The sequence below is a fragment of the Hyla sarda genome, chromosome 6 (genome assembly GCF_029499605.1).
Source record: "Hyla sarda isolate aHylSar1 chromosome 6, aHylSar1.hap1, whole genome shotgun sequence".
Classification (NCBI taxonomy): Eukaryota; Metazoa; Chordata; class Amphibia; order Anura; family Hylidae; genus Hyla; species Hyla sarda.
This window is the reverse complement of record NC_079194.1, coordinates 41,192,842-41,264,930: the sequence shown is the minus strand read 5'-3', so window position 1 is coordinate 41,264,930 and position 72,089 is coordinate 41,192,842.

Sequence of the window (72,089 nt, the reverse complement as noted above, 5' to 3'; positions counted from 1 at the left end):
TTTTTCACAGGCCTTGTAAGAGTCTAAGAAGCGAGCTGATTGGTTGCTATGGGCAACTGAGCAGCTTTGACTCTGCACAGGTTTTGATAAATCTCTCCCAGTGTCCGCATGTTCTAGAATTTACAGAGTGCTCCTGTACTCTTGTGTGTTTACATTAGCATTGCCGCAATGGCAGCAGTACACTTATTTAATTTTTCTTAGAGATGTGGACCATTCTTGTTTCTGCCACTATGTGTATAAGGGAGTATCTGCCCCTGTTGGTTGCGCACTCCTCCCTTCTTCACCCTGTTGGTTGCGCGCTGCTCCATTTTGCCCCAGGTTGGTTTTAAAGAGAGCACAGTATAGCTAGAATCTACCGGTCCATAGTAAAGTTTGTAGGCCTAAGGCCTACAAGAGGCGAGCCTTTTTTAATAGAAGGGTCCCAGCTGATACAAGGCTACCTCAGTGCCCTGGATGAACAATTTGATCAAAATGTGTACTAATGGCCTAACTTACATGACTAATATAAATAATTGTTATATACAGTCATATGCAAAAGTTTAGGCACCCCTGACTCTATAATTTTCAATCATGATCAATTCGGATCAGCAGGTATGCAAACGCACATTTGGACAAGCCAGCTTCATTTTGGAATAAGGTGCTGTGGACTGATAAAACAAAGTTGGAGTTATTTGGTCATAGCAAGGGGAGTTATTTATGGCATCAAAAGGACACCACATTTCAAGACAAACACTTGCTCCTCACAGAAAAAAATGGTGGAGGTTCCATCATGCTGTGGGGCTGTGTGGTCAGTGCCAGTACTCAGAGTATTGTTAAAGTTGAGGGTGGCATGGATCCCACTCAATATCAGCAGAAACTTGAGAATAATGTAAAGGAATAAGTCACAAAGTTGAAGTTACATCGAGGCTGAATATTTCAACAAGACAAGACCAAGAAGACTTCTAGTCCCCAGACCTTAATATCATTGACAATCTGTGGTGTGATGTGAAGCGGGATGTATGTATAGTATACCTATATGAGGGCTGTATATAATATATATGTGGGCTGTCCATGCACGTCAACCCTGAAACCTTACTGAGCTGGAGATATAAGGTTGAATGGTACAAAATCCTCTCATCCAGAATCCAGACCCTCATTACAGGCTATAGGAAGCATCTAGAGGCTCAACTAAATAATGGTGTGGTATTTCTGCTGGGGTGCCCACATTTATTCACCTGTCTACTTTTGTTTTGATGCAGATTGCACATTTTCTGTTTAACCAATAAACCTCATGTCACTGCTGAAATATATATATATATATATATATATATATATATATATATATATATATATATATATATATATAAAATTGCTGATCCAAAAACCCAATGATGTATAAATGAAAATCATGGAAATTGTTAAGGGTGCCTAAACTTTTGCATAAAAATGAAGTTCAGAATGTTTCATGAATTCAAGGTTCATGTGTCGTAGCATTTGCCGAGTGCTTTTGTAATTTTTAGAGGTTGCATCAGTAAAACAGTGATAGGCCCAATACATTACATACAGAATTACAGCAGCATTTTATAGAACTGATAGGAGGAACACATCTTCAAATCCTCTGGGACTATTAAAAAAAAGTTAAAAGTCCATTTTGCAAAAAAAAAAAAAAAAAAAAAAAAAAAATTCAACTATTCCTTGGTATTTCCATATCTGTAACAACTCATATGAGCCTTTATCTCTCACAAAGTGCACAGCTCAGTAATGGAAGCTGTGCGTCAACCAACCAAGACAGGGTGGGGGAGGAAGAAAGAAGCATGACCTAAAGCTGACAGATTTTCTTTAAGGCTGAAGATCTAAAAATGTTTAACAAATTATATTTGCATTATCATATAGAATGTAAAAATGCTATAAATACTTTGTATCGCTTGATAAGTATGCACATAAACTTCAAAGGGACTGTCCATGATTAGGAAAACATGGCTGATTTCTTTCAAAACAGCAACATTTTAGAAATGTATAAAAATACGGAGTTAAAAGATACTTTTTCACTTTCAAAGTCTTGTATTTCAGCAAAGAAATAAATTAATAAATAAATGCATTTCAAAAACTTTAAATAAATACATTTGAAGACACAGAAACAAATTATACACAGATAATAGTATTTTTAATGAAAGAACCCACAAAAGTAAAGACATTCGGGGACATTTATCATCGTTGCTTTGGTAAGCAAGTTCTGTAGTCATTTTTTTCTTGCTATTTTTTTGCTTATGTGTAACATATTTATCATACTATCACAGGGGGTTGATAAATTTGGCTTACATGAGCAAAAACCAAGAAATTACTTTTAAATACCATTTTTTTTAGCATACACAAGCAAAAACCACATAATGACTACAGTACACCACTTTGCAGCTTTGAAAAAAAAATTGCATATTTCCCTACCTCCCCCCACCCTCACCATTCCCCCTTTCCCTGCTTTTTATAGATTTATTTTTCTTACCTGTCTGCGCTTCGGCAGGTCAGGTCAGATGGGGGGTCTTGCAGGCTGCGGTCAGTGAAGCTGATGAGTGACTTGCCGGCTTCTCTGCGCGCCATCACGGATCTCACTTTTCATTTCCTGTAGTCACCGCCGAAAAGTGAGATCCATGATGGCGTGCTGAGAAGCCGGCAAATCACTCCCCAGCTTCACTGACCGCAGCCTGCTAGACCCCCCTGCCTGACCTGACCTGCCGAAGTGCAGACAGGTAAGGAAAGGGGAAGAGTGGTCTTCAACATGCGGACCTCCAGATGTTGCAAAACTACAACTCCCAGCATGCCAGGACAGCAGTTGGCTGTCCGAGCATGCTGGGAGTTGTAGTTTTGTCACACACACAAACACACACAGAGTCACACACAGACAGTCACACACAGACAGAGATAGAGACAGACAGAGAGACAGACACACACACTCACCCATCCAGCACAGTGATCCTTCTCTCCGGGCGCCCTGCGAGTGACGTCACTGACGGAGGGATGTCAGGCCGGCGCAACCGAAGACGTGGGAGCGGAGGCCGGCGCAACCGAAGACGTGGGTGCGGAGGCAGGGCACAGTGCAGGTGAAGGCCGGGGGGCTGGGGGGAGTAGAGGGGTGCTGGTGGGGGCGGAGGCCGGGAACAGTGCAAGTGAAGGCCAGGGGGGGGGTTACGGTCGGGCACAGCGCAGGTGAAGGTCGGGGGGGTGTGTATGCTGACGGATCCCCCCCTTGACAGACTCCGTTTCCCCTAATCATCTCTCTGTTTCGGTCGGGTCCTGTGATTGGCTGCTGGTCCTGGCCAATCACAGGACCCAGCGGGAAATTTGAAATGACAGCAGGGGATTTAGGAGTCTGCGGCACCGGTATATGTTATAAGGAGCCCGGGCTCCTCATACTGCCTCCCCGCTACCCTCACTTAATAATGATGGGGACACTGATATACATCCCCCCTTGTCTCCCGCCTGCGCCGCTTAGCTCCCGCTGCTACAGGACTACAACTCCCAGCATGTCCTCACTGTAAGGGCATGTTGGGACTTGTAGTCTTGCCACAGTTAGCAGACAGATGGGAGTTGTGTGGCGCTGGCAGGTGAGAGGGGTGGGATGTAAATCACTGCAGTGTCCCTGTAGCGAAGTGAGGGTAGCGGGGATAAAGTATGTTGGAGCCCGGGCGGCAGTAGCTTTTCCTGCTCCATGTTGGAGCTGGAGTAAATATAGTACATTTTTACAGCTGTTGTGACATTTTATTGCGCAGCTGCGACTGTCGCAGTTAATAAATACCTGACTAAAGCAAATCCATTTTGAAAAATTAACTACGTAAGCAAGTTTGAATTTTCTTGCTTTTCTTGTTCTTCACGCAAATTGTCGCACGAAAACACACGTAGTCGCAGTTGCGACAATTATAGTAAAGAAAACCTGACTAAACCCCTTGATAAATGTCTGTCATAATTTATAATACTTGGTGAACAATGTTAAAACAATTGATTTAAAAAAAAAATATTTGCAGTAGAAATGAGCGAACTTTTGAAATTCGATTAGCTGCATTTTTCGACAAAATTTGTTTATTTGCGGCAAATCTATATTAAAAACGGCTATTTGTGGCCTACAGAAATCTTCAATAGGGTGTAGAACACTTTGCTGTGTTCTAACATGCATATGGAGTGTACTGGGTAGTGAAATAATCAGGGCTCGAGTCCTGCAGGAACGCCCAGGAACAGCATACCTTTGCTTTTTTCACAGGAGGAACGCCGTCCCTGTTACATTAGTCCTGCAGGACCGACCTCTGAATTATTCTTACCCACCCTCCGTCTCCTGGCCCGGACTGCTAGATGCTGGAGATGTAGGACCTGTGATGATGTCAACATCCCATGTTGGTGGCGGAGCTTAGCTGTAGAGGAGAGGGAAGATCATGGTTGAAGGACCTATGAGATGCTGTGGAAGATGCGGGGCTGTGCTGAAGGAGACATGTCACATGTCACTCCAGTACGGTAATTACATTGAAGGAGATTTGTTACAGTGTGTCCCCATAGTAGTAAGGAGATTACATGAGGATGAGGTTTGTTACAGTGTGTCACCCCAGTAGTAAGGAGATTACATGATGAGAAGGTTTGTTACAGTGTGTCACCCCGGTAGTAGCTAATTACATGAGGAGGAGGTTTGTTACAGTGTTTCACCCTGGTAGTAAGGAGATTACTTGAGGAGGAGATTTGTTAGAGTGTTTCACCCTGGTAGTAAGGAGATTACTTGAGGAGGAGGTTTGTTACAGTGTGTCACCCCAGTAGTAAGGAGATTACAAGAGGAGGAGGTTTGTTACAGTGTGTCACCCAGTAGTAAGGAGATTACATGAGGAGGAGGTTTGTTACAGCGTGTCACCCCAGTAGTAAGGAGATTACATGAGGAGGAGGTTTGTTACAGTGTGTAACCCCAGTAGTAAGGAAATTACATGAGGAGGAGGTTTGTTATAGTGTGTCACCCCAGTAGTAAGGAGATTACATGAGGAGGAGGTTTGTTACAGTGTGTCACCCCAGTAGTAAGGAAATTACATGAGGAGGAGGTTTGTTACAGTGTGTCACCCCAGGAGTAAGGAGATTACATGAGGAGGAGGTTTATTACAGTGTGTCACTCCAGTAGTAAGGAGATTACATGAGGAGGAGGTTTGTTACAGAGTGTCACCCCAGTGTCACGATTCGGCTGGCAGGAGGTGGATCCTCTGTGCCAGAGAGGGATTGGCGTGGACCGTGCTAGTGGACCGGTTCTAAGCTGCTACTGGTTTTCACCAGAGCCCGCCGCAAAGCGGGATGGTCTTGCAGCGGCGGTAGCAACCAGGTCGTATCCACTAGCAACGGCTCAACCTCTCTGACTGCTGAAGATAGGCGCGGTACAAGGGAGTAGACAGGAGCAAGGTCGGACGTAGCAGAAGGTCGGGGCAGGCAGCAAGGATCGTAGTCAATATGGCAATAGCAGGAGGTCAAGTACACAGTATGGACAAACACAGTAAACGCTTTCTCTAGGCACTAAGGCAACAAGATCCGGCAGGGGAGTGCAGGGGCAGTGATCAGATATAGCCAGGGAGCAGGTGGAAGCCAATTAAGCTAATTGGGCCAGGCACCAATCATTGGTGCACTGGCCCTTTAAGTCTCAGAGAGCTGGCGCGCGCGCGCCCTAGAGAGCGGAGCCAGCACATGACAGCAGGGGACCGGGACAGGTAAGTGACTTGGGATGCGATTCGCGAGCGGGCGCGTCCCGCTGTGCAAATCGCATCCCCGACGGCCATGTCAGAGCAGCGCTCCCGGTCAGCGGGACTGACCGGGGCGCTGCAGGGAGAGAGACGCCGTGAGCGCTCCGGGGAGGAGCGGGGACCCGGAGCGCTCGGCGTAACAGTACCCCCCCCCCTTAGGTCTCCCCCTTTCTTTGTGCGGTAACTGCTTCCCATGGGATGAGGACACCGGGAATGATTGAAGGGTTTCCTCAAAGGCAGGCCGTACAACAGGAGTGGGAATGGGGAGGGAGGGCAGAGGGTGAAGCTTGGCACGGGGCAGGATGACACCAGGACGGGGGCCATGAGGAGGCACTGAGGCTTGCCTGACGGGACTGGGAGGGAGGGAGAGGCATTTCTTGTGGCAAGCAGGGCCCCAATTCTTGATCTCCCCGGTGGTCCAGTCAAGGGTGGGAGAATGAAGCCGGAGCCATGGCAGACCGAGGAGGACCTCAGAGGTACAGTTGGGAAGGACGAAGAACTCAATGACTTCATGATGGGGTCCAATACACATCAGGAGGGGTTCTGTGCGGTAACGCACGGTGCAATCTAACCTGACTCCGTTGACTGCGGAAATGTAGAGCGGCTTGACGAGACGGGTCACCGGGATGCGGAATTTATTCACCAAAGAATCCAGAATAAAATTCCCAGAGGCACCAGAGTCCAAGCAGGCCACGGCTGAGAGGGAGGAGTTGGCTGAAGGAGAAATCCGCACGGGCACCGTGAGACGTGGAGAAGCAGACTTTGAATCAAGAGACGCCACACCCACGAGAGCTGGGTGCGTGCGTGCGTTTCCCAGACGTGGAGGACGAATAGGGCAATCCACCAAGAAATGTTCGGTACTGGCACAGTACAGACAAAGATTTTCTTCCCTACGGCGATTCCTCTCTTCCTGGGTCAGGCGAGACCGATCCACTTGCATGGCCTCCTCGGCGGGAGGCCCAGGCGTAGATTGCAACGGAGACTGTGGGAGAGGTGCCCAGAGATCTAAGTCTTTTTCCTGGCGGAGCTCTTGATGTCTCTCAGAAAAACGCATGTCAATGCGGGTGGCCAAATGGATAAGTTCTTGCAGGTTGGCAGGAATCTCTCGTGCGGCCAGCACATCCTTGATGCGACTGGATAGGCCTTTTTTAAAGGTCGCGCAGAGAGCCTCGTTATTCCATGATAATTCGGAAGCAAGAGTACGAAATTGGATGGCGTACTCGCCCACTGAAGAATTACCCTGGGCCAGGTTCAGCAGGGCAGTCTCGGCAGAAGAAGTTCGGGCAGGCTCCTCGAAGACACTACGGACCTCAGCGAAGAAGGACTGGACTGTGGCTGTGGCAGGATCATTGCGGTCCCAGAGCGGTGTGGCCCAAGACAAGGCCTTTCCTGAAAGAAGGCTCACTACGAACGCCACCTTAGACCGTTCTGTAGGAAACAATTCCGACAATATCTCCATATGCAGGGAACATTGAGACAAAAATCCACGGCAGAGTCTAGAGTCCCCATCAAATTTGTCCGGCAGGGACAAGCGGAGGCTAGGAGCGGCCACTCGCTGTGGAGGAGGTGCAGGAGCTGGTGGAGGAGATGGTAGCTGCTGTTGCAGATGCTGTAGCTGCGACTGAAGTTGCTGCACCATGGTGGACACTTCCGACAGCTGGTGACTTAGATGGGCGATCTGTCGGGATTGCTGGGCGACCACCGTGGTGAGGTCAGAGACAGCTGGCAGGGGAACCTCAGCGGGATCCATGGCCGGATCTACTGTCACGATTCGGCTGGCAGGAGGTGGATCCTCTGTGCCAGAGAGGGATTGACGTGGACCGTGCTAGTGGACCGGTTCTAAGCTGCTACTGGTTTTCACCAGAGCCCGCCGCAAAGCGGGATGGTCTTGCAGCGGCGGTAGCAACCAGGTCGTATCCACTAGCAACGGCTCAACCTCTCTGACTGCTGAAGATAGGCGCGGTACAAGGGAGTAGACAGGAGCAAGGTCGGACGTAGCAGAAGGTCGGGGTAGGCAGCAAGGATCGTAGTCAATATGGCAATAGCAGGAGGTCAAGTACACAGTATGGACAAACACAGTAAACGCTTTCTCTAGGCACTAAGGCAACAAGATCCGACAGGGGAGCGCAGGGGCAGTGATCAGATATAGCCAGGGAGCAGGTGGAAGCCAATTAAGCTAATTGGGCCAGGCACCAATCATTGGTGCACTGGCCCTTTAAGTCTCAGAGAGCTGGCGCGCGCGCGCCGTAGAGAGCGGAGCCGCACGCGCCAGCACATGACAGCAGGGGACCGGGACGGGTAAGTGACTTGGGATGCGATTCGCGAGCGGGCGCGTCCCGCTGTGCGAATCGCATCCCCGACGGCCATGTCAGAGCAGCGCTCCCGGTCAGCGGGACTGACCGGGGCGCTGCAGAGAGAGAGACGCTGTGAGCGCTCCGGGGAGGAGCGGGGACCCGGAGCGCTCGGCGTAACACCCAGTAGTAAGGAGATTACACGAGGAGGATGTTTGTATTAGAAATCCCATAGTTCCCATACTTTTTTTTACAGGACTTGACCCCTGGAAATAATACAGTTATTCAGAATAACATGCAGATTACCGGCATTGCTTTTAGAATCCCTGCCACACAGCAGCACAATTTCAGAGCCTGGTGGTGGCATCAGTTTGAGGACACCATATAGTGGGTGAATGACACAGCGTGGAGGTGTTGGCAGCATGAGGAGACCATATAGTGGGTAAATGACAGAGCGTGGAGGTGTTGGCAGCATGAGGAGACCATATTGTGGCTGAATGACAGTGTGGAGGTGTTCACAGAATGAGGAGACCATATAGTGGCTGAATGACATAGCCTGGAGCTGGCAGCAGCATGAGTAGACACTAGGGCTTCACAATCCCTAAGATTAAAAGAAGAATTTTGAAATTTAAATTGAAGATCTATGGTAGCTAGTTCTACCATAAAAAATGTTTAGGACCAGGCCCAGCATCATCAGTAAACCATATAGTGGCTGAATGACACAGCCTGGAGTTGGCTGAAGCATGAGGAGACCATATAGTGTCTTACTGGCACAGCCAGGAGTTGGCAGCAGCATGAATAGACACTAGGGCTTCTCAATCCCTAAGATTAAAAGATGAATTCTGAAATTTAAACTGAAGATTTTGGGTAGCTAGTGCTACCATAACATTTTTATTCCCAGACCCAGGCCCAGCAGCATTAGTAAACCATATATTGGCTGAATGACACAGCCTGGAATTGGCTGAAGCATGAGGAGACCACTGAAATTTAAGACTTTAAATTTAAGATTTTTTAACTGAAATTGAGGGTTTTGAAATTGAACTTTTAGCTCCCAAGTTTTAGTGTCCCGTGCCCCGGCGTGTTGGTACAAAGGACCAAATCTTACAAGGAGTCACATGTCCCATGGCAGGACAATGACAGAGCCTGGAGGTGGCATCAGTAGGAGGAGACCATATAGTGGCTGAATGGCACAGCCTGGAGGTGGCTGACGCATGAGGAGACCATATATGTCACGATTCCGGCTGGCAGGTAGTGGATCCTCTGTGTCAGCGAGGGATTGGCGTGGACCGTGCTAGTGGACCGGTTCTAAGAGGCTACTGGTTTTCACCAGAGCCCGCCGCAAAGCGGGATGGTCTTGCTGCGGCAGTAGCAACCAGGTCGTATCCACTAGCAACGGCTCTACCTCGCTGACTGCTGAGAAGGCGTGGGACAGAAGGACTAGGCAGAGGCAAGGTCAGACGTAGCAGAAGGTCGGGGGCAGGCGGCAAGGTTCGTAGTCAGGAAGGGTAGCAGAAGATCAGGTACACAGGCTTTGGACAACACTAAACGCTTTCACTGGCACAAGGCAACAAGATCCGGCAAGGGAGTGCAAGGGAGGAGACTAGATATATCCAGGGAACAGGTGGGAACCAATTAAGCTAATTGGGCCAGGCACCAATCATTGGTGCACTGGCCCTTTAAGTCTCAGAGAGCTGGCGCGCGCGCGCCCTAGAGAGCGGAGCCGCGCGCGCCAGCACATGACAGCAGGGGACCGGGACGGGTAAGTGACCTGGGATGCGATTCGCGAGCGGGCGCGTCCCGCTGTGCGAATCGCATCCCCAACGGCCATGACAGTGCGGCGCTCCCGGTCAGCGGGACCGACCGGAGCGCTGCAGGGAGAAAGACGCCGTGAGCGCTCCGGGGAGGAGCGGGGACCCGGAGCGCTAGGCGTAACAGTACCCCCCCCCTTAGGTCTCCCCTTCTCTTTGTCCAGTAACTGCCTCCCCTGGGATGAGGACACCGGGAAAGAATGGAGGGTTTCCTCAACGGCAGGCAGTACAACAGGAGTGGGAATGGGGAGGGAGGGCAGAGGGCGAGACCTGGCACGGGGCAGTGTGACACCAGGACGGGGGCCATGGGGTGGCACAGAGGCTTGCCTGACGGGACTGGGAGGGGGGGAGAGGCACTTCCTGTGGCAGGCAGAGTCCCAGTTCCTGATCTCCCCGGTGGTCCAATCAATGGTGGGGGAATGAAGCCGGAGCCAAGGCAGACCGAGGAGAACCTCAGAGGTACAGTTGGGGAGAATGAAAAATTCAATCCTCTCAAGGTGGGGTCCAATAGACATGAGGAGGGGCTTAGTGCGGTAACGCACGGTGCAGTCCAATCTGGCTCCGTTGACCGCGGAAATGTAGAGCGGCTTGACGAGACGGGTCACCGGGATGCTGAATTTATTAACAAATGACTCCAAAATAAAATTTCCTGAGGCACCGGAGTCCAAGCAGGCCACGGCTGAGAGGGAGGAGCTGGCTGAAGAAGAAATCCGCACGGGTACCGTGAGACGTGGAGGAGCAGACTTGGAACCAAGAGACGCCACACCCACGTGAGCTGGGTGCGTGCGTGCGTTTCCCAGGCGTGGAGGGCGGATAGGGCAATCCACCAAGAAATGCTCGGTACTGGCACAGTAAAGACAGAGATTTTCTTCCCTGCGGCGATTCCTCTCTTCCTGGGTCAGGCGAGACTTATCCACTTGCATGGCCTCCTCGGCGGGAGGCCCAGGCGTAGATTGCAACGGATACTGTGGGAGAGGTGCCCAGAGATCTAAGTCTTTTTCCTGGCGGAGCTCTTGGTGTCGCTCAGAAAAACGCATGTCAATGCGGGTAGCTAGATGGATGAGTTCTTGCAGATTGGCAGGAATCTCTCGTGCGGCCAGCACATCCTTGATGCGACTGGATAGGCCTTTTTTAAAGGTCGCGCAGAGAGCCTCGTTATTCCAGGATAGTTCTGAAGCAAGAGTACGGAATTGTATGGCATACTCGCCAACGGAAGAATTACCCTGGACCAGGTTCAACAGGGCAGTCTCGGCAGAAGAAGCTCGGGCTGGTTCCTCGAAGACACTCCGGAGTTCAGTGAAGAAGGCCTGGACTGTGGCTGTGGCAGGATCATTGCGGTCCCAGAGCGGTGTGGCCCAAGACAAGGCCTTTCCTGAGAGAAGGCTTACTACGAACGCCACCTTAGACCGTTCTGAAGGAAACAAGTCCGACATCATCTCCATATGCAGGGAACACTGAGACAAAAATCCACGGCAGAGTCTGGAGTCCCCATCAAATTTGTCCGGCAGGGACAAGCGGAGGCTAGGAGCGGCCACTCGCTGCGGAGGAGGTGCAGGAGCTGGCGGAGGAGATGGTTGCTGCTGTAGCAGAGGCAGAAGTTGCTGTAACGTGGCGGTCAACTGCGACAGCTGCTGTCCTTGTTGGGCAATCTGCTGCGATTGCTGAGCGACCACCGTGGTAAGGTCAGCGAGACTTGGCAGCGGCACCTCAGCGGGATCCATGGCCGGATCTACTGTCACGATTCCGGCTGGCAGGTAGTGGATCCTCTGTGTCAGCGAGGGATTGGCGTGGACCGTGCTAGTGGACCGGTTCTAAGAGGCTACTGGTTTTCACCAGAGCCCGCCGCAAAGCGGGATGGTCTTGCTGCGGCAGTAGCAACCAGGTCGTATCCACTAGCAACGGCTCTACCTCGCTGACTGCTGAGAAGGCGTGGGACAGAAGGACTAGGCAGAGGCAAGGTCAGACGTAGCAGAAGGTCGGGGGCAGGCGGCAAGGTTCGTAGTCAGGAAGGGTAGCAGAAGATCAGGTACACAGGCTTTGGACAACACTAAACGCTTTCACTGGCACAAGGCAACAAGATCCGGCAAGGGAGTGCAAGGGAGGAGACTAGATATATCCAGGGAACAGGTGGGAACCAATTAAGCTAATTGGGCCAGGCACCAATCATTGGTGCACTGGCCCTTTAAGTCTCAGAGAGCTGGCGCGCGCGCGCCCTAGAGAGCGGAGCCGCGCGCGCCAGCACATGACAGCAGGGGACCGGGACGGGTAAGTGACCTGGGATGCGATTCGCGAGCGGGCGCGTCCCGCTGTGCGAATCGCATCCCCAACGGCCATGACAATATAGTGTCTGCATGGCACAGCCTAGAGTTAGCAGAATCATGGGGAGACCATTGAAATGTAAGAATTTTAAATAGAAATTTATGATTTTTAAATTGAAATTGAGGGTAATGAAATTGAACTTTTAACTCCCAAGTTTTAGTATCCCGGGCCCTGGCGTGTCAGTAAAAAGGACCAAATCTAACAAGCAGTCACATGTCCCATGGCAGCACAATGACAGAGCCTGGAGGTGGCATCAGTAGGAGGAGACAATTTAGTTGCTGAATGGCACAGCCTGGAGTTGGCTGAAGCATGGGAAGAGACCACATAATGGCTGAATGAGACAGCCTGGAGGTGGCATCAGTATGAGGAGACCACATAGTGACTGAGTGACTGCCTGGAGTTTGTGGCAGAATGGGGAGCCCATATAGTGTCTGAATGGCACAGCCTGGAGTTGGTGGCTGATGAGGAGACAATAGGGCCTCACAATCTCTAAGAAGAAAAGATGAATTTTGAAATTTCCATTGAAGATGTATTGTACCTAGTGCTACCATAAACATATATAGGTAATGTCCTAGGCCCAGCAGCATCACTAAACCATGCAGTTGCTGAATGACACAGACTGTAGCTGGCTGAAGCATCAGTAAACCATATATTGGATGAATGGCACAGTCTGGAGGTGGCTGAAACATGAGGAGACCATATAGTGGCTGAATGACACAGCCTGGAGGTGGCAGCAGCATCAGGAGTCCTGAAAGTGACCCGGTGACAGAGTGGTGCGGTGTATGTCAATACCAGTACCCGGTGACGAAGGTGGGTGAAAAAAGGTCTGATCCAGAGGAAAGTAACTGGGGAGCAGCACCTCAAATCAGTTTGGCACTATCCATATTTGAGAAGTGTTGGTGTGGCACCATAGTCAATCTACTTTCATGCATCAAGCATTGGTAGTTGGAAATCCTGGCTGATCCATGCCTGATTCATCTTCACAAAGTTCAGTCTCTCCACATTTTTCATGGACAGACAAGTTCTCCGTGGGGTGACTATCGCCCCCGCTGCACTAAACACCCGCTCTGATGGCACACTACAGGCCGGGCAGAACAGCTTTTCCAGGTCAAACTCTGCTAGTTGCGGCCATAAATCAAGTTTGGCTGCCCAGAAGTCCAGCGTATCTTCAAGGTGTGTTGGCATGGGCATGTCAAGGTAGGCCACTACCTGCTGGTTTGGGTCCTGCTGATGAGTTGCTTCACTATGCGGGTGAAGAAAGCTACTCATCAGCGACTGGAGACTCAGGCTGTTGCTGATGGAGCTGGTACTGCTCCAGCAAACCCATCCTTCCCCAGCAGCCATGGCAGTGGAAGGTGAGCGCAGGGAGCCCCCCCCCCCCCCCGATTCTGACTTGTGTGAGGATGGACAATGGCGCCAATAGGCATCGGCCAACTGACTACATAGGATGCCTCTGTAGTAGGTAATTTTGTCCTCCCTCTCAGTGGGTGTAAAAAAGGCCCCTATTTTGTGGCGGTAGCGAGGGTCCAATAAGGTGGAGATCCAGAAGTCATCCCGCTGCCGAATGGTGACAATTCGGCTGTCACTACGCAAGCAAGTAAGCATACATCGTGCCATTTGTTCAAGTGATTCGGAGGGACTCCCTGCCTCCATATCCACTGCATACTGCCACGGTGTGTCTGGGTCCTCTGTATTGCCTTCCTCATAACCCTCTAGCTCCTCTGGGTGTTCCTACTCCTCCTTTCCTGTCAGATTACTAGAAAAACCGCCCACTTGGCGAAACCTAAACTGTGCTCCACTGTGCCCCTCCTCCTCCAGTTCAGCCCCCACAGGGCTAATGTGGGTAGGCGCCATGTCTCCAGTGCCATGACCAGCCATCGTTTTCAACACATGTTGTTAGAAATGAAGCAGTGGAATTATGTTTTCATCCCGTAATCCTGGTGATTTACGAATAATGTGGCTTCCTCAAGGGCCTGAGCAAACGGCAGGTGTCACGTATGAGCTGCCACTGGTTCACATTGAAGTTACACAGGGGAATACCCCTATCCACTTGGATAATAAAGAATTCAGTGATGGCTTTTCTCTGTTCGTACAGTCATACCAACATATGGAGGGTGGAATTCCAACGTGTGGCAACGTCACAAATCAGACTATGTTGGGGATATGACGCTGCAGCTCAAGGAGGGTGTGCTTTGTGGTGTAAGAGTGGCTGAAGTGCACGCAGTTTCCTTCCCATTAATAGGATGTCTTGCAAATGGGGAGAACACTTTAGGAACTGCTTGACAACCAGATTGAACACGTGTGCAATGCAGGGCGCATGGCTCAGCCTTCCCAGTCTCAGCGCATGCAAGATGTTCTTCCCGTTGTCAGTCACCATGGTTCACATTTCCAGTTTTCGTGGAGTAAGCCATGCTCCGATATCTTTACGAATGACTTTTAGCAGTTCCTCCCCTGTGTGATTCTTTTCGCCAAGGCAAATCCTGTGAGGACACCGTGGAGGATGAGGAGGTGGAGTCGCACACTGTCACAGGACCAACGGGCTGAAAGCGTGGAGGAGGAAGCAGCATGACCTGTCCAAGTTGCTGTTGTGGCTGTGCAGGAACCACATTCACCCAGTGGGCCGTAAAGGACATGTATTGTCCCTGACCGTAGTTACAGCTCCAGACGTTGGCACTGCCATGCATTTTGGTACACACCGACAGGCTCAAGGACTGGACCATCTTCTCTTCCAAAAAATTGTGCAGGGCTGGTACTGCCTTCTTCGCAAAGAAATGACGGCATGGCACTCTCCACCTCGGCTTGGCACAAGTCATCAGTTCTCTGAAAGGTGCAGAGTCCACCATTTGAAAAGGGAGGGGCTGCAGCACCAGCAACTTGGACAGGAGCACATTCAGCTTCTGCGGCGTTGGACGGGTAAAATAAGGAGGAGCAGGAGCATCTGGAGCGACAGAAGGACACACAGCTGTATGACACACAGATCCCTTCGGCTGAGGTGGTGGAGCCTTGGCTGGCTTAAAGAGGGTGATGCAGCAGGCTGGACCACTATATCGGAGCCACGGTTCTCCCAGGCCACTTTATGGTGGCGAAGCATATGATGAAGCAGGGCCGTGGTGCCAACATGGCATTGATCTCAGGCACGGAACAGTCATTCAGTGATCTGACACGCTGGAGGCAGGTAGGGATCCTCCTGGTGTCCTGCAAGCTGTTCGAGATGCCGCAATTTAATTTAACCGCAGCGGTCCCGAACGGCCCGACTGAGCTGCCGGGATGCTTTCGGTCTCACTTCAGACGTGGCAGTTCACTTTGATCGCCGCTTCTGAAGGGTTAATACCAGGCATCCGGTATTAGCCACGGGTCCTGGCCGTTGATGGCCGCCGGGACCGATCTGATATGATGCGGGGTCACAGCGTGACCCTGCGTTATATCACGGGAGCTGGCGCAGGACGTAAATATATGTCCTGCATTGTTAAGGAGTTAACTCTGCCTTAACCCCTTAAGGACCAAGGACGTACCGTTACGTCCTTGGTCCTGCTCTTCTGATATAACGCGGGGTTACACAGTAACCCTGCGTCATATCACGGCGGGCCCGGCGTCATAGTGAAGCCGGGATCCGCCTCTAATAGCGCGCAGTGCCGATAGCGGCGCCGCGCGCTATTAACCCTTTAGCCGCGCGCTCAGAGCTGAGCCGCACGGCTAAAAGTGAAAGTTCCCGGCTAGCTCAGTCGGGCTGTTCGGGATAGCCGCGGCTAATCATGGCATCCCGAACAGCTGACAGGACAGCGGGAGGGCCCCTTCCTGCCTCCTCGCTGTCCGATCGCCGAATGACTGCTCAGTGCCTGAGATCCAGGCATGAGCAGTCATGCGGCAGAATCGTTGATCACTGGTTTCTTATGAGAAACCAGTGATCAACATAGAAGATCAGTGTGTGCAATGTTATAGGTCCCTATGGGAGCTATAACACTGCAAAAAAAAAGTGAAAAAAAAGTGAATAAAGATCATTTAACTCCTCCCCTATTAAAAGTTTAAATCACCCCCCTTTTCCAATAAAAAAAAACACAGTGTAAATAAAAATAAAAATAAACATATATGGTATCACCGCGTGCGGAAATGTCCGAATTATAAAAATATATCATTAATTAAACCGCTCGGTCAATGGCGTGCGCGCAAAAAAATTCCAAAGTCCAAAATAGTGCATTTTTGGTCACTTTTTATATCATTTAAAAATGAATAAAAAGCGATCAATAAGTCCTATCAATGCAAAATTTGTACCGTTAAAAACTTCAGATCACGTCGCAAAAAATGAGCCCTCATACCGCCCCATACACGGAAAAATAAAAAAGTTATAGGGGTCAGAAGATGACAATTTTAAACGTATTAATTTTCCTGCATGTAGTTATGATTTTTTCCAGAAGTCCGACAAAATCAAACCTATATAAGTAGGGTATCATTTTAATTGTATGGACCTACAGAATAAATATCAGGTGTCATTTGTACCGAAAAATGTACTACGTAGAAACGGAAGCCCCCAAAAGTTACAAAACAGCGTTTTTTTTTCAATTTTGTCGCACAATGATTTTTTTTCTCGCTTCATCGTAGATTTTTGGGCAAAATGACTGACGTCATTACAAAGTAGAATTGGTGGTGCAAAAAATAAGCCATCCTATGGATTTTTAGGTGCAAATTTGAAAGAGTTATGATTTTTTAAAGGCAAGGAGCAAAAAACGAAAATGCAAAAACGGAAAAACCCCCGGTCCTTAAGGGGTTAAAAATGTTGTAAAGATAGCTAAAGAAATGCCACATTTATTAAGAAGCCTTTCCATCTAAATAAATTTGCCACATTTCATTCCAGCACACATTACTTCATTTTAACCCCTTGGGGACCAAGCCTATTTTGACCTTGAAGGGGTTCTCCACCATAAGGTGATTTTAGTACGTACCTGGCAGACAGTAATGGACATGCTTAGGAAGGATCTGCACTTGTCTTGCGGCTAAATGGCTATTTGATGAGATTACCATAACACTGTGGCTAGCTTTTTGTGAACTTGTATTTCCTGTTTGACTTATGTTTTTTTGACTACAAATCCCACAATGCCATTTTCCTCCCTCCCACACATCAGCCACCCCACCCATTGAAACAAAAGACCTGTAGTTTTCAATCAGGGTGCCTCCAGCTGTTGCATTAGTTGCAGGTTGATCCCTCCACCCATTGAAGCAGACTGGCTCCCTGTCATCAGCTGACTAGTGAGTCAGGTCTCGGCCGCATTGCAAGCTGGGAAAAATCCGAGACAACAGTCATTTTGTATGCTGGTAAAAAAAAATAGTGGGGTGAAAATCACAGAAGAATTGTGAGAAAACCGTCACACACAGGTAAAGACACTATATTATGAACTACATTAACTTTACAGCCCCTGTAGCATAGTCAAATAAAAAAAATTCCTGGAATACCCCTTTAAGGACTAGACCAAGTTGCGTTTAGTTTTTTTTTCCCTCCTTCCCTTCTAAAAATCATAACACTTTCAATTTTTGCACCTGCAGACCCATATAAGGGCTTGTTTTTTGCGTCACCAATTGTACTTTGTAATGACTTCACTAATTTTATAAAGTAAGCGTAACAAAAAAATACTTATTTATATGGTGAAATAAAAAAAAAACTTTGTAAATATTGGGGGGCTTCCGTTTCTATGCAGTGCACTTTTTGATAAAAATGACACTTTATCTTTATTCTTTAGGTCCATACGGATACAAGGATACCCAATTTATGTAGTTTTTTATTTATTTAACTACTTAAAAAAATTTATAAATACATGCGCCAAAATTAGCATGTTTAAATTTGTCATCTTCTGACCCCTATAACTTTTTAATTTTTCAGCATACAGGGCTATGTGATAGCTTGAGATTTTGCAGGACACCAAAGAGCCTGTCACATGAATGAGGAAATATAATTAGAACTTGGAAGTAAGCTTAATTGTTTTAGTCTATTCCAGAAATAGAAAAGTAAGTGTTTTCAACATAAAACAAATGCATACTTACCTGCCCCAACCCCTTGCAACTCCCAGTCCCCACAGCTCTTTGCTGATTTCTGCTTCCTTTCACATGTTTTTCTTGCAGAAAATGTTATCATCGGCCACAGAGGTGACCTTCCTCAGCCAGGAATTGGTTAAATGGGCATTTCCTGTAGGGACAACAGGTCAGAGAAAGCAAGGAGAGGCTGGGGCCGTGAGCCATCAAAACATTAGCTGGGGGGGATTAAAGGGGTACTCCGGTGCTCCAGCGTTCCGAACATTTTGTTCAGAATGCTCAGAGCCAGGAGCGGTGATTGCGATGTCCCCTCATGATGTCATCACCCCCTCAATTCATGTCTATGGGAGAGGGCGCGTCAACAGAGGGAGGGCGCGTGGTGCAACTTCACAAATGGGGTGTGGTCATGACCTCACAATCACTGCTGCAGGAACCCGCCATTTGTTTAGAATGCAGGGTGCTGCAGGAGATTGCAGGGGGCCCCAGCAAAGGGACCAATGTGATCAGACATCTTATCCCCTATCCTTTGGATAGGGGATAAGATGTCTAGCAGCAGAGATCCCCATTAAGGCAAGTAAATATGGTTTCTTTTTCAGATTTAGAACACTCTGATGCCATCAATTTTCCCCAAAATATCCTGTTAAAGGGGTATTCCATTTTTTTTATTTGACTATGCTACAGGGGCTGTAACGTTAGTGTAGTTCATAATATAGTGTCTGTTCCTGTGTGTGAGAAGGTTGTCTCACAATTCTTCTGTAATTATTGCCCCAATATTTATTTTTAACAGCATACTAAATTGCTCATGTCTCTGGATTTCCCAGGGTGCAGTGCATCGAGACCTGACATCACTAGTTAGGTGATCAAAGGAAGCCTATCCTGCTCCAGCTGTAGGCCCCCTGGTTAGAAAACACTGTGTTTCAATGAGTGGGGTGGTTGATGTGTGGGAGGAAGGAAAGTGATCTCAAACTTTCAAGCATGGAACTGTGGGATGTGTAGTTTAGAGAACAAAATCTAACAGGAAATATCCAGTTCTGGCAGGTATGTGCTAAAATCACCTCATGATGGATAATCCCTTTGAAGTTCTATTTAAGTGGACAGAGGGCAGAGATCTTGAAGACTATGAAAATTGATACATGTATTGGAAAATAATTTCCTAAAAAATAATAACTATTAACTGATAACAAAATTCTTGCTTAACCTCTCTACTTGAATAGTAAATTGTTTCCATGCAGCTATATGTTCCAGAAGCTAATCCCCATCTAATGTGGTATTATATAGTGTTACTCACGAATATTCGCAATGCAAATATTCGTCGCCAATAAAGCATATTCGCAAATTTGCGAATATTTAGAACATCGCAAATAATATTCGCAATTACGAATATTCGTTTTATTTCCCAAACTTTTTTAAACACAGATCACATTATAGTGATCTCCATCGACGGATAAATGCATTGCTGGAATGATTAGAGTCCATGGGGGGAGAATCTGAGGTGATTAGTTTGTGCATGCGAATATTTGTATTGTGAATATTCGTATTGCCAATATTCGCGAATATTTTCCATGCCCTTCTTATGCCTCTGAGCCAATGATAGTTCTTCAACCACAGTTGTCAGAGGTTAGCAACCTCCCTAGCAACCAATAGAAACTTGCTGGCAAGACCAGTATATAAGATCACTCCCAGCAGTATTTGCTTGCAGATTCACATGGTGGTTTTGAGAGTGGAGTGCTTCTGTCATTTTTCCAGCGTCCTTTGAGCTTTGTGCTTCATAGTACAACCTTAGACCCAACTGCTTTTTTCAAAGCAAAAGACCCAACTGCTTTTTTCAAAACACATATCTTTGTTTTTTTGTCTAGGTTAGTGTAGATTAGTGTTAGATTTCTGTTTAGTTAGTTTACGTGTAAATTTCTTTAAGGTAGGTTAATTTAGTGTGCGTTTAGTTTGTGTGTTTTGTGTTAAAAAAAAAAAAACAACAAGAAAAAAATTAGGTTTAGTTTTGTTTAGTCATATATTAGCTTGTGTAAGTAGAGTTATTGTTTAGTTTATATTAGTTTAGTTTTTGTTTTCATCGTCCGTGTCAGCGTCTGTCTGTTAGCTTAAAAAAAAAACTAAACAAAAAAAAAAGTTTAGTTTTAGCTGTTAGTTTAGTTTTAGTTCCAGTTTAGTAGTTGTTGTCTGTGTCCTTGTCTTTGTCTTTGTGGGAAAAAAAAGAAATTATTTGTAGTTTACATATAGTTTAGTATTTGTTGTCATCGTCCGTGTCTGCGTCAGTTAGTGTAAAAAAAAAAAAAAAAAAAAAAAAAAAAAAAAGTTTTAGCCGTAGTAGTTTAGTTCTTCTAGTTTAGTAGCTGTCTGTGTCCTTGTCTACGTCCTTGTGAAAAAATAAAATAAAAAAATAAAAAAAATTATTGTAGTTGAGTAGTCTTTGTCTGCGTCTTTGTCTGCGTCTTTGTCTGCGTGCTTGTCTTTGTTTAAAAAAAAAAACATCTTACATTCCCCCCCCCAATAAAGTTTCACCCCCCCCATCAGCAAGTATGAGCAACATACGTGGCCATGGCAGCAGGGGTAGGGGAGTTACTCCCAGTGCTGGGTCGCTGCCAGCACGGGGTAGCTCTCGCGCCCCTACAAGTGGATCAGGTGGAAGGGGAGTCCGCCTGATCCGCGATTTTTTTTCCTCGGGCAGCCGCCCGATATTAGCATCTCAGGCTCTGATAGTGGTGGAGTTTATGGGGCACAGCAGTGCCACGGAGACCTCAGTCCCGACTCCCAGCAGCCCCCACAGCAGCACCATCAGTACACCGGTGGTGCCTTTAGGACCCGCCCCCAGCCCCCAAGAGTCAAGCCTCTTACTGTTTGACAGCGACAGTGAGAGGGATATCTTGGGGGAGGCCCTGCATCAGGCAGACATCCAGTTCTGTCCCGATGCTCAGGACCTTATGGAAGGGATGATGGAGGAGGAGGAAGGGGTACCTGCTGTCAGTACCCCAGAGACATCCCTTCCAAGTGGTGCGGGTGTTTTTGGGCAAGAAACACCTGCATCTAGTCAGACCCAGGCATCAGTGAGGGGACAGCGGAGCCAGGTTAGCGGCTCCATGTCAGCTGTTTCCCTCAGTCCACCACAGTTTAGCCCTGGGTCTGACACATCTGGGGGCGAAGAGGAGGGTGACCCAATATGGGTGCCACCTCCCTTTGTCAGTTCACAGCAGCAGTGACGAGGAAGGTAGGCACCCTGGTGAAACGGTGCGCCAGGTCACCAGGGAGACCAGCGTTAGGGTCTCCCCTGGTGATAGCAGCAGGAGGTGTCAGCAGCAGCAGCAGCCAGCTCCACCTGTGCGCACCGAGCCCGAGCAGGTGCAAGTCAGCATCACCCCATCTGATAGGAGGGGGTGCTAAAGTCACCTGTCTGGGCTTACTTCACCCTGGCAGCAGACAATCCTACCATAGCCATCTGCCAGCTTTGTCATGCCAGGGTGAGGAGAGGGAAGTGTTTGGCTCGGCTGGGTACCACTGCTCTTACCCAGCATCTCCGAGTCAACCACTGGCGGGAGTATGAGCGGATGAGGGGTGGTGGCAGCAGCGCCACCACCAGTGTGCAGGGTACAGCAGCCCCTGCCACACCCACACCTGTTCCCATTAGTTCATGCTCCCCCGCTCCCTCTAGTGGAGGTAATGGTACCGGCAGCCAGACCTCTTCCTCCATTGCACCCTCCTCTTCAGTGTCCTGTACTGCCGTCCGGCGACAGCCGTCTGTCACTGACGCATTTGACCGCACCACTTCCTTCCCGACGTGTGCGTTCCCTCAATGGGCTCCTGGCAAGGGTTATCGCCCAACATCTGCTGCCCTTCAACATCATGGACAGCAACCCCTTCAGGCAGATGTTGGAGCAGGCCCAACCCTGATCTCGTGTCCCCAGCCGCCATTTTTTTGCCAGGACTGGTGTCCCTGTCCTACTCCAGCACATTGTGGAGAATGTATCCCTGTTGCTGTATCACGGTGTCAGCGACAGGATGCATCTCACAATGGATGGCTGGACCAGCAGGCATGGGCAGGGGCGATACATCAGCTTCACGGCCCATTGGGTTTCCCTCCAAGGCGCCAGGGAGGGATTGGCGCCATCAGATTTTGTGGTGCCGCCCCGGGGTGTCCAGGGGAGAACTGCTGGTCTCCCTCAAGCCACTGTCTCCACAGCTGCTGAGCCTCCCAGCAAGCGTCCCCGTAGCTACTCACGTGCGCTGTCAGGCCGTGCTCCAGCTTGTTAGCTTAGGGGACCGGAGACACACTGGACATGGAGTGCTGACCGCACTTCAGGCTCAGGTCCAGAAGTGGCTGACACCCCGAAGGCTCCAGGCAGGTATGGTTGTCTGTGACAACGGCAGCAACCTACTCTCCGCCCTCCATGCTGGCAGTCTGACCCACGTGCCCTGTCTGGCACATGTCCTCAACCTTGTGGTGCAGAAGTTCCTGCACACCTATCCCGGGTTGAGTGACATTGTGCTAAGGGTATGTAGGATTGCCAGCCACTTCAGGCGCTCCCCAACCGCTGCCGCGTCCCTGTCCAAGTTGCAGCAGGACAACAGCCTGCCCCCTCACAGGCTGATTGTGGACAGTGTGACGCGGTGGAACTCCCCCCTCCACATGCTGGAGAGGTTGTGGGAGCAGCGAAGGGCAGTGAGAGAATACCTGCTGGAGCAAGGCACTTCCGGGCCAACACAAACCCTCCCGTACATCACCAATATGGAGTGGGGGCAGATACAGCAGGTCTGCCATGTATTGGCCCCTTTCGAGCAGGCGACCAAGATGGTCAGCAGGGAGCATGTCAGCCTCAATGAAGTGCTCCCCATAGTGTTCCTTCTGGACAGGGCACTAGATCGCCTGCTCAATGCTGGAGAGTGCCTTGGTGGAACAGGAGGAGGCAATACTGCTCCACCAAGACCAGGCCCAGGACGAGGAGGTTACTGCTGACGTCCTGGAGTCAGGGCCTGGTCAGGAGGGAGAGTCGGTGTTGTGGGCACCGATAGTCCGGGGGTGTGGCATCTCGGAGCGTGAGCAGCAGCGCCTGCAGCATGAGGAGCAAGAGGTCATGGACCCGGGCAGCCAAGAGGAGTCAAAGCGGGCTGTGCTCTTCCCCATGGCTGCCCACATGCTGCGATGCCTCAGGAGGGACCCCCGGATCAATACTATCAAGGAGAGGGATGATTTTTGGATGGCCACCCTTTTAGATCCGCGGTGCAAGGGGAAACTGGAGCAGTTCCTCCCAGCCAGCCGGAGGCAGCACCGGATGGAGGAACTGCATGCCCGCATGGTCAGTTGGTTGTAGTAGGCAACTCCCCGGCCTCCAGTTGTCCCCGCCCATCTCACCCAGTAGGTGGCTGCACCAAGAAGCAGCAGCCGAGCAGGGGACCTAATGGGTGAGATGAGGATGTTCTTCCAATCTGAGCGACCCAGTAGCAGCAGCAGCAGTCACCACCAGCAGCTGGCCCGTATGGTGGCAGACTACATGGGGTCCGTCGGTGCTTCTGACAGTATGAGCACAGATAACCCCATGGAGTACTGGGTTGCCAGATTGGACACCTGCCGCAAGTTCGCTCAGTATGCGCTGGAGTTATTGTCTTGCCCCCCCTCCAGCGTACTATCTGAGCAGACATTCAGCGTGGCAGGTGAGGTCATCACGGACAAGAGGACTCGTCTGTCCACAGACTCCGTGGACAGACTCACATTCATCAAGATGAATGAGTCCTGGATCGGCGGCGATTTGTGGCACCTGCCGTCGGTTCAGGGCACTGAAGGGTCCCTTGTCATTCATTCCCTCTCCATGGCTCTCCCTCCATTAAATCCGTTGTTTTTTTTTACTTTTTAATTATTTATTTATATGTATGTATTAATTTATCTATTTTATAATCATGGTAGAATGGCTTGATATAGTAATTTGATGATGAATTTATCCATTTTTTTAATTATGGTTTAATTTATATATTATTTATTTTTTCAAAAATGTTTTTTATTGAAGAGTTTTTTCATATAAAACAAAACCATCTGTATGCAAAATGCAATAATGTATCATCCAGATTTACATCATAATATCAAATATACATATTAGTGGTGTTGTACGTCTGGTGTTGCTGGTTACTTAGTCATACAGATGTCATAAAGAACACTAAGACAAAAACCAACAGATAGAACCGTAAACAGGCACCTTACTGCAAAGCTTAATATTAAAGTATCGGAGTCTCAATTTATCATCTAAAATTAAAGTTGTATGTCTCAAAGGCACAATCTGCATTATTGTAATATGTCAATCGTACATACGTGTAAAGTGAAACAAATGGGGATTAGGGCCTGGTATCTGGAATGGAGGAGATACCGGGTGCCACATTGAGTTTAACTTCAGATATCTCTGCAGTGAGGAGAAGATGTCCACCCCTCCCACCTTTTAAGAAACAGCTTGTAATTGCCTGAACCTCTCGCAAATATTTTTTCAAATGAATAAGTGGTATTAATTTTGCTAATTAACAATTCTGTCGTCGGAACATTAACGGATTTCCAGTTGCTTACTATTGTTATTTTTGTCAATATGCAAATTATACAGAAAACATCTCTGATATGTCGTGGGAGGGTATGTAAATGTAGAAATAATAGAACAGACTGGGGGCTCCAGGGTATGTGTCTACCTAACAAATCAGTCAGAAGACGTCTGCACGAGGCCCTGGAGGGTCTGATTGTGGGACACGACCATAGGATGTGGAAGAGAGTACCTCTATATCCACAATTACGCCAGCAGTATATTGATACATCAGGGTACATTTTAGCTAATTTATCAGGTGTATAGTACCATCTAAGGATGGTCTTAAGCCCCGATTCGACATGTGTTGCACACTGAAACGCATTGTGTAGTGTCTTAAAAGCATGCTGCCACTCCTCACAAGAAAAAGCAAGACCTAAGTCTCTTTCCCATAGTCTCAATGGATATGATTTAGTAAATGTCTTGGCTAAGGATAGATTAGAATAAATTGGTTTTAGACCTTTTAGGGGAGAAGATTGTTGCGTTAGTAGGAAACTATCAGTTTAGAGTCTAGAGGGCAGCAAGCTTTGTAAGAAATGGCAGACTCTTAGAAATTTATAAAAGTCGTGCTTGGGTAAATTATATTTTCCTTGTATACACTGAAAGGAGTTTAAAGTGGATGACGTGTAAAGGTCTCTAACATAAGAGACTCCTTTGCTTATCCAATCTCTCAAGTCTAAATCTGGAACTATAGCTTGGATCAGTGTGAGTGGGAGGTCTTCTATTTTCGAGGGTCTGGGAGTCAGCGAGTGTGTTATGTAGTATACCCATGCATCATAGGAGGCCTTGACAAGGGGATTTTGTATTGTAGGGAAAGCTATGTTCCAAAATGGTATGTACAAGAGATCCCTAATCAATAGCGGCCAAATTGATTTGTCCTCTATCTCCACCCATGGAACATCTCTTCGGTTCTGCCACCAATACCTTGACATTGTCACCAGTGTAGCCGTAATTTTTTATATCTGGGGATCCCAGACCGCCTGCATATTTAGTTTTAGATAAAATGTTCGTGGATAATCTGGGTCTTCCCCCGGCCCAGATAAAGTGAGCCAGGCGTTTTTGAGCTTTACGAAAAAAGGAAGAGGGAAGAGATATAGGAAGATTACGAAAAAGGTAAACCAGCCTAGGTAATAAAAACATTTTAAAGGTGGCCACTCTGCCCACCCAGGAGATATCGGACGTAGCCAAACAATCTGCTTCAATCGTCAAGGAAGACAACAGGGGTTCATAGTTTTCTCCATATAATGTTTTATGTGGGAAGGATAAATGTATCCCTAGGTATTTAAGATATTTACTCTGCCAATCAAATTTATATTTAGCTTTAAGAGAGGTCAAAAGGGCCGTGTTTATGTTTATAGGCAGTCCCTGAGTTTTCACCTCATTTAATTGATAGTAAGAAATTTGACCATATTTTGCTATATTCTCCATTACCGTGGGTAAAGAAGTTGAGGGGTTGGACAGCATAAGGATCACATCATCCGCGTATAGCGAGATGGTGTGCTCCCTCCTCCCTATAGGAACACCTGCTATTCTGCCATCCTGACGTATAGCCTGTGCCAGCGGTTCCATAGATAGAATATAGATAAGGGGGGACAGGGGACACCTTTGGCGGGAGCCATTTGAGATCGAGAAGGGATCTGATAAGGAGCCATTGGCTAATACTCTCGCTGTCGGACTAGAGTATAATGAGGACAAGGCTGAAATTATTTCACCCGCTAAACCCATGTGCTCCAGAACCGAGAAGGCGAACGACCAACGGAGGCGGTTGAACGCCTTCTCTGCGTCCAATGCCATAACCAGTGCAGAACCACCAGTCCGCTCGAGGTGATAAAACACATCGAGAAGACGCCTTGTATTATCAGAGGTTTGACGTCCGGCTATAAAGCCTGACTGGTCAAAATTAATCAATGATGGCAAGATCAGCGAGACCCTGGAAACTAACAACTTCGTATATATTTTAATATCTTGATTCAACAGGGAGATTGGTCAAAAATTTCGAGGGGCATCAGGGGATTTGCCCGGTTTCAGGAGGGCGACTATGGTGGCCTGTAGATTCTCAATTGGCAAGTCCCCCGCCAAGGATGCAGCCTGCCAGAATGCACGTAGATGGGGTGTAAGAATGTCTTTGAATGTTCTATAATAAGAAGTAATAAAACCATCAGGCCCCGGTGCCTTTTCAGAGGGGAGGGATTGTATAACTTTTAGAGCTTCTTTGTTGGTAATCTCCCTATTTAAATCTGTTAGCTGTGATGGAGTAAGGCATGGAAGATTAAGGCTAGTGAGGTAATGATCTACAAGGGAGTTGAGGTTCTCAGGAGGGGGAATGTGATGTTTTAGAATTGTTGTAGAATTGTTGAAAACCATTAGCAATGTCATCCGGGGTGTACAATTTGGCATTAGTAAGAGGGTGGTGCAAATATGGGATACAGGATTTTAATTGGCGTTTTTTTAGGCGGTTAGCTAGGAGTTTGCCCGCTTTCTGGCTTGGAGTTTTCTATAATTTTTTTTATAAGAAAAAAGCATAATACAACGCAAGTCTCTTCTCAGTGAGGATACTCTAGAAGCTGACTCTGCTGAGGGGGAGGATTTGTTATTGTCTTCAGCTATTTGTAATGTTTTCAGCAACTCATTTATTTGCTTCTCCCTTTCTCTGTTTAAAATAGCTCCACATTTTATGCAGCAACCCCTCACAACAGCCTTATGGCAGTTCCAAACCACAATGGGGTTGGAAACGGAGCTTGCGTTGAGGCTAAAGTATTATAAGATATCCTGTCTAAGACATTCAGCATATAAGGGATGTGACCATAGAAAAGGGTTGCTTCTCCATGAATAAGTAGGCTAAGAGGAGGCATTGTCCGACAATTCCAGGGTTATGGCTGCGTGGTTCGACCACTTAATTTGTTCTATAGAGGACCTGCGAGATGCGGATAATAGGGATCTGTCTAATAAAAACATATCTATACGGGAGTATGAATTGTGTACCCCGGAGTGGAATGTAAAATCTTTCTCTGTATCATGATGTATCCTCTAAATGTCATACAAATCTTCCTCTAACAATACAGAAGAGAGAGTAGTAGAAGCATAGCGGGAGGATGAAGTCCTGTCTAGGGACACGTCCACTATAGTATTGAAATCCCACAAACAATCAGGGAGCCCCAGAGTAAACCACGAACTTTGCTAAGTAGGAGTTTCATAAATCGGAGTTGACCCTTATTGGGCGCATACACTGATACTATGGTGCAATGAGAGGCATTGACAGTACACCGCAGGATGACATACCTTCCATTTTCATCTGCTGTAACATCCTTCAGAGAAAAAGCGACCGCATTTTTAACGGCAATAGCGACCCCCCTGGACTTCATGCTGAAATGTGAATGGTAAATGTTAGAAAATGCAGAATGATGCAATCTATCAGCATCTCTAGACAATAAATGAGTTTCTTGCATGCCGAGAATTTTAAAGATTGGGCCTCTCTCCACAGGTATGCACGTCTATGTGGAGCATTCAACCCATTTGTGTTAAGACTAGCAATAGTTATAACCATTTATAGGGAATTACATTTGCAGTTTCATTAAGTCGTAGGATATTGTCACGATGCCGGCTGGCAGGTAGTGGACCCTCTGTGCCAGAGAGGGATTGGCGTGGACCGTGCTAGTGGACCGGTTCTAAGCCACTACTGGTATTCACCAGAGCCCGCCGCAAAGCGGGATGGTCTTGCTGCGGCGGTAGTGACCAGGTCGTATCCACTAGCAACGGCTCACCTCTCTGGCTGCTGAAGATAGGCGCGGTACAAGGGAGTAGGCAGAAGCAAGGTCGGACGTAGCAGAAGGTCGGGGCAGGCAGCAAGGATCGTAGTCAGGGGCAACGGCAGAAGGTCTGGAAACACTGGCAAGGGACACACAAGGAACGCTTTCACTGGCACTAAGGCAACAAGATCCGGCAAGGGAGTGCAAGGGAAGTGAGGTAATATAGGGAAGTGCACAGGTGATAACCCTAATTGGAACCACTGCGCCAATCAGCGGCGCAGTGGCCCTTTAAATCGCAGAGACCCGGCGCGCGCGCGCCCTAGGGAGCGGGGCCGCGCGCGCCGGGACAGAACAGACGGGGAGCGAGTCAGGTAGGGGAGCCGGGGTGCGCATCGCGAGCGGGCGCTACCCGCATCGCGAATCGCATCCCGGCTGGCAGCAGGATCGCAGCGCCCCGGGTCAGAGGACGTGACCGGAGCGCTGCAGCGGAGGGGGAGAAGCGAGCGCTCCGGGGAGGAGCGGGAACCCGGAGCGCTCGGCGTAACAGATATGGACCTTCAAAGGACAGAACGCACCTCCCAGCCAGCGTGCATCTGTCATTAGTTTGCAGATCATGCACAGGAGACTCATAAAATTATTGACATAACATACAACCGTTAAACCATACCAACAAAAGAACACAAACAAGGACAGTTGGAAAAAGGACACTTTATCCCCTAAGGGAGTGTCCAGAGAGGGTTGGGGGTTAGAGTCCACACTGAAACCCGAGACTGCGGGTGCACGTCCAGAGCCCGCATCATCAAAGCAAAATTGGTAGTTTCACCAGAATAGCAATCACGCCGTAGACCAGTCCCTGTCATTCCTGGTGAGACGGGTGGGTTTAGATGATCCAGCATTAGAAGTCACAGAGATGTTCCATGTTTTGAGTAAAACAGTTCCTTCCTCTAATGAGCGTATCGAGTGAGTAGTGTCATTGCGCCGTATGATTAGGCGCACAGGAAAATCCCAACGATAAATAATATTAGCAGAACTTAAGGCAGCAGTTATTGGCAGCAATTCCGTGCGGGCCTGCAGGGTGGTGGCCGATAAATCAGCATATACTGAAATATGGTGGTATGGAGCAGGTAAACCATCATGGCGTCTGACATAGCCCATAAGCCGTTCTTTAATAGTGTAGAAATGTATCCAAGCCAATATGTCCCTTGGGATGGAATCGTCCAGATGTTTCGGACGTGGGATCCTATGGGCCCTATCTACTTCCAGCTCCTGGGGGGAGCTAGAAGGAAGAACAGCTTGCAAGATGGTTTTAACATATGTAGGTATCTCAGATGGAGGTATATTTTCAGGTACACCTCTCAGTTTCACATTATTCCTCCTGCTCCTATCTTCTAGATCTGCTACTTTTGCTTTCAGATATGCCATTTCACTTTCCATGGAATTGTGGGAATCAATCAAATTATTATGAGAGTCGGCAAACTCACTGAATTTTGTCTCAATATGATCTATGCGTCCCCCCCAGCTCATTTACTGTAGCTTGTAAGGAGTTAACCTTTTTTCATGTCCTGCACAAATGTGCTGCGTAGTAGGAGCAACATCTCCTTCATGGCAGTGTCAGTTAGATACTTGTCATTCACTTGTATAGCAGCTAGTGGATCAGACTCATCAGCAGGGTGATTTGTATCCTTCCCCCTGTGGCTTACCTCCTGATCAGAGGCTGTAGTAGAGGGCCGACTCAGTTGCTCGGTAGGGCTGCAAGGAGGGGAGGCAGAGGGGAGACTCTGGAGACCTCCTGGTAATGAGCAAACGCTACGAGGTGTGGAAGGGGCCTCCGGCCCCCTCTCCCCTGTGTGAGGGGACCCAGCCTGTCGGATATGCGCTCGGCTTGTGTCCGAAGGTAAGTGAAGCTCCGGATCTGAGATGGTTCTGCGCCGGGTGACTGGGCTGCAGGAGCCGCTCCGACTGCTGCGCAGGCCACGTCCTTCTCCCGGTGGAGTCTCACAGGCACGGTAGGCGCCATCTTTAATATGGACCTCGCGCGGCTGAAAGCTGAACCGCGCCAGGATCCATGCCGGGTCAGTTTCCTGCGGCGTCCGGGCATTGCTGGAGGGTTCAGGGGATGATCCAGGGGGTTTTCTGCCGGTTTGAATGGGTGAAAACACTGAGGGTTCGTCGCTTTTGCGGGGTCTGCTGCAGAGCTCTCCTAACGCGCGACCATCCGCTCCGGCTGCCAGGCCGATTATTTATAATCATGAAATTATGTAAATAAATCTGTACATTTGATTTTAATTATTTATTTAGCTATTTAGCTGGCAGAGTGACCCCAGGGCCCCCTGTTATGTTTCTCAGGTTTTTAATTTGTCTTTTAATACCTTGACTTGTGTGCAAAAGTAGTGTTCTACTTTTAAAATGATGTTTAATTTATAAGTCAAGTGTTCTTTAAGTCTATCAAGGTCAGGTGACTCAGGCAGACCAATTAGACCATTGTTGTTAACTCCTCCCTACGAAAAGCCCACATGGAAATTTTTAGTCACCTGATCTAAACAAGGGAAACAAATTAATAAAAAGGAGACCACACATTTTTTTTTTTTTTTTTTTATGATTAACTTTTAAAGAAAAAAAAAAATATAACAAAAAAAAAAAAAAAACTATGTTAACTTATTAATCAACTCCTCCAATCCCGCTATTTTCCGGGTCATCCTCATCATGTCCTTTCTCATTTTTTTCATGGTCTTTTTTTATTTTTTTTAATTGTTGGGCAACTGATAAAAAAAAAAAAAACTGAATTTATTGTAATGAAGAGTAACATGTATGTTTGTATAGCATATGTAAAAGCACTTACAATACATAACATAACAATATATTAAACTAATTTATAACTTTGATATTAAGTATAAATGCTTTAGAAATAACATTAACAAATCATTAGTTTTTTAAATACATGAGCGAATATATTTGTCCTAATAACTTTTTTATTTTTATTTACAAATAATATCTTATCACCAGTGAATAAATTCTCCTGAAATCCATACCATTATGTAAGAAAAATAAAACTATAATCATAAACCTTCAGGACCTCACCATAGATACCGGTGCATGACTGAGGTATTATAAAAAAAATATAAAACACACACACACATAATATATATATATATATATATATATATATATATATATATATATATATATATATTTACATGAATTTATTTAAATTTATTTACATGATTTACTGTCTAATGTTACTGTATAAAATTACTGTATTGTTTTGTTTCACCTTGAATGTTGCCCTCTTTATTCTGTACATCTTATGGATACAAAATTCTAAGGATGTGTGCATATACTTACTCTCCTGATTTGGAGTGTAGGCCACATCTTGACTGGAGAGTGGGGAGGAATTCCCCTCCTCTCCCTCCTGTGGTGCTGGTGGTGGTGGTATGGCTTGGGACATGTGGGGGGGGGGGGCCCTGGCTGTTCCTCCTCCTGCTCATGTGCCTCCTCCTCCTCCGGGATGATCCCCTCCTCTTCCTCCTCCGGGATGATCCCCTCCTCTTCCTCCTCCTCCTCTGCCTCGGCCTGTCGCCTGGTCCGCTTTGGACAGACCGTGGCTAGAGTAGCTCCTATAATAACACAATGTTTATAAAGTTAAAAATCAGTTCTTATAACCTATGCAGTTATAAAATACCAACCCTTCCCCTTTAACCCACCACACCATTTCACTTAAATTCTATGGTTTAACTTGATGGACCTATGTCTTTTTTCAGCCGTACTATCAATACCTTGGGTGGTGATATTTGTGTAATGTCCCAGAACAGTGTTTGCAATACTGTCCTGCTGATGACCCTTTGACCTTCGGCTGAACATGTGTCTTTGGGGTCCTAAGTTAATGTCTTTTATGCACTATCCTTGTATTGTATAGATAGCATGTGGTTTAGAATATATTTTGTTACTATAGCACTTATATTGATTCCAGTATTAATCCTGTTTGTGCATAATACTCTGTTTAACATGCATATTCATATGTTTTGCACTTAAGCAGTTAATGCATGTGTGGTGTCCCATTACCACATTCTGTGCGGTACCTATTTATTTATGGGTCCCCATAGCCAGAGTCCCTAGGACTTAGGGATCCCTGTTAGCCAGTCTACCCCTAGTCGCCTCTATTCTAGTGTATAAAGCTCTAATTTATGCATAGGTTAATGTAAATAGAATAAGATGTGTAAATACATGGTTAATTACTTGTTTCCATTAGCGTTGCAGGACCTGCGGGTCATGTGACGAGGTGAACTCTATGGTATTTAGCTCAAGGACCTTTGGAGGCCCTGCGACGTAAGCAATCCCATCACACCATGTAATGGTGAATGGCAGACGTTTGGACCAATCAGAGTCGCCGTGCTCCCTGCCCATATAAGGGAGCAGCGGCCATGTTTCTCTCTTTTGCTCCTGTACCCCTGACGTGGAAAGACCTGTACAGCAGTAATCGTAGTGACTTAGGCCTGAGCCTTGCGGCAACGGCTGAACAATTATAATTATAGAGTGTATCACCTCCCAAACACTCTGCAGCATCACCGGACCAAATAATTCCCCTAAATCCGGACGGATCGGCAAATCTCTTCCTAAATTACGAGACTTATTGTCCGCAACTACTGCCAGTCACTAAGCAACCTAAGGACTGTTTGTATGAGACTGTTACTGTGCCGTGGATATTGGACGCACTTCAGTAAAAGTTATTCAAGTTCAAGTTCAAATCTCCTTGTGGACCTTCAGTTATTCTATGCACCTATCGTTACTGGGAAGGGCGGCGATGGGCCGTAACACAGAGGACTATGCTAGCAAACTCTTCTATACAGAATTCATCTCTAATCTCCCAAGTCGCAAAACCTGTCTTCAAGATTGCAAGTAAGCAACTTAGCCGATCCGGCACTATAAGTCTCAGCAAGTCCTCTAGTCTCACGCTTCATAGGATCGCTCCTGAGCCCTAGATCTGTACTGTACCATCTGGACTGCCAGTAAAATTCTGTTGATCCTTATTTGGGACTCTGTCTCTTATTGCTACACAACACCTAGCAGGGGATCTCCTGGTACACCCAGTTGGAAGGTCACCAGAGCCACCAAACCTTCCTGGCGTCACGACACCGGGCACTCATACCATCTGGGTCCGCGGATTGTACCATCTAGTCCAGAACCTAGGCCTCTGGCCTACCAGCACCCCCCGGAGCTGGTGACCCACAGCTGCCTCATAGCTTCAAGACACCACATATGTTACCACAATCTGGAGTCAGACTCACAAACAAATAGGGTTAACAACATCTGCCCTAAGAATAATTACATCTGCCCTTACATAACTGTCACCAATACCTTACCTGGGCGATACTGGTCCTGTATTTGTCGGACCCGGTCCATGTGCCGCCTCTTTAGGTCCGGCCATTTTTTTAAGACCGCCATGCGGTCATGTCTACCACCGTGATCTTTCCTCAGCTCCCGCATTAGGGAGCGGACGATGTCCTTCTTGACAATCTGGGAGCGGGTCTGGTCATAACCTTTTTCAAGGAAACGCTGCAACATGAAGAAACAAGTAAATTGTCACACTTTTCTTTAAGCCCTTATGGACATATGACGTAAATGTCTGTTCTAAAATCTGTCATGTGACCCGTGTCAGTGATTAACAAGGCGATAACACAGTGATAACTCCCTGAGTAAAGATTATGTAGTAGATGTGACCTGCAGTCCTATGTAACACCACCGATAACATAGTGATAACTCTCTGAGTACAGATGATGTAGTTGATGAGACCTGCAGTCCTATGAAACACCACAGATAACACAGTGATAACTCCCTGAGTAAAGATTATGTAGTAGATGTGACCTGCAGTCCTATGTAACACCACCGATAACACAGTGATAACTGAGTACAGATAATGGAGTAGATGTGACCTGCAGTCCTATGTAACACCACAGATAACACAGTGATAACTGAGTACAGATAATGGAGTAGATGTGACCTGCAGTCCTATGTAACACCACCAATAACACAGTGATAACTCTCTGAGTACAGATAATGGAGTAACTGTGACCTGCAGGCCTATGTAACACCACAGATAACAGTGATAACTCTATGAGTACAGATAATGTAGTGGGTGTGACCTACAGTCCTATGTAACACCACAGATAACACAGTGATAACTCTCTGAGTACAGATAATGTAGTTGATGTGACCTGCAGTCTTATGTAACACCACCGATAACACAGTGATAACTCTCTGAGTACAGATGATGTAGTTGATGTGACCTGCAGTCCTATGTAACACCACCGATAACACAGTGATAACTCTCTGAGTACAGATGATGTAGTTGATGTGACCTGCAGTCCTATGTAACACCACAGATAACACAGTGATAACTCTCTGAGTACAGATGATGTAGTTGATGTGACCTGCAGTCCTATGTAACACCACAGATAACAGTGCTTTGGAGAGAAAATTTTGCTTGGGGGGCATGTCACATTTTGGAAGCCCTTATGGTGCCAGGAATGCAAAAAAAAAACCCACATGGCATACCATTTTGGAAACTAGACCCCTTGAGAAACGTTACAAGGGGTACAGTGAGCCTTAATACCCCACAGGGGTCTGACAGATCTTTGGAACAGTGGGCTGTACAAATAAAAAAATTAAATTTTTCATTTTCACAGATCACTTTTACCTGTCAGACACCAGTGGGGTGTAAATTCTCACTGCACCCCTCATTACATTCCATGTGTGTGTGTTTTTTTTTTTTTTTTTGCTTTTGTCAGAACCGCTGTAACAATCAGCCCCCCCCCCCCCCCCTTGTGCAAATCACCTCAAATGTACATGGTGCACTCTCCCTTCTGGGCCTTGTTGTGCACCCGCAGAGCACTTTGCATCCCCATATGGGGTATGTCCGTACTCAGGAGAAATTGCGTTACAGTTTTTGGGGGGCATTTTTCCCTTTTACCTCTTGTGAAAATGAAATTTAGAGGACAACACCTGCAAGTTAGTGTAAAATTTAGATTTTTTTACACTAACATGCTGGTGTACACACCAACTTGACCTTTTCATAAGGGGTTAAAGAAGAAAAAGCCCCACAATATTTGTTAGGCAATTTCTCCCGAGTACGGCGATACCCCATATGTGTCCCTAAACTGTTGCCTTGAAATACGACAGGGCTCCAAAGTGAGAGAGCGCCTTGCGCATTTGAGGCCTAGATTGGGGATTTGCATAGGGGTGGACATAGGGGTATTCTACGCCAGTGATTCCCAAACAGGGTGCCTCCAGCTGTTGCAAAACTCCCAGCACGGCTGGAAAGTCAATGGCTGTCCGGCAATACTGGGGAGTTGTTTTGCAACAGCTGGAGGCTCCATTTAGGAAACAGTGCCGTACGAGACATTTTTCATTTTTATTGGGGAGGGGGGCTGTGTAGGGGTATGTGTATATGTAGTGTTTTTTACTTTTTATTTTATGTTAGTGTAGTGTAGTGTTGTGTTTTTAGGGTACAGTCACACGGGCGGGGGATCAAAGTAGTTTACCGCTGAGAGTTTGAGCTGCAGAGCAAAATTTGCGGCATATCAAACTTGCAGCTAGAAACACACTCTAAGCCCCCGGCCATGTGAGTGTACCCTGTACATTTAGATTGGGGGAGGGGGTGGGATGCAGGGAGTTGCATGCTGGGAGTTGTAGTTTTGCAATAGCTGGAGGCACACTGGTTGCAAAACACTGAGAGTTTGTTACCTAACTAAGTGTTTCACAACCAATGTGCCTCCAGCTGTTGCAAAACTACAAGTCCAGCATGCATGGTCTGTCAGTGCATGCTGGGAGTTATAGTTTTGCCACAGCTGGAGGCACATGGGTTGGGAAACACTAAGTTAGGAAACAGACAATGTTTCCTAATCAGTGTGCCTCCAGATGCTGCAAAACAACAACTGTCCAGGCATGATGAGAGTTGTATTTCGGCAACAACTGAAGTGCCAGTTGTTGCCGAACTACAATGCCCAGCATTCCTGGACAGTGAGCAGGCTGAAAATTGTAGTTTTACAGCATCTGGAGGGCCACATTTTAGAGACCCCTGTATAGTGGTCTGAAAACTGTGGCCCTGCAGATGTTGCAAAACTACAACTCCCAGCATGGCCAGACTGTCCAGGCAACACACGTGTTTCCCAACCAGTGTGCCTCCAGCTGTACAGGCATGCTGGGAGTTGTAGTTTTGCAACAGCTGGAGACACACTGGTTGGGAAACACTGCTATATGATCTTATATCATGAATAGATTAAAAGTTATGATTCATAACTTTTAATCTAGTCTAAAATGCAGTTAAATATAATTAACTAACAGTGGTGAAAATACTTACACAAATCAGAACTCTCTCCTCACTCTCCCTGAAATTACTTCCCACCATCTTCGCTTCGCTTAGCTTATTCGTGATCGCGATCTCACTGACAAGCATCCAGGAAACGATCTCTGTTATCGCGTGATGTAATAGCGCGCATGCGCGCGAGCGACGTAATTTTCGCAATCATTTTTTTCGCAATTATTTTAGCAATTGCCGAAAATTTGCAATGTTTAAAAACCCACTTGAATTGAACGAATATTCGAAATTCACAAATATATGACGAATATTCGTCCATATAGTCGACAAATTCGAATATGGCCTATGCCGCTCAACACTAGTATTATAGTGATTTCTCAAAATCTTGTAAATTCCCATTGAAGTGGTTAAAAAGAAATTGGCTTTTGTTGAATCCTATTATAGAGTAAGATAATTCTAGATTTTCCGAAACCTATATCCCACAGAGTAAGGCACATGGCTTACTTTTCACTTTGCAACACCCGCCGTGCCATTAATTAACTGTAACAAATTAGGACCAGGTGTTAATCAGTTCCCCCAAATAACAGTCTACTAGAGCTGTCAGGAGAAAACCCATGTGAGATGGCTATATCACTAAAGAGCAGAGAGGATCAAGAGGAACCGCACATTAGTTTAGAGAAAAAAAAAAAAAGTACACTGCTCAAAAAAATAAAGGGAACTCTAAGATAACACATCCTAGATCTGAATGAATGAACTAATCGTATGAAATACTTTCGTCTTTACATAGTTGAATGCGCTGACAACAAAATCCCACAAAAATTATCAATGGATCAACCCATGGAGGTCTGGATATGGAGTCATACTCAAAATCAAAATGGAAAACCACACTACAGGCTCATCTAACTTTTATGTTATGTCCTTAAAGGGGTACTCCGGTGCTTAGACATCTTAAGATGCCTGATCGCGGGGGTCCCGCCGCTGGGGACCCCCCTGATCTTGCACGCCGCACCCCATTTAAAAATTAGTCCCCGGAGCGTGTTCATTCTGGGTCTGATTACTGTCGATCACAGGGCCGGCGCGTTGTGACATCAAGGCTCCACCCCGTGCTTCGCCGCCCTCAATGCAAGCCTATGGGAGGGGGCATGACAGCTGAGCCACTTGTGTGGGTTATAGACACTGTCTCATGCTACCACTAGAGTGAAAGCACCGCCAGCATTCAAAAGTGACCAAAACATCAGCCCGGAGGCATAGGAACCGAGATGTGGTCTGTGGTCACCACCTGAAGAGCCACTCCTTTATTGGGGTGTCTTGCTAATTGCCTTGAATTTCCCCCTGTTGTCTGTTCCATTTGCACAACAGCATGTGAAAGTGATTGTCAATCAGTGTTGCTTCCTGAGTGGACAGTGGGATTTCACAGAAGTGTCACTGACTTGGAGTTACATTTGGAAGTGTTTTTTGAGCAGTGTACTATTCACTAACTACTCTTTAAAGGGGTACTCCGGTGAAAACCTTTTTTTTTTTTCTTTTAAATCAACTGGTGGCAGAAAGTTAAATATATTTCTAAATTACTTCTATTAAAAAATCTTAATCCTTCCAGTACTTATTAGCTGCTGAATGCTACAGAGGAAATTCCTTTCTTTTTGGAACACTGATGTCATCACGAACACAGTGCTCTCTGCTGACATCTCTGTCCATTTTAGCAACCATACATAGTAGGTGTATGCTAAGGGCAGCATGGTGGCTCAGTGGTTACCACTGCTGCCTTGCAGTGCTGGGGACTTGGGTTCAAATCCCACTAAGGACAACGATAAATAAAGTGTTATTATTATAATAATAACGTCAGCAGAGAGAACTGTGCTCATGATGTCATCAGAGAGCATTCCAAAAAGAAAATAATTTCCTCTGTAGTATTCAGCAGCTAATAAGTACAGGAAGGATTAAGTTTTTTTAATAGAAGTAATTTACAAATATGTTTAAAGGGGTATTCCAGGCAAAACCTTTTTTTTATATATCAACTAGCTCCGGAAAGTTAAACAGATTTGTAAATTACTTCTATTAAAAAATCTTAATCCTTCCAATAGTAATTAGCTTCTGAAGTTTTCTGTCTAACTGCTCAATGATGATGTCACGTCCCGGGAGCTGTGCAGTTCCTATGGGGATATTCTCCCATCATGCACAGCTCCCTGGACGTGACATCATCATTGAGCAGTTAGGCAGAAAACAACAACTCAACTTCAGAAGCTAATAACTATTGGAAGGATTAAGATTTTTTAATAGAAGTAATTTACAAATCTGTTTAATTTCCGGAGCCAGTTGATATATAAAAAAAAGTATTGGCCTGGAATACCCCTTTAACTTTCTGCCACCAGTTGATTTAAAAGAAAAAAGTTTTCACCAGAGGACCCCTTTAAGCTCTTGTAAATGAATAATGGTGCACCTTGATACATGTGACAAGTACTGGTGGCATGTACTGTATAACAATGTTATAAAAACAGAAACACAAAATCCACTTATTTTAAGTCTAGCAATTGTCCAATTATTTTAAAAGCAAAAGTGAGAATGTTACACTTCAGACATGGTTCCCGATGGGTAATTTTGTCAGAATAAAAAACCTTAATTAATCCCATTTTCAAAATACTATTTGTTGAAATAGTAGCGAAAAAGATAAGTTGCTAAAGATTGCAAAGAAAACTTAGAAAATGTGCTATTACTGAACTGCTTAAAAAGTGTACCTGTTTCAGGGAATTTTTTAGGATAAGCTTTTTTGGGCTTGTATGTGATGGGTAGCACTGTTTCTAGTCAATATGTAATCTTCAGTTCTTCCTGAGCTAGTGGGTGGAACTTAACGTGATCTCTCCCATACTCTGCACACACAGAGAACAGGATATACAGAGCCTGTACTGCATGTCTCCATATGCACCTTTAGAAACAGCAACAGCATGGAAAGCATTATAGAGCAATAGTAAAACAGTTTGAGTCCTATATAAAGCCCTGGGCGAGATCTGTTGCTTACCGTTGCTCCTGTGTTGTTTCTTTGCCTTCTCTCTGCAGCGTCTGGTCTCTCTAGTCCACCCCCCCCCCCTCCAACAGCATTTCCCTCCTTGTCACTCCCCCATACATACACACTTGCATGGGCAGCTTGTAATTTGAGTATTTTTTTTTTGATAAGTTGTGATTTCAGGTACTTATAACCCCTTTACTGAGCTGTAGACAATCAACAATTCATTTCTGGAGATTGCTGTGGGATTTGCATCTATTAGACATTAAATGCATATCCACTGGATATGCCAGGAAAGTATAGAATTGGAATTAATTAAACTTTAAGTATATGCCTCTGCTTTCTGACATCTACCAGTGAAAAATTATATGAGGCAAGTTGAAAGCTTCTGTTATATGAGACAATGTTGGTGGCACAATGCTAACAACAATGTGATTGTCACGTATGGGCAGAGAAGGAGTGCAGTGCTGATCTCACCCACTCCCTCTATCCCTGTCTGCTTACCTATCTGCCCTAAATAGCAGATAGACAACCACGGTGACAGTCCCTCCCTGAATATGTGATGGAAGTCACTGTCAATAAAACAAACTATAACACAGTCAAAGTCAGGATACTGTAAGGGAACACACAGACTAACAGAAAAAATATCTAAACACACACACACAGTAAGTCACAGCCCACAAGCCGAGTCAATATCAAGAGATCACAGAAGTGCCAAGTCGCAGAAACAGGAGAAGGGTCAGAGAGTGGAGCCAAAGGGTCGCAAATGCCAGAAATACAAGATACAATATACACGCTAGCTAGGAGTAGAAGCTCTTTCGCAGACTGCAAGCTTATATAGGAGCCAGAACATACAGGTGAACTAACAAGGTCAGCTGACCAGCCCAGAGCTAGGCATCGTCACAACAATCAGATAAACAAATATTCAGGGATGTTTATCCCTTTGTGTTCTAAGAGTGATTGTCAAAGTTAAAGCGCAACTGTCACGAATTTGTGGCCCCCATAAACTAATCGTAAGGTAACAAAGCTCTTTAGATTTACTCTCCAGGTATACCTTTTACTGCTTTCTAGCAGCTTTCATCAGGCTAAAGAATGCTTTATAAGACAGCCAGCAACAGTCGGATAGGCATGGCTATGGCCCGCGGCCGCCACGCCTATCTCCTGTATGTCATCACTAAGACCGCTGTTTGATTGGTCCCAGCACATAGGCCCCTTTATTTTCCTTATCTGTGGCGGCGAACATACAAATGTATAAGTAAAACAAGTGCCCGTTCAGCTTAAAATGCCCGTTCTCCGATTCTCCTATTAGGTTACAGTGCCGTCACAGCGGGATAGTTTGCATAGCAAGTGGCAGAGCATTAGGCTGTGCACTGGGCCGTAAGGGAGCGCTTGCTATGAAAACTAGCCGCCCGCAGCACCGGTGATGTGAAGAAAACTTTCTCCTGGTGCTGTGGGCCGTAAGCGCTTTCTCCTGATGGCCCCAGTATGCTGTGATTACATCACCTGCTGCGGGCGGCTAGTTTTCATAGCAAGTGCTCGCTCCCGGCCCCAGTGCACAGCGTAATGCTTTGCCGCTTGTTACGCAAACTAACCCCCTGTGATGGCACTGTAACCTAATAGGAGAATAGGAGAACGGGTACTTGTTTTACTTATACATTTGTATGTTTGCCGCCACAGATAAGAAAAATAAAGGGGCCTATGTGCTGGGACCAATCACACAGCGGTCCTAGAGATGACATACAGGAGATAGGCGTGGCGGCCGCGGGCCATAGCCACGCCTATCCGACAGTTGCTGGCTGTCTTATAAAGCATTTTTTAGCCTGACAAAAGCTGCTAGAAAGCAGTAAAAGGTATACCTGGAGAGTAATTCTAAAGAACTTTGTTACCCTGTGATTAGTTTATGGAGGTACAAATTTGTGACAGTTGCGCTTTAAAGAGGGCTCTGTAGTTAATTCAGTTTAGCCTCTAGAGCGTACATGTGATCCACATATAGAAAATATAATCACATCATGACGGTCTGGGCCAGATGTAGAAATATGTGTACAAGTAATAAATGAATATATACATAACAGTTGCAGTGTCTTTAATTACCTCTCCTTATTATTCTCAAGGATACCTTATGTACATTTTGATGCTAACAACACCCCAGAGTAGAACTTAATATAGACTTACTAAGTGAATTGTTTTGCTGTGAAATATTATATTTACAAGATAATGTGAAGCAGGAGCATTGAAGAAACCAGATGTTACTGCTAGGTTAGTAAATTTATGCAAAATCGCTTTTCCTGTCTGCACTTACATGTCACCTATTCGAGCATCTCTTCAAGTTGATGTTTGACCTTAAAGGCCCCTTACACACTATAGAATTATCACCTGCATAAATTCTTGGCCAGGATTTCCATACTGAAGCCTCCAAATTGTCCCTTCTCAGTATAGTGCAGGGTGCTCTAAGGGTACATTTGCACTACAGGTAGGCTACTTTGCATACTTTTTCTAATTGGGGGAGATTTATCAAAACCTGTCCAGAGGAAAAGTTGCTCAGTTGCCCATAGCAACCATTTAGATTTTTTCTTTTATTTTCCAAAAAGGCCTATGAAAAATGAAAGAAGCGATCTGATTGGTTACTGTGGAAAACACAGACACTTTTCCTCTGTACAGGTTTGGATAAATCTCCCCCCAATGAGTATTACATAGTTTTTAAGGCTTAATATGCTAGTACGCCCTTAGTACATTTATACATCACTACTTATATCTTATGTAAAGTATGTACTTTGGTCCCTCAACATACGATGGTAATCCGTTCCAAATGGACCATCGTTTGTTGAAACCATCGTATGTTGAGGGATCCGTGCAATGTAAAGTATAGGACAGTGGTCTTCAACCTGCAGACCTCCAGATGCTGGGAGTTGTAGTTTTGCAACATCTGGAGGTCCACAGGTTGAAGGACACTGGCATAGGACGTTGTACTCACCTGTCCCCGCCGCTCCGGACCGTCATTGCTTGTCACCGCTGCCCTGGATGTTGCCTTCCATCGCTGTCGCTACGTCCCCGTGATGTCCCAGACGCTCCGGCAAGGCCTCTGCTTCCCCGGCATTCGAGCGCTCCGTCGCCGCCATCATGTCGCTACGCACATGGCTCCTATTGGATGACGGGACGGCGCGCGCAGCGACGTGATGACAACGATGGAGAGCACCGGCGATGCAGGGGAGCACGAAGAGGACGCACCGGAGCCCCGAGGACCGGTAAGTGAACATCAGCGGACCACACGGGACACTGTAAACGACTATCCGGTGGCAGCTGAAGCAGTCTGCGCTGCCAGATAGCCGTTTATGCGATGGCCCCAACATACAAAAGCATCGTCTGTTGATGCTGCCTTCAACATGCGATGGCCTCTGAGAGGCCATCTTATGTTGAAATGATCGTATGTCGGGGCCATCGTAGGTCACTGTATTATGACAGTGATGTATTTTTTTTACATTTTTAAAGCGTACCTGTCAGAAAAAGGAAAAAAAAAAAAAAAAAAAACTGCATACTTAGCTTACAGCTCAGCTCGCCATTGCCTGAATGATTTCTTCAGTCTTCTTCCCTCTTTTATCCTCTCTGTCCCGGCGCTTGGCCTCTGCAATCCATGAAGGAGGAGCGTTCTCTTCAGGAGGAAAGATTAAACTTCTGCCCCCCGCCTTTAATGCATAAGAAGCAGGGCTCCTCAAGCAGGGCTGATTGACAGCCCAGAACTCCAATCAAAGCACTGCTTCTTCTATTTGTCCCACCAGTATTTCCTGGATTTTGTCCCAGCGGTCAGGACATAGATGACACGGCCAACAAAGAGGACCCATAGTAAATGTTGTGTTTATGTGGGGGATTTTTTGGTGCCCTGACACTTATCAAAGGTTTTGATCTGTGACAGTGCCCATTTAAGTGCATTTCTTTTTGTAAAATTACTATATTTAAAATTGTAAAGGGTTTTGAGGAGACCATATTAGGGCACTTGACCTTAAAGGGAAACTCCAGTGGAAATGTTTATTTATTTTTTTATTAACTGGTCTAAGAAAATTATTCAGATTTTTTTAATTCATTCTATTAAAAATTCTTAATCCTTCCAATACCTATCAGCTGTTGTATGCTCCACAGCAAGTTCTGTTTCTTTCTGGAATTCTTTTCTGTCTGACCACAGTGTTCTCTGCTGAAACCTCTGTCCATGTCAGGAACTGTCCAGAGTAGGAGCAAACCTCTTCTGCTCTGGACAGTTCCTGGCAGGGACAGAGGTGTCAGCAGAGAGCACTGTGGTCACTCACACTGATAAGAACTCCAGAAAGAAATACAACTTCCTCTGGAGCATACAGCAGCTAATAAGTAATGGAAGGATTAATATTTTTAAATAGAAGTAATTTACAAATATATTTTACTTTCTGGCACCACTTAATTATAATACCATTGTTCTCCACTGAAGCACCCCTTTAAAAGATCAGCTTATAAAGTAGAATGAATCAAGCCAGCTGACTGATGTAGAGGATTCTTTTATCCGGTCTTTTTTGCTAAAACACGCCGTTCCTCACTCACTATCCCATTTTTCTCCCATTCTGGAGAACTCATTTCTAATCAGATGTCAGACAGCCGACTCTCCAGCCCTCGATTGATTGGTATTCATTAGAGATCCATTATGCTCCATATGTCATTTGCCATTCATACTCAGAATCTAAATTTACTCTGGTTTTGTCATTGAATGGATATTAAATTCCCATACAGTCACCAAAGAGCTTGTCTTTAATAATGAATGTGCTTTGTACAATGTTAACTGCTGTGCACATACATTAATCTCTGACATTACCATTAAGCCATATGAGTCAGTCCTACACTTTACGGGGCCTATGCAGGTATTATTTTATATTTATGAAGCAAAACTAAAGGGGGTTGATGTACGCCTTAGCAGAAGGATGACAGCGAGCACAGAGGCTTATGTCTGACTGGATTCAGACGTTGTGATGCTTTCCTATTTTATTCAGTATTTGCATAATCCTGCGTATCTGGGATGCCAACCTAATAATTACATGACATTTTTTTTTTTTAAATGAAAACATTTATAAATGTGTTACCTTCCATGAAAACAAAGTAAAATAATTCCTTCTACCAACCCCTGTTCTTTTCTAGAGCTGTTGTATCTGTGGCATAGCTGTTTTGTAGAAATAATTCACAATAAAAAAAAGTTCTTAATTCGGGAGACACATTTTTCTTCCCAGCCACACTAAGGAAGACTTATCATCTTGGTGGATCAATTTGACATAATTCTCCACCATCATAAATTATTAAAGCAAACTATTGATGAGATAACCATCTAGACATGTATTAAAGGTGTATTCCTGCCAAATACATCAGACATCTAGGGGATAAGATGTCTGATGGCGAGGGGGCCCGCCTCTGGGACCACCCGCGATATCCGTGCAGCACCCGCATTCTATGCCGGCTGCTGCTCCAATCTTGGAAACCTCTGTGTTTCTGGGACTGAAGACATGAGGTCATGCCATGTCCCCACGCCCCCTTCATTCATGTCTATTGGAGGGGACATGACATGACATCACAAAGGGGTATGGCATGACGTCACGTCTCCAGTCCCGGAAACACAGAGGTTTTTGAGACTGGAGCAGCAGCCCGGCATAGAATCTGGGTGCTGCACGGAGATCGCGGGTGGTCCCAGCGGCAGGCCACCCATGATCAGACATCTTATCCCCTATCCTTTAGACAAGGGATAAAATGTCTTTGGCCAGGATACTCCTTTAAATTCCATATACTACTTTCCTTATTTTTGTCATTGACACATAAACACAAGACAAACATGTACATCCTGGTCCTGTTCCTGGTGTATGGGGCATGCTTACATGCTGTCAGCATCTGATACTCACCATTAATGGCAAACATCAGCATTGTGATCTGGCATCAACCCTTCAGATTCCACCATTACAAATTAAAAGTGTTAAAATACTGGTACAGGTACTTTACTGGGGATGATCGGGACCTTTGTAGTGGGATTTTGAGGCCACAATCAGCCTACATGACAACTGGAGGTCCCCCACCTGCTATGATACTATCCACTTATTGCTCTGCTTCTCCAGACTGCTTTGGCAAACTAGAGAAGCCGGACACTGATAACACTGATCTGTGCTGTGTTTTCAATCAAAAGCTTGCATGTAGTTACATAGTTAGTATGGTTGAAAAAAGACATACGTCCATCAAGTCCAACCAGGGGCTTGAAGGGAAGGGTGTAAGGGGATAAGGGGAAGGGATGTAATAGTTCTTTTTTTTCTTAAATAAAGGTTTTATTACGTTTTCAAAAATATGAATATACAAATATAGTCACTTTTGTAAGTTGGCAAATAGACTGAATGTAAGAATAGGGACGTGAGGCAGCATAAAAGGAAGTAAACTAGAGTCCCATAAAATAATGGCCCATAACACTAGGCACTAACAGTAAGGACTACAAAATCCTCAAATATCTCACATGTGTTAAAAAGGGGGGCCTCACAGGGGGGAGGGTGTGAAGGAAATGAGTAGGACAGGAGGAAAAGGGAAGGGAAAGGGAGGGGTAGGTGGAAGAAGGCAGGATAAATCCTGAACGGAACTGCTTATCTAGCGAGGCACATCCATCCTCCGAACTGATGAGACCAGGGCGGAGAGGCCAAGAAAAGGGACTAGTCAGGGAGGGAAACGTGTGTGGTAGGGGATTTTTAGCATGTACAAGGGTTTCTGTACCGAAGGCTGAGAAGATGAATGGAGGTCCCTGAACTCGGGCGAAGAGGTGAATTATGTCCATGGCTGCCAGAGAGCAGATGTAAGAGTCCACCATGAGTTTTTCCATCCTATGGAGGTGAGCTACTTCCTGAAGTCAAGACGAAAAAGTGGGTGGGTCAGGAGACTTCTAAAGTCTGGGGAGCTGAAAATAGAAAGTGGAGAAGGTGTTCTCATGTGGAAGATTCCAAGTAATCCCACAGGGAGTAGAGGGGGAGGAAGATTGGTCTCTTACCAAAGTTGGTTGTGAAGCATACACCACAATGGGAAGCACATATGTAGCAAGCTCTGGCTGCAGCCGTCCTGTCCCAGGGTAGCATGGACTATAAAAGGACTTCAGAAATGAACAGGATACCCGGCACTGTTCAGATAAAAAAATGCATGGATCCATGGATATATCAGAAGAGTAGCTTTATTGTAACATTCATGCAACACATTTTGCTTGGCATGGGCAGCTTCATCAGGCATCACAGTTTTTAGGGTTATGACAGGATTGGTGGCCCAAGATAGTGTAGAAGTAATAGCTTTTGTATGAAAAGTCAAAATAAATACCAACAGCAGCAAGGTTGGTGTACTGTGGTAGTTGTATCCAGCGGACAACAGGCTGTGGTGAACTGGCCTTAGTAGCTAGCATACAGCAGGCAGTGGTGGACTAGTGATAGTTGTAGCCAGCAGACAGCAGGCAATGGTATACTTGTGGTAGTTGCAGTAGTCAGTGGACAGCAGGCAGTGCACAATGCTTTGCTCAAATTGCTTTGTGCTGTAGTGAGAGCTTTTTATGGGCTCCTTAGTGCAGTCACACTGCTGGGATTTGTAGTGCAATAGAAAAACTGAAAACACTAATGCAGGTCACTGCACAGTGCTTTGCTTGAATTGTTTTGTGCTGTAGTGTTATAGTTTCTATTGTTGGGCTCTGTAGTTCTACAGTGAGTTGTTCTGTGTGCTTACTGCTCAGCTTGTCTATCCAATATAGCAGCCGCAATGCAGTACGCAGGGTTTTATCACTCTTTTTAGACCCCCCCCCGCCCATACCTCCTGATTGACCTGGGAGCTGTATGCAACAATGATTGGCTAACATGCGGTCATGTGATATTGCTGAGTTCTGCAAAGTATTCTGTGCTACCCTGATGTCATCTCACTGATCCTACTTCCTCATCATATGAAATTAGGCGCCAAAAGGCCGTACGTTTCTCACCACTTCTCGTACAATAGCGCTGTTGCCAAACATCATTTTTTTCTACAAAGTTTTCAGCAAAACTTGGTTTTTACGGTTTCGGCTCGCTCATTTCTTTCTGCGTACTCCACTACTGTGTTAGATTTTCCTAAGCTCAGCTGCAGAGTGAATGCAGACTACCCTGTGTGATGACCCCCATACACTTCATACAGTAGAGCACAGCACTAAACGCCTATAGAAAAAAACATTTAATGTTTTTCTCTTCTTTTATACTACATGAACAGCGATAATAAGTAATTCTCTATCACAGGATGCTGTATTGATTTATCTGACCAGACTTTTTTTTATTCTCTTTTCAAATATACCCCAATACATTGTGTTTGTGACATTCATTAATCCCCTGCATATTTTTCAATTATCCAACCAAGATTAGAGAAACCACACATCATTATTATCCCTAGAGAATTCAATACAGTCCCAAAATATTAATGCATACTGTAGAATGTATTAACATAAAATAAATTTATAAAAACTAAATAAATACATAAATAAATAAATAGACATGTGCTACTGCACTTAAATATTCCTCTAATCTCTTATGAAGGCACAAAAAAGCATTTTCTTTCAGATTCAGGAATTGTTTTTTTTTTTAAACATATTATTAAGATAATACACAATCCTTTGCAATGCTGTTTTCTACAGAGACGTCATGTGGTAGCTCATAAAGAATCCAAAGTATTGGAGTACAGACGCATACAAAGACTTATCTTGCTTCCTGGCACATTAAAGGGGTAGTCCTCTACCCCAGCATTCGGAAAATTTTGTTCTGAATGCTTGGAGCAGGCGGAGGGGGTTGTGATGTCAAAGCCACGCCCCTCCTGCCATCACGCCATGCCCCCTCAATGCAAGTCTATGAGAGGGGGCGTGACTTGCATTGAAGGAGCGTGGTGTGGCATCACAAGGGGCATGGACGTGACGTCACGACTCCTGTCGCCTGCTCTAAGCATTTGAAACAAAATGTTCCGAATGCTGGGGCGGCAGAGTACTCCTTTAATGTGCCAGGGAGCAAGATAAGGCTTGGTACGCATCTGTACTTCAAAATTTTGGACTCTTTATGAGCTACCACATGAGCTATCACACCACCAGGATGTGAGAGTGAAGAAAAACTAATATACATGTCATGGTCGGCATATCGCGGCATAGAGATTGGAGGAAGGGAAGCTCGGCAAGCCGGCTCCCCGCCTCCATTGTGCACTAAAGAGGTTTAGCATTATAGCAACAGAGGTCAGATCTTCTACGTGGCTGGACCAACCGATATCTCTTTGTACTCATTTTCATCTGCACTATAACCCAGTGCATTTGGTTTATGGCAGGTGAACAGCGTGTCAGTTTCCCTTTAACATTTATAATTATTTTAATTATTAGCCTTATATTGATCCTTGATGCATTAGGATATATTACTATATACCCTCTGTTTGGTAAATGTATAAAATCACTCAAGATAACCATTGCTACATCTATACATACATCTCTGCGAACATCTCTAGAACTGATCTTTTCTTCCAAATATACCTAAAATAAGTATATAGCTTGTTGAAGTGCATTTAGAGATTAGTACATAGCATCAACATGGCTGGAATAATGTCACAGGGAGAAGCCAGGACTTATGATCCATCAAGTACTTGACATTTTCAAACAGTCCCCAAGGACTTCTCTTAGCACCACCTTTACCACCACACTGGTGTCACAATAGAAAGGTCTTATTTTATCCTCACAGTGTTTTAAAATCGATGTCAATATTCTAGACCTGAAAACCTTATTTTTTTCTCCATTTTTAAAGATAAGCTTAAATCGGGACTTTTTTTTAAATTGTATTATATATAGTATTTAATAACTTTCTGTCCAAAGCTTGTCCAACCAACAGCTGCTTCTACTTATTACCTTTATACACATTTATGCTTTAGACTGCTTTTACACGGCCGTCATGATCCTGCCTGTTCTTGACCCATTATTCAGCAATAACAGATCATGAATTAACCGATCAAATCACTGATCACAACAAATCATAACGGATGGCCAATGTCAGTTATTTTGAATGGATATTTTGTTAAAATAATGGACATTGGCTGTCCTTTATGATCCGTTATTTTATCCGTTATGATCCGTTGTTGTCCGCTAATTTTAACCCTTTTTGACTTCCTGGGCTTTAGCATGCACAGACCATAATGGCATTTAAAATTAGCAGACAATTACGCATGTCATTTGTGAACATCCATCACCCATAGAATTTGATTTTAAAATTTTTGCATGTGTTCTGAATGGGGGGGGGGGGTGAGTTCTGCTATCGGGCTATCTGTTGGTGGCCCATCTCCACTGAGAATAAAATGATCAATCATATTGTTATGTGATCTTTTCCCTGAAGTTTGTGTTTAACAAAATAGAAAATGAGTGTTGTCTGAGCTTTTCCCAGGTTACAGTACGGCCCGAGACATTATATCACTAGTCATATGTTAAAAGGAAGTCTGTCTGCTTCAATGGGTGGAGTGACAGCAAGGTGAGAGGGAGATCATTATCTACAGGAATGCAGGGAATTGTAATGTACACCACAGCACAGCATGCAAGGCAGCTCAGTTGTGCTGGAATGGGTGGGGTGGCTGATGTGTGAGAGGAATAAAAAGTGACCTCTTGTTTACAACAATGGATCCTGGAACTTGTGGTTGGCGGGAGAAAACTCCAACAGGAAATAGTCATTACACAAAATGAAAGAAGCAGCGTTATGGTGGACTCACAACACTTTACAAGCACGGATCCTTCCTAAGCATGTCCATTACTGGCAGGTACGTGCTAAAGTCACCTTATGGTGAATAACCCCTTTACTGCATATTAGTACCTCCGAAACCATTGGATTTGGCCAACATTAAACTAAAATACATAGCCATCTTTTCAATCTACATTTGCAATTGTATATAATATAAGTTTATGAAAATAGATTCAAAAGGAATAGAAACTTTTCTTTCTCATTACAAATTATTTTTTTTTCACCCACATTAGCAAAAATCATTAGCAAGAAGAAAAAATAATCATATTTGTCTCTTGAAAAGTGAAATTCTTCATCTCTGGGAATACAACCTGATTATTAAGAAGCTGCTGTAGGGCCATTTCTTTATCATTAGCAAATGATTCATCCATTGATATTTTATAATTAAAAGCTCTCACACTAATGCTTTATTTAAATCAACTGCTCAAAAATTAACATAAATGTAATTACGTCTAGTTATAAGTGGGCGACTTATCCTCTACGCGTGTCTGAAACGGTCTTCTGGTATCTCCTAGAGAATGCAATTATTCATGCTAGTAATATCGCCATCCTACAATGGTTGAATCCAGTTGGATAGCTCTTATTTAACTATTTCAAGCCCCACCAAATTAGGTCTCCCATTTTTTTTTTTAGCATTTCAATTATACTTGTCTTCTTGGACAATTCTTCACACCCAGGCTTCTATTTATTTATGAGGAGAATACTGATCAATGGTTTCTTTGTTTTCAAGTGGAGAATCACAAATGATCCACGATTTATTGAAAGCTGTGAAGGTGCTGAATTTACATTTATCACATGCAAAAGTATTTTACTATTCTTTAAACAAAACAATGTTACATTGTGGTGTCAGGCGGCACCACCTGCTGTCAGAAATGGGGCCGCACAGTTTAACCCTTTCCCAGCTCATGCTGTCCTAGGCTTCTAAGTCTACCGGGACTCTGCTATTGATATAGCCTGCCTAGGGCAGGCTGTACCAGTAGAAAGCTGATTCAATAGGTCAGTGTAATGTGTGTGCATTAACTGAAAGTGTTAAAAAAAAAAGTACCAAAAAATGTGTTTCAAAATATAACCTCCCCACCAATAATTTATATTACTCCTATTTTCCAAATTAAAAAATTAAAATAATTTAAGCTTAAAAAAATAAAACATATATTTTGTATAATCACATGCAGAATTGTCCTAACTATTACATTTTTACATTTCTAAACCTGCATTATTAACCCCTTAAGGACCGGGGTTTTTCCATTTTTGCATTTTCGTTTTTTGCTCCTTGCCTTTAAAAAATCATAACTCTTTCAATTTTGCACCTAAAAATCCATATGATTGCTTATTTTTTGCGCCATCAATTCTACTTTGTAATGACGTCAGTCATTTTGCCCAAAAATCTACGGTGAAATGGAAAAAAAATCATTGTGCGACAAATTTTTTTTAAAAAACACAGTTTTGTAACTTTTGGGGGCTTCCGTTTCTTCGGTAAATATGACACCTTATCTTTATTCTGTAGGTCCATATGATTAAAATGATACCCTACATATATAGGTTTGATTTTGTTGTACTTCTGGAAAAAATCATAGCTACATACAGAAAAATTAATACGTTTAAAATTGTCATCTTCTGACCCCTATAACTTTTTCATTTGTCCGTGTATGGCGCGATATGAGGGCTCATTTTTTGCGCCGTGATCTGAAGTTTTTAGCGGTACCATTTTTGCACTGATAGGACTTATTGATTATTCATTTTTAAATTATATAAAAAGTGACCAAAAATGCACTATTTTGGACTTTGGAATTTTTTTGCGCGTACGCCATTGACCGAGCAGTTTAATTAACGATATATTTTTATAATTCGGACATTTCTGCACGCGGTGATACCATATATGTTTATTTTTATTTTTATTTACACTGTGGCTCCCATAGGGACCTATAACACTGCACACACTGATCTTTCACATTGATCACTGGTTTCTCATAGGAAACCAGTGATCGATGATTCTGCTGCTTGACTGCTCATGCCTGGATCTCAGGCACTGAGCAGTCATTCGGCGATCGGACAGCGAGGAGGCAGGTAGGGACCCTCCGGCTGTCCTGCAAGCTATTTGGGATGCCGCGATTTCGCCGCGGCTATCCCGAACAGCCCACTGAGCTAACCGGCAGTTTTTACTTTCACTTTTAGCCGCGTGGCTCAGCTCTGAGCGCGTGGCTAAAGCGTTAATAGCGTGCGGCGCTGCGATCGGTGCCGCGCGCTATTAGAGGCGGGTCCCGGCTTCACTATGACGCCGGGCCCGCCGTGATATGATGCGGGGTTACCGCGTAACCCGCATTATATCACGGGAGCAGGACCAAGGACGTACCGGTACGTCCTTGGTCCTTAAGGGGTTAATGGTGTAAATTGAAAAATTCTATATGGCATCTATGTATCTTATATCTATCTATCTATCTACAACAATAGGGAGAAGAGCAGCACACCTGTGGAAATATCCAGAGATCGGTGCAAAGCAGTTTCTATAGCTCAAGTCAAGAGCCCACCATTTAAATAAAAAAAGGATCTCACTACAGCACGCATGATCTAGTAAAAAAAAAAAAAAAAAAACTAAGTGATTTATTCACAAAAAAGTGTTTTCACAGCAAGTGGCGAGATTTCGACTAGGCTCACCCAGTCATTATCAAGCAGTGCACATTCCAAAGTTCACACACATATATATATATATGTATAAATCAACTGATACCTAAAGTGCATTATTACATAATTAATAAAAACAGTGTAAAAAAATCAATATAATGTCTTTCAATAGTCATCATGTTGTATAAAGTGCATACATAGAAGTTATCCATATTGATAAAAGTGTTCATAGTGTCATTAAAATCCCACACTGCCGATAGAGTACACAATTGAATAAATGTAAACACATCTGTACAGTATGAATTCAAGTAGAGAAAACAGACATGGTCGCACATCCACAATTTGTATATTGATCTACTTCTCAGCTTTTACACTTTGTTCACACTGGTGTGGGGCTGTGTGGCGTCCGTTGCTGCCATGGCACCGTGTCTATGGGCTATGGGGGGGGGGGGGGGCGTAGCCCTGGGACTGGTCTGAGTGACATTGGAGCTGCTCTGCCAGTGGTTCGTTCCCCCTGTGGGCACTAGTGTTGCGGCGGTGGTGGTTGCCGCCCAGTGCTACGCCATTTTATGCTAGGGACGTTAGGGACCCACCCTAAAAAGGTGGCCTTGATGTGGCCAGCGGGCTTGTACTTTGTGATCAAAATATATACTAACATCCTGTTAGTTTTTGAATTTATGCTGAGAAGCAAGTAGATCAAAATACAAATTGTGGATGTGTGACGATTAGAGATGACCAAATTCCAGTAATTCGATTCATCACAAACTTCTCGGCTTGGCGTTTGCTGACTTTAGCTTGCATAAATTAGTTCAGCTTTGAGGTGCTCAGGTGGGCTGGAGACTCTCTCCTAGGACTGTATCCACCTTTTTCAGCCCACCGGAGTACCTGAAAGCTGAACTAATTTATGCAGGCTAAAGTCAGCAACTGCCGAGCTGAGAAGTTCATGACAAATCAAATTACTGGAAGTTCGCTCATCTCTAGCGACCATGTCTGTTTTCTCTACCTGAATTCACATCAGTACAGTATATCATCATAATCAGCTCGGAGGTGGAGTCAACCGAACACTCATCGGATGTAAACAGTAACCGCTGCCATAATCTCGGCATGAGCAAACTATTACTGCATCAGCACGTGATTTGTGCCTGCATCATCAAGAGGCGCAGAACTAATAGGCCAATCACCTAGTTCCAACTCATCACACCCCGCACTATAAAACGTGAGCATGCAGTGACAGCAAGTACACCATGTCAGGCGATCTTGTGCCTGCGTACTGTGTATCAGGGCTCACCGACACCATTTTGACTAAGGGAAATGTGACTAATTATGCCCATTTAATAGAAATCACTTGTTATCAGATGGTAAGTATATAGTTACAACTGGACGCATAGTCAAGCAAGTTTTCAAGGCCACAGTTATCTTAATGTTTTCAAACTATCAGCAGAATCAGAATAACCACAGAGACACAATCAACTATTAAGGGCATGAACCCTATTCTGCTAAACACAGTCATAGGTTACGTCCCCAGAACCTATGGCAAAGGTAGTCAGAGTACACCCATTGAAATGTATACTTCCACAAGCCAGCCTATGGAGGTACCACTTTCTATATATACAGGGTGGGCCATTTATATGGATACACCTTAATGAAATGGGAATGGTTGGTGATATTAACTTCCTGTTTGTGGCACATTAGTATATGTGAGGGGGGAAACTTTTCAAGATGGGTGGTGACCATGGTGGCCATTTTGAAGTTGGCCATTTTGAATCCAACTTTAGTTTTTTTCAATAGGAAGAGGGTCATGTGACACATTAATCTTATTGGGAATTTCACAAGAAAAACAATGCTGTGCTTGATTTTAACGTAACTTTATTATTTCATGAGTTATTTACACGTTTCTGACCACTTATAAATTGTGTTCAATGTGCTGCCCATTGTGTTGGATTGTCAATGCAACCCTCTTCTCCCACTCTTCACACACTGATAGCAACACCGCAGGAGAAATGCTAGCACAGGCTTCCAGTATCTGTAGTTTCAGGTGCTGCACATCTCATATCTTCACAGCATAGACAATTGCCTTCAAATGACCCCAAAGATAAAAGTCTAAGGGGGTCAGATTGGGAGACCTTGGGGGCTATTCGATTGGCCCACAACGACCAATCCACGTTGCAGGAAACTGTTCATCTAGGAATTCTAGTTGAATGGCCCCCCAAGGTCTCCCGATCTGACCCCCTTAGACTTTTATCTTTGGGGTCATCTGAAGGCAATTGTCTATGCTGTGAAGATACGAGATGTGCAGCACCTGAAACTACGGATACTGGAAGCCTGTGCTAGCATTTCTTCTGCGGTGTTGCTATCAGTGTGTGAAGATTGGAAGAGGGTTGCTTTGACAATCCAACACAATGGGCAGCACATTGAACAGGTTTTATAAGTGATCTGAAACTTGTAAATAACTCATGAAAGAATAAAGTTATGTTAAAACCAAGCACATCATTGTTTTTCTTGTTAAATTCCTAATGACCCTCTTCCTATTGAAAAAACAAAAGTTAGATTCAAAATGGCTGACATCAAAATAGCCGCCATGGTCACTCACCACCCATCTTGAAAAGTTTCTCCCCTCACATATACTAATGTGCCACAAACAGGAAGTTAATATCATCAACCATTCCCATTTTATTAAGGTGTATCCATATAAATGTCCCACCCTGTACATTCACACTCTTTGCTGTATAGTCCAACTGGGCCTTTTAACTGCATAGATACCCGTCGCTGTATTATGTACAAAAACCTCAATATTTTTCCACCATTTTCCAAAGTCGGTTGTGGATGCCCATAATCTATTTAAAAAGTTACACTCCTCTTGATGAACGCAATAAAATAACCACAAAGTAAATAAAAAACATTTATTAAAAATAAAATGAAACACAGAGAGGCGTCAGATAAGAAGTCTCCTTCTTTGTGTTCCTACAAAACAAACACAGAGAAAGAAAAACTTTGTAAATACGCATAAACAAAATCAGAATATGCAATAATACATTGATGCAAATACAGCCAAAACTATAGGAGAATTATAGTACCAACCAGGAACTACCTATTCAAAATCCTCAAGGATGTTTTAAACTCAATGTTCAGGCCATTAGGTTTCAAAGAATTGAATGTAAAAATCCACCTTAATTCAAATTTTTTTTTATAAGTGCCTGTCTGTCCCCAGCCCTCTTCACTACAGGGATGTGATCAAGGATCATAAACCGCAGGTCCCTCTCACTATGGTTCTTCTCCGCAAAATGACTCGACACAGGAAGTTCCAACTTTTTTTTCCTGAGGGAGTATAGATGTCTGTTTAAACAAGTTTTCAAATCCCAAGTGGTCTCCCCCACATAGAGGAGACCACAAGGGCACCACAACACATATACAACATATGCCATGTCACACGTCATATAAAACTTAATAGGGTAAGTCTTCCCTGTTGACGTGTGCGTAAACACACTGCCCTTCTTCATGAGGCTGCAGTTCACGCACCCTCTACATGGGAAACAACCCTTGTTCGCCGCAGTCAGATACCTGTTACGCCGAGCGCTCCGGGTCCCCGCTCCTCCCCGGAGCGCTCGCTACACTTCCCTCACTGCAGCGCCCCGGTCGGTTCCACGGACCCGGGGCGCTGCGTTACCACCTCCGGCCGGGATGCGATTCGCGATGCGGGTAGCGCCCGCTCGCGATGCGCACCCCGGCTCCCGTACCTTACTCGCTCCCCGTCAGTTCTGTCCCGGCGCGCGCGGCCCCGCTCCCTAGGGCGCGCGCGCGCCGGGTCTTTGCGATTTAAAGGGCCACTGCACCGCTGATTGGTGCAGTGGTTCCAATTAGTGTTTACACCTGTGCACTTCCCTATATCACCTCACTTCCCCTTCACTCCCTCGCCGGATCTTGTTGCCCTAGTGCCAGTGAAAGCGTTCCTTGTGTGTTCCTTGCCTGTGATTCCAGACCTTCTGCCGTTGCCCCTGACTACGATCCTTGCTGCCTGCCCCGACCTTCTGCTACGTCCGACCTTGCTTCTGTCTACTCCCTTGTACCGCGCCTATCTTCAGCAGCCAGAGAGGTTGAGCCGTTGCTAGGGGATACGACCTGGTCACTACCGCCGCAGCAAGACCATCCCGCTTTGCGGCGGGCTCTGGTGAAAACCAGTAGTGACTTAGAACCGATCCTCTAGCACGGTCCACGCCAATCCCTCTCTGGCACAGAGGATCCACCACCTGCCAGCCGGCATCGTGACAGTAGATCCGGCCATGGATCCCGCTGAAGTTCCTCTGCCAGTTGTCGCTGACCTCACCACGGTGGTCGCCCAGCAGTCACAACAGATTGCGCAACAAGGCCAACAGCTGTCTCAACTGACTGTTATGCTACAACAGTTACTACCACAGCTCCAGCAATCATCTCCTCCGCCAGCTCCTGTACCTCCTCCGCAGCGAGTGGCCGCTTCTGGAATACGACTATCCTTGCCGGATAAATTTGATGGGGACTCTAAGTTTTGCCGTGGCTTTCTTTCCCAATGTTCATTACACTTGGAGATGATGTCGGACCAGTTCCCCACTGAAAGGTCTAAGGTGGCTTTCGTAGTCAGCCTGCTGTCTGGAAAAGCCCTGGCTTGGGCCACACCGCTCTGGGACCGCAATGACCCCGTCACTGCCTCTGTACACTCCTTCTTCTCGGAAATTCGAAGTGTCTTTGAGGAACCTGCCCGAGCCTCTTCTGCTGAGACTGCCCTGTTGAACCTGGTCCAGGGTAATTCTTCCGTTGGCGAGTATGCCGTACAGTTCCGTACCCTTGCTTCAGAATTATCCTGGAATAATGAGGCACTCTGCGCGACCTTTAAAAAAGGCCTATCCAGCAACATTAAAGATGTTCTGGCCGCACGAGAAATCCCTGCTAACCTACATGAACTCATCCATCTTGCCACTCGCATTGACATGCGTTTTTCCGAACGGCGTCAGGAGCTCCGCCAGGATATGGACTCTGTTCGCACGAGGCGTTTCTTCTCCCCGGCTCCTCTCTCCTCTGGTCCCCTGCAATCTGTTCCTGTGCCTCCCGCCGTGGAGGCTATGCAGGTCGACCGGTCTCGCCTGACACCCCAAGAGAGGACACGACGCCGCATGGAGAATCTCTGCCTGTACTGTGCTAGTACCGAACACTTCCTGAAGGATTGTCCTATCCGTCCTCCCCGCCTGGAAAGACGTCCGCTGACTCCGCACAAAGGTGAGACAGTCCTTGATGTCTACTCTGCTTCTCCACGTCTTACTGTGCCTGTGCGGATGTCTGCCTCTGCCTTCTCCTTCTCTGCTGTGGCCTTCTTGGACTCTGGATCTGCAGGAAATTTCATCTTAGCCTCTCTCGTCAACAGGTTCAACATCCCGGTGACCAGTCTCGCCAGACCCCTCTACATCAATTGTGTAAACAATGAAAGATTGGACTGTACTATACGTTTCCGCACGGAGCCCCTTCTAATGTGCATCGGATCTCATCACGAGAGGATTGAACTGTTGGTCCTCCCCAATTGCACTTCTGAAATCCTTCTTGGACTTCCCTGGCTTCAACTCCATTCCCCAATCCTGGATTGGTCCACTGGGGAGATCAAGAGTTGGGGGCCCTCTTGTTCCAAGGACTGCTTAAAACCGGTTCCCAGTAAACCTTGCCGTGTCCCTGTGCTTCCTCATGTAACCGGTCTCCCTAAGGCCTATATGGACTTTGCGGACGTTTTTTGCAAAAAACAAGCTGAGACTCTACCTCCTCACAGGCCTTATGATTGTCCCATTGACCTCCTCCCGGGCACTACTCCACCCCGGGGCAGAATCTATCCTCTGTCCGTCCCAGAGACTCTTGCCATGTCTGAATACGTCCAAGAAAATTTAAAAAAGGGCTTTATCCGTAAATCCTCCTCTCCTGCCGGAGCCGGATTTTTCTTTGTGTCCAAAAAAGATGGCTCTCTACGTCCTTGCATTGACTACCGCGGTCTTAATAAAATCACGGTTAAGAACCGCTACCCCCTACCCCTCATCTCTGAACTCTTTGATCGTCTCCAAGGTGCCCATATTTTTACCAAACTGGACTTAAGAGGTGCTTATAATCTCATCCGCATCAGAGAGGGGGATGAATGGAAAACGGCATTTAACACCAGAGATGGACACTTTGAGTATCTGGTCATGCCCTTTGGTCTATGCAACGCCCCTGCCGTCTTCCAAGACTTTGTTAATGAAATTTTTCGTGATCTACTATACTCCTGTGTTGTTGTATATCTGGACGATATCCTGATTTTTTCTGCCAATCTTGAAGAACACCGCCAGCATGTCCGTATGGTTCTTCAGAGACTTCGTGATAATCAACTCTATGCCAAAATAGAGAAATGTCTGTTTGAATGCCAATCTCTTCCTTTTCTAGGATACTTGGTCTCTGGCCAGGGACTACAAATGGACCCAGATAAACTCTCTGCCGTCTTAGATTGGCCACGCCCCTCCGGACTCCGTGCCATCCAACGTTTTTTGGGGTTCGCCAATTATTACAGGCAATTTATTCCACATTTTTCTACCATTGTGGCTCCTATTGTGGCTTTAACAAAAAAAAATGCCGATCCCAAGTCTTGGCCTCCTCAAGCGGAAGACGCCTTTAAACGACTCAAGTCTGCCTTTTCTTCGGCTCCCGTGCTCTCCAGACCTGACCCATCTAAACCCTTCCTATTGGAGGTTGATGCCTCCTCAGTGGGAGCTGGAGCTGTCCTTCTACAAAAAAACTCTTCCGGGCATGCTGTTACTTGTGGTTTTTTTTCCAGGACCTTCTCTCCGGCGGAGAGGAACTACTCCATCGGGGATCGAGAGCTTCTAGCCATTAAATTAGCACTTGAGGAATGGAGGCATCTGCTGGAGGGATCAAGATTTCCAGTTATTATTTACACCGATCACAAGAACCTCTCCTACCTCCAGTCTGCCCAACGGCTGAATCCTCGTCAGGCCAGGTGGTCTCTGTTCTTTGCCCGATTTAATTTTGAAATTCACTTTCGGCCTGCTGATAAAAACATTAGGGCCGATGCTCTCTCTCGTTCCTCAGATGCCTCTGAAATTGAACTCTCTCCTCAACACATCATTCCTCCTGACTGCCTGATTTCCACTTCTCCAGCCTCCATCAGGCAAACTCCTCCAGGAAAGACCTTTGTTTCTCCACGCCTACGCCTTGGGATCCTCAAATGGGGTCACTCCTCCCATCTCGCAGGTCATACGGGCATCAAGAAATCTGTGCAACTCATCTCTCGCTTCTATTGGTGGCCGACTCTAGAGACTGATGTGGTGGACTTTGTGCGAGCCTGCACTATCTGTGCCCGGGATAAGACTCCTCGCCAGAAGCCCGCTGGTTTTCTTCATCCTCTACCTGTCCCCGAACAACCTTGGTCTCTGATTGGTATGGATTTTATTACTGACTTACCCCCATCCCATGGCAACACTGTTATTTGGGTGGTCGTTGATCGATTCTCCAAAATGGCACATTTCATCCCTCTTCCTGGTCTTCCTTCAGCGCCTCAGTTGGCTAAACAATTTTTTGTACACATTTTTCGTCTTCACGGGTTGCCTACACAGATCGTCTCGGATAGAGGCGTCCAATTTGTGTCTAAATTCTGGAGGGCTCTCTGTAAACAACTCAAGATTAAATTAAATTTTTCTTCTGCATACCATCCTCAATCCAATGGACAAGTAGAGAGAATTAACCAGATCTTGGGTGACTATTTACGACATTTTGTTTCCTCCCGCCAGGATGACTGGGCAGATCTTCTACCTTGGGCCGAATTCTCGTATAATTTCAGAATCTCTGAATCTTCCTCCAAATCTCCGTTTTTCGTGGTGTACGGCCGTCACCCTCTTCCCCCCCTCCCTACCCCCTTGCCCTCTGGTCTGCCCGCTGTGGATGAAATTTCTCGTGATCTTTCCACCATATGGAAAGAGACCCAAAATTCTCTCTTACAGGCTTCTTCTCGCATGAAGAGATTCGCAGATAAGAAAAGAAGAGCTCCTCCCATTTTTTCCCCTGGAGACAAGGTATGGCTCTCCGCTAAATATGTCCGTTTCCGTGTCCCGAGCTATAAGTTGGGACCACGCTATCTTGGTCCTTTTAAAGTTTTGTGTCAAATTAATCCTGTCTCTTACAAACTTCTTCTTCCTCCTTCTCTTCGTATCCCTAATGCCTTTCACGTCTCTCTTCTTAAACCTCTCATCCTCAACCGTTTTTCTCCTAAATCTGTTCCTCCCACTCCTGTTTCCGGCTCCTCGGACATCTTCTCTGTCAAAGAGATTTTGGCCTCTAAAAAGGTCAGGGGAAGAACTTTTTTTTTAGTGGATTGGGAGGGTTGTGGTCCAGAAGAGAGGTCCTGGGAACCTGAGGACAATATCCTGGACAAAAGTCTGATCCTCAGGTTCTCAGGCCCCAAGAAGAGGGGGAGACCCAAGGGGGGGGGTACTGTTACGCCGAGCGCTCCGGGTCCCCGCTCCTCCCCGGAGCGCTCGCTACACTTCCCTCACTGCAGCGCCCCGGTCGGTTCCACGGACCCGGGGCGCTGCGTTACCACCTCCGGCCGGGATGCGATTCGCGATGCGGGTAGCGCCCGCTCGCGATGCGCACCCCGGCTCCCGTACCTTACTCGCTCCCCGTCAGTTCTGTCCCGGCGCGCGCGGCCCCGCTCCCTAGGGCGCGCGCGCGCCGGGTCTTTGCGATTTAAAGGGCCACTGCACCGCTGATTGGTGCAGTGGTTCCAATTAGTGTTTACACCTGTGCACTTCCCTATATCACCTCACTTCCCCTTCACTCCCTCGCCGGATCTTGTTGCCCTAGTGCCAGTGAAAGCGTTCCTTGTGTGTTCCTTGCCTGTGATTCCAGACCTTCTGCCGTTGCCCCTGACTACGATCCTTGCTGCCTGCCCCGACCTTCTGCTACGTCCGACCTTGCTTCTGTCTACTCCCTTGTACCGCGCCTATCTTCAGCAGCCAGAGAGGTTGAGCCGTTGCTAGGGGATACGACCTGGTCACTACCGCCGCAGCAAGACCATCCCGCTTTGCGGCGGGCTCTGGTGAAAACCAGTAGTGACTTAGAACCGATCCTCTAGCACGGTCCACGCCAATCCCTCTCTGGCACAGAGGATCCACCACCTGCCAGCCGGCATCGTGACAATACCATTGTGTACTATGAGATTTACTAGAGATATCTGCCTTCACTAACCTGTCTTTGAGGTTAGTGGATCTCCTGTTCAACTTGAGTGGGAGTTCCTTAAACTCTGAATGTCAAAATCATCTTTCATTAAATGCCAATGTTTATGTATGATTTTAGCCACATCATCTTAAGAGTCGTTATAGGTTGTCACAAAGAGGATACGTGTACCTGAGGAACTTTTTTTTTACACGGTTTCTTCTTGCAATTAAGGACTCTCTGTCTCAACATCAGTTCTTTGGGGTAACCTCTTTCTTACAAATTGTTTGCCATTTTGTCTAGTGCCACATTAAGCCTCGTCTCATCATCAATAATTCTCCTGGCCCTCAGCATCTGGCTGAATGGTAGGTTGTTGACCATTGACCTCGGGTGGCAGCTGTCAAAGGTCAGGAGAGTATTGCAATGGTATCATACCATATCCATACCATATCCTTGGTATGTAAATCTGTAGTTAAATTGTTATTCTGTACGATAACTTTCATGTAAAAAAAACAGGGGAATATGTAAGTGTAAACTTAATATCCCTGTCTATAGTATTCAACATATGAAACTCCTCTATTTCATTACTGGTCCCAGACCAGATGAGAAAGATATCATTTATATATCTCCACTACCCCAGGACATGCCTGAAGTGGTGGGATACCTAGACGGACGTCTCCTCTAAATGAGCCATGTAAATGTTTGCATAAGTGGGCGCCACGTTTCTCCCCATGGCGGCCCCTTGTTACTGTATGTAATAATTATCATTGAACATGAAGTAATTGTTCTCAAGGATCACCCTGAGGAGCAACATGACAAAGTCTATCCTATCAGAAGAAAAACCAGCTCTATCCAGAGCCTGTTTAACAGCCTCGACACCCCTATCATGTTGAATGGAGGTGTAGAGGCTCACCATGTCAAAAGATGCTATCAACACCCAGTCAGGTACAATCTTGGTTGCAATCTTGTCCAAGAAATTGCCTGTGTCCCTAATATATGACTTAGTACCTACCCCAAATCTTCTCAGTAATTTGTCTAGAAAGATGTAGATCTAGGAGGTGACCGGATTTTTGCCGGGCACAATAGGCCTCCCCGGTGGATTTCTCCGATCTTTGTGGACATTGGGTAATAAATAAAGAAGAGGGGTTACAAGAAACAGTACAGTCAAAAATTTTTGGTATCCATATCAATGAAACTTTCTGTACACCCCTCCTCCAAAACTCTGCAGATCTTGTTCTCTATCTTTTTTCTTGGATCCCTAGGTGCACATAAGTTCACATTCATATCATTAAGTTGTCTTTCTGCTTCACAAACATATTGAGCTTGATCCTTCACCACTGTTACACTACCTTTATCAGCTGGCTTAATAACCAACTTGTGGTCATGGACTAGCTTAGCTAGTATTATCATTTCTTTTTGTGTGATATTAGGATGTTTCTACTTCACAGATTTTAGTTTGAGCTTACAGAATTCACGTCTCTACACAGACCCCAAATTGGTTGATAGTATGGGAATCTTCTACAGGTTGAAAGTCACTGGTGTTCCTTAGTTCTAAATCTCATATTTTCAAACTGGTGTGTGAATCCGTAGTGACTTCCGTGGTCAAAACAGAAGAATTCTTATCCACAAACCATACTTTAACCCCTTAAGGATCAAGCCCATTTTAACCTTAAGGAACAGGCCAATTTTATTTTTGCATTTTTGTTTTTTTCCTCCTCGCCTTCTAAACTCCATAACGCCTTTATATTGCTATCTACAGACCCATATAAGGGCTTGTTTTTGCGTGACCAATTGTACTTTGTAACAAAACCTCTCATTTTACCATAAAATCTACGGCGAACCCCCCCAAACAATTTTTAGGGAGGAAATTTAATTGAAAACCACAATTTTGCACATGTTGGAGGGTTTTGTTTTCACACTATACACTTTACGGTAAAAATGACATGTATTCTTTATTCTGTGGGTCAATACGATTAAAATGATACCCATACCGCTTAAAAAAATCTAAAATTATTTGTACAAAATCAGTCATCTGAAATTGCTCAAATTTGATGACAACCTATAACTTTTTTATATTTCCATATATAGGGTGGTATGAGGGCTAATTTTTTGCGCCGTCATCTGTACTTTTTATCGATACCACATTTGCATATATAAAACTTTTAGATCATTTAGATAATTTTTTAAATAAATTATTTAATAAAATGTGACAAAAAAGCTGCATTTTTGGATTTTTTTTTTTTTTTTTACGTTTACGCCATTCAGCGTACGGGATAATTAACATTATATTTTGATAGTATGGACATTAACGCACGCGGCGAAACCAAATATGTTTATTAAAAAAAATTAAGCTTTTTGGGGGTAAAATGGGAAAAACTGACAATTTTCATTTTTATTGGGGGAGGGATTTTTCACTTTTTTTTTTTTTTTTACATTTTTCAACTTTTATTTTACACTTTTTATGTCCCCATAGACGGTAGCGTTGCGGGCGATCCGATCATCCATTCAAAGTGCCGCACTGCCGCAGATGCCGTGATCTGTATTGATGACGGCATCTGAGGGGTTAATGGCGGACATACGCTACTAGCAGCCGGAACCTACCGTGTATGACACGAGCACCGTTCCGATGCTCGCGGTCGTACACAGGACGTAGATGTACATCCTGGTGCGGGAAGTCCCGCCAAACCAGGATATACATTTATGTCCGTGGTCGTTAAGGGGTTAAGTCTCAACCTCCTAAAAACTTGTGCATAGTCTGATTCAAGTGCAAACCAGGCCATCATGACACTTGGGCAAAAACTTAACCCTTTGTTCAATACTTTAACATGTTCATCACTCGATTCACAAGAAGAAATAGTAAAGGGGTATTCCAGGATTTTTTTTTTATTTGACTAAGCTACAGGGGCTGTAAAGTTAGTGTAGTTCATAATATAGTGTCTTTACCTGTGTGTGACGGTTTTCTCACAATTTTTAAGTGATTTTCACCCCAATATTTATTTTAACAGCATACAAAATGACTGCTGTCTCGGATTTTTCCCAGCTTTCAATGTGGTCAAGACCTGACTCACTAGTCAGCTGATGACAGGGAACCTGTCTGCTTCAATGGGTGGAGAGAGCAATCTGCAAGTAATGCAACAGCTGGAGGCACCCTGATTGAAAACCACAGGCCTGCAGCTCATTTATGTTTCAATGGGTGGGGTGGCTGATGTGTGGGAAGGAGGAAAATGGAATCATGGGATTTGTAGGCAAACAAGAAAACTGAAAGCAGGAAATACAAGTTCACAAAAAGCTAGCCACAGTGTTATGGTAATCTCACAACATAGCCATTTAGCCCAAGACAAGAGCAGATCCTTCCTAAGCATGTTCATTACTGTCTGCCAGGTACGTACTAAAATCATCTTATGCTGGAGAACCCCTTTAATCCTGTACTTATCGTTTCTTTGGTCCCTGCTAATTCTGAGGATTCTTGCAGCTCCTTGTTTTTCCGGCTTTGCTGGTGCTTCCTTCTTCCCCGCCTGTGTTGTCCACCTGAGGTTTTCTTTTTCCTAAAATAGCTGGAGTAAGCAAATTATGATCATCCGGAACATTCATTTCATTAACCAGAAACCTGCTTAAAGGGGTACTCCGGGGCTAAGACATCTTATCCCCTATCAAAAGGATAGGGGATAAGATGCCTGATCGCGGGGTCTCACCACTGGGGACCCCCGTGATCTTTCTCGCGGCACCCCGTTACCATCAGCCCCCGAAGCATGTTCTCTCCGGGTCTGATGACTGGCGAGTGTGACGTCAAAAGGGGGCAGAGCTGTGACATCACAATACTCCAGCCCCGTGATCGCCCGTCATCAGACCCAGAGCGAACATGCTCCGGGGGCTGATGGTAACGGGGTGCCGCGTGAAAGATCATGGGGGTCCCCAGCAGCGGGACCACCGCCATGTCTTAGCGCCGGAGTTCCCCTTTAACACGTTTGTTTTTCCGAAGTTGGAAAACTGGAGGCCCCAGTGATATACTCTCCCTGAGGTATAATCCTGAAGGTCCCAATGCCACTTCCATTTCTTGAATTCCTCTAGTTCCCCCCTGATGGTTCAATAAAAATACATTTTTGTCTTGAAAAAATCCTTTCGGCTTCATCAACAGGGATGGTATTCATAATTAATGTTTCAACTTCACATATAGATCTTTTCACATTAGCAATATCTTGTTGTAAAAATTCAATATGGAGCAAAATAAGGTACAATGCATATTTATTAGATATCGCCTCAAATTTCTGGCGGAAGTCCAAATCATTCATGCCATCATTCTATGCTGCATAGTCACCAACAGAGGAATTCCCCTGGCAGAGATTGAGTAGAGCCATCTCCGCAGAAGAAACATGTGGAGGTTCCTCAAAGACGCTGCGAAATTCAGGCAGAAACATATTCAAGTTGGAGGTACCCAGGTCACCGTGGTCCTAAAGAGGAGTAGCCCAGGCCAAGGCTTTTCTGAATAGCAGACTGACCACAAAGGCCACCTTAGCATGTTCCATAGGAAATTGGTCCGCCATGAGCTCCAGATGCATGGAGCACTGTGTAACGAAGCCTCTACACAGCTTTTGATCCACGTCATATTTAGTGGGTAGAGGTAGACGAAACCAGGAGCAAGAAGATGCTGCAGGAACAGGTGGAGATACTGAAGAAGGCTGCGGCTGCTGCTGCTGTTGCTGCATGGCTAGAAGTTTTTGCATCATAGCAGACAATTGTGTGAGTTGCTGTGCTTGTCGAGCCAACTGCTGAGATTAACGCACCACAACGGAGGGAAAATCCGAGACGTCCGTCAGAGGTACCTCAGCAGGATCCATGGCCAGATCTTACTGTAACACTCATGGTTCAGTAGACAGGAACTCTTGTGGTAGAGGATCGGCTGGACCTGTGTGGCAGATGACACGGACCATACCTGGGAGCGGAGTCTAAAGTGCCACTGGTTTTCACCAGAGCCTGCCGCAAAGCGGGATGGTCTTGCTGAGGTAGGCGGCACCCAGGTCGCTACCCTGGGCACGGCTCGGCCACACAGGCGGCTGAGGTGATACGAGGCACAGGTAGGATATGGCAACTCATGGTCAGGAAAGCAGAAGGTCAGGGCAGGCGGCACATATGCGTAGTCAGGGACATAGCAGGAGGTCAGTAGGCAGGTGGCAAAGGAGCAAGGTCAGGTCACAGAACTAAGGGTCATAAACACAGCAAGACAACTCTCAGGAATGCATTCTCTCAGGCACTAGGGCAACAAAGGGAAGTGTGGGAGGTGGTGGAACTTGTAACTGAGCCCCAGGTGTTCACTTAATTATTGGGCGTACTGGCCCTTTAAATCTCTGAACTCCAGCGTGCGCACCCTAGGGGACGGAGACACGCATGCCGGAGCAGAGAGGCAGAGGAGGAGGCAAAAGGAGCACTAGGTGAGTGACAGGCTGGGATTCGCATGCGGGCGCATCCTGCAATGCGAATCCCAGCCCCACCGGCAGCAGGGGTTGACGGGGCCATGCGCTCACGGCCAGCGTGTGCGGCTGGAATGCGGAACACAGATATGTTTACATTTATTCAATTATGTACTGTATTGTCACTGTTGGATTTTATTGACACTATGAGCACTTTTATCACTATAGATAACTTCTATGTATGCACTTTATACAACAGGATGAACATTGAAAGACACAATATTGATTTTTTTACACTGTTTTTATTAATTATGTAAGTATGCACTATAGGTCACAGTTGTATATATATATATATATATATATATATATATATATATATATATATATATATAGTATATATGTGAACTTTGGAATGTGCACTGCTTTATAATGATTGGGTGAGCCTTGTCGAAATGTCGCCACTTGCTGTGAAAATACTTTTTTCTATGGAATAAATCTCTAAGTTGTTTTTACTGAATTATGTGTGCTGCAGTGAGATCCTTTTTTTTTTTTTTTTTTTTTTTTTTTTTTTAAATCTATCTATCTATTTATCTATCCTGTGTGTAAAGGGTCCATGGCTTGTTGGTAGGTAAACTTTGACCAAGTCTCAGGTCCAGAGTGCTATGGATCAGATTTCAATAAAAAATATTTCTGTACTTTGCTCTATTCAGCTTTCCCCCAACCCTGAGCAGTCTCCCTGTCCCATGTTTTTGTTTTTTCCCTGTCCCATGTTTTATACATTAAAAAATGTATAAAGGAGTGGGGGTGTTTTAGAAAACAAACAAACCATATTCCCCTGCCACTGATCGTTCCATTGGATTATAATAGACTACTCCGTTCCTCACATGCTCTTGTGCACCTTACATGATATTGTTGATTATATTTGTTTCTTTTCCTGCAGGACTTTTGCTTTGTACTGAGCTTTCTGGTTATTATGTTCTGCTGTATAACCATGCTGGATATAACAATTGTCACATATTTAAAAATCCCAGCTGTCTTCATTTCCTACCTAACGTCCTGTAGCCTTCTATTACCTAGTACATCAATGATAAACTAACGGCCTATGGATCCTAGATAAAAGCAGAAGCCTATTAGTTTTACTTTGTTCTTTCCAATTTTCTTTTAATTGAATTTTTAACACATGCATGAAAAATAATGTAATTATAATAAAAATAAATTAAAAGCGCTAGTACAATTTAGACAGTAACATTTATTATTCTGACTCCAACACCACCATACTGGAGACACAAAGGTTTAGTTATAGCTGACTAAACAGATCAGCTAATATTAGTTTATGCACAAGTCTCTATACAAGTATATATCCGGCCTTGCTCATAACCAGCACAGCTTTGTGTTCAGGCTAGATGGTTAACATTACTAGTGTTGGGCATGAATATTCGCATTTCAAATTTTTATCACGAATATCGCAAAATCGTGAATTTGTGAATATTGCAAATATATTCGCTATATATTCGAAATAAAGAATATTCGCTTTTTTTCGGCATATGCGCATATTCGCATATGTGAATATTCACATATTCCTACTTTTCACTTGTGGGCCAATTAGAATGATGTAAATACACTTGTCAGAGGTTATCAACAACATCCCTAGCAACCAATAGTAACGTTGCCCACCCCCTCACTGTTTTCTTTCTCGACTATGCAAATATAACGAATATGCAAAATTCACGAATATAGGACGGATATTCGTCTAAATATTCGCAAAATATCGCAAATTTGAATATGGCCAATGCCGCTCATCACTAACCATTACCAATGTGTAAACCAGAGGAACAGTCAATTTAGAAATGTTTTGATACAGGAAAGTATCAAAAAATGTATAAATTATAGAAAGATACTGTTGTTCAAGCAGACATGATGACAAACAAGGTACTCTCAGTATACAAAAAAGGGTTCCCTACAGAGGCCAGGCTAGAGAGGGAGGAGAAGTGTATGCAGCAACTCTGCACAGCCACTTTGAAACTTGAGCTTGGAAGAAAAACATGATTTTATAACTTTGTGTGGTGGACCAGAAACAAGCTGTGCCTTCTGCAACACAGAGACTAGTCAGGTTGTTGAGGTATTAAAATGTTTGCTTGATAGTGAAGTTTGTATTTCAGGTGCTACATTGCATATGTGTCTTTCTAGATTTTTCTCTTGTAACATGCATACACTATGTTCTCAAGCATGCAAAGGGTTAACAGTTGCACATTGCATTGCATCTTTTGTGCAGTTGAAACCAGTTGTCCTCCTAGTCAATGAATGCAGAAACCAGTCCAAGCACAACCCCCCTAGCCTGGGAATAGAAATGGTTCTTGTTCTTTCTAGTTAGTTAAAGCTTGGCTATGGTCAGGAGCACATGTTAAAGCCTTGGCCTAACAGAGTGCACATGTCAGTTTTTAAGTTCTGTCATATCACTTCTATATTTGTGAGAAGCCTTAAAGGGGTACTCCGCCCCTAGACATAGTAACATAGTAAAATAGTTCATATGGTTGAAAAAAGACCAGAGTCCATCAAGTTCAACCTATAACCTATAACCCTAATCAGGGACGTGCACAGACATTTTAGAGGGCAGGGGCTCAAGTAAAAAAAAGAGGGCACTTCTCATTTAAAAAAAAAAAAACGTCTGCCAGACTTAATGTGCTGCGGCCCAGGGACACAGTGGACCTCCGGCCAGGCCCCCTTGACATTCCCATAAAAGTTGGTGCTCTTGTAAAATTGAGTCAAGAACAGTTTCTCTGAGGTCTGCCATGTGTATATACACTTTGTCTGTGCTGTCCGTCTTATTTACAGAAAACATGTGACAGCTGCCCTATAATATACTGTATTATAGAGGAGATTTATCAAAACCTGTGCAGAGAAAGAGCGGTGCAGTCACCCATAGCAACCAATCAGATCGCTGCTTTCATTTTGCAGAAGGCTTTTCCTCTGCAAAGGTTTTAATAAATCTCCCCCTATATGCCCCCACCTGAGCTCTATATGACAGAACGTGCACTGTATCTGGCTTCACCCAGCACCAATCACCCAGCACCCATCCCCAATCACCCAGCATCCATCACCAATCACCCAGCACCCATCACCCAGCACCGATCCCCAATCACCCATCCCCCAGCACCCATCACCAATCACCCAGCATCCATACCCAATCACCCAGCACCCAGCACCCATCCCCAATCACCCAGCACCCATCCCCAATCACCCAGCACCCATCCCCAATCACCCATCCCCAATCACCCAGCACCAATCACCAATCACACAGCACCCATCCCCAATCACCCAGCACCCACCTTATGCAGGAATCTCCACACAGCTCTGTTTATTACACTGAAGAGATGGACACCACACTAATATATACTTACATGCTGCAATATACAAGTTGGCAAAAAAAGAATTATAAATATACAAAGACGGCCAGGCATAGCACAGCATAAAGGATGGAGGCAGGGAAGCTCCGCCTCCATTGCGCACAAGACTGACTTCGCATACTAACAATGTGGGGAAATACCTAGAAAACGGCTGGTCCATATTTAGTAACTATAACATTATCTTTCTCCTGTTCTCCTGCACTGTAACCTAGTGTATAGGGTTTAGTGCGAGTAAACAGCCTGTCAGTTTCCCTTTAATTATATACCGTACCCCCCTTAATGAACTATATACTGTGCCACCGTTCATCTATTAATTCCCTATATACTGTGCCACCATTCATCTATTAATTCCCTATATACTGTGCCACCATTAATGAACTATATACTGTGCCACTATTATTTTAACTATACTGTGCCACCATTAACCCTTTAAGGACCCAGGCTTTTTCCGTTTTTTCATTTTCAATTTTTCCTCCTTAACTTGAAAAAATTATAACTCTTTAAAATTTTCACCTAAAATTCTATATGATGGCTTATTTTTTGCATCACTAATTCTAATTTGTAATGACATTAGTCATTTTACCCAAAAATCTACGGAGAAACGGGGAAAAAAATCAATGTGCGACAAATTTGATGAAAAAACACTATTTTATAAGTTTTGGGGGCTTCCGTTTTTACGCAGTACATTTTTCGGCAAATATGAAATTGTCATTTTCTGAGCCCTATAACTTTTTATTCACTTTTTTGTGATATAAAAAGTGATCAAAAATGCGCTATATTGGACTTTGGAATTTTTTTGCGCGTACACCATTTAATGTGCGGTTTAAAAAGCGGCATATTTTTATAATTCGGACATTTCCGCACGCGGCGATACCACATATGTTTATTTTTATTTACACTGTGTT